General features: G+C 35.1%; 1 long non-coding RNA gene across 1 annotated transcript; it reads left to right on the forward strand.

Annotated features, from left to right (window-relative positions):
* Window positions 1–16177: 16177 nt before the first annotated feature.
* On the forward strand, window positions 16178–30153 carry LOC123385339. The gene is made up of 3 exons (XR_006597670.1): window positions 16178–16401; window positions 28029–28129; window positions 29291–30153. It is a non-coding gene; the product is annotated as an uncharacterized LOC123385339 (long non-coding RNA).
* The last annotated feature ends 41936 nt before the right edge of the window (window positions 30154–72089 follow it).

The following is a 72089-nucleotide window of genomic DNA, read 5'->3' on the forward strand; positions in this document are numbered from 1 at the left end:
CAAATGTGGTACCTACTAATGGTATTTCCATTTGGCTTGAGTTTCTCAACATATGGTTTCTGAGTTGTGAAAGAGCATCCTCAAATCAATATTCCAAAAGGCCCATGCAGAAGCACAGCCTTGAAAGTAAAACAACATAATTTGCTGCATTATATTGCTGGTAGCATTCTCAGGACCTACTCAGATTCAGTGGTACGGAGAGTTAGACTCTTGTTTAGAGACTCACAGGATCATTTTGCAGAAGACTATGTATAATAAGACATCTTACTGAAGTCCTCTTTGCAAAATGCAATCTGAAACAGTCTTTCCTCTGATAATAACAATTCACATCTTTTCTACATGTAAAATAAATGTATTTTATTTATTGTATTTTAAAATGTATTTTAGAGTGAATGCACTCTATACCCCAATAGATCATACTAGTACATCATCAGTTTAAGTTCAAGCCTCAGCTAAAAGTCTAGAATCTCATCATCTCAGTTATGTCAAGGTATAGAGGAGGCTCCTTGAGATCAAAGCTTCAAGCATGCAAGTCCTTTTATCTGAAAATCTTTGAGCTAAAGAGACAAATTACCTGTACCTCCTACATTCAACATGTAATGTGGAGGCAGGCATTCATTTGGGTATTCCCATTAGGAAATAGGAAGAATGGGATGTACAGTAGAAGTCATTGGTTCCTGACAGCCAGTTATATGAACCAGTCCCTTGATTAGGTCCCAGTCCTTTCCCCTCAGGGTGGTTTTCTATGGTTTTGGTTTTACCTTCTGATGCTTGGTTCTGACTCTGAGTCACTTTCCTTTTTCATTAGAAATAACTTCTGTTTGTTGCTGAGATTTCCCAATATGCTTCCTAAGTATAAAAGGTTGAAGAAAAGACAACTACTTTCATTTTGAGCCACCTTTGTCACCTTTGTCACAACATAACGGCACATCTCCTAATACAGTTCTCTTTTAAACAATGTGGTTTTTATGTGTATGTGAATAATACTGGGACTTGGACACGAGGAACACCCTGACATTTCTGTGACACAGGCCTTTCTCTGGTGTGGAATGAGAGGTGATACTGGGAAACTTTAGGATTCTTAAGGTCTTTTGGTTTATTAGATGAAGTCTAGAAGGAATTCCCTTATGAAATTTAGATACCTTTTTGTCTAGCTCAGGGTTAGCAAACTTGGCCTGTGGACTAAATTTGGCCTGCCACCTGTTTTTTGTATATAGGTTTATTAGAGCACAGCCACACTCATTCATTTTTGTATTGTCTGTGTCTGCTTTCTAGACAATGACAATTAAATGTTGTTGCAGCGATCATATGGCCAACAGTCTAAAATATTTTACCATCTGGTGATTTCAAAGAGAAAAAAAAAAGTTTTCTGACCCCTGGCCTAGATGATATGGTCTACAAGGCACTGCCTTATATCTTTCTGATGTCTTAACAAAGCATTTACAATCATCCCCCCCTCCCACCCACCCCCACCTTAGTGATGTCAATGTTATCTTGGGATTATGTTTTGGTAGCAGCATCCTGGAATTTACCTTTGCTCTGATGTTATTTCCTTTTATGAAAACTATTTTTTTTTCTTCCTGTATGGAAAGACATGCAGTGAAAAACATTATTTTCTAGCTCAACAAGTCTTGGCTTCTTTATATTTTGACTAAATTCTACTTAAAGTCAAACATTACCTTATCTCTCTATACTTCTTGCTACCGTACACAGCTAAAATTCTGCTTGGAAATCTCCTTAGACAGATCCACCAGATCTAAAGAAAATTTTCTATTTTTCACGTTACTGCAGGCTATGGTTCTGTTAAACTTTTTGTTACACGTGTCATCTTTATTCCAGTTTCTTATAAGAATTTTCTGTGTCCCTCCTTTTTTACACTAACCTTCTTGATAACTTTCTGGACTCTGCCTACATCATGGTCACAGGGCTAATGTTCTAGTTCATGAATTCATGAATTCGTCTAGCTCTAGTAGTTTTTCTGAAGTTATTAAGACACAAATCCCGGATTTTTGGGGGGGCCCAGACTTTTTATCTTTTCTTGAGACACTTTCAAAAGTCCATACAAAAGTATGATTTCACATAGATTTTAAAATATAAATTTAAACATATAACATTTGTACTCTTTTGTCTATCTTCATTTTTACTGTATTTTATTTTATTAAAAATTTTTTTTACATTTATTTATTTTTGATAGAAACAGAGCACAAGTGGGGGAGGGGCAGAGAGAGGAGACACAGAATCCAAAGCAGGTTCCAGGCTCCGAGCTGTCAGCACAGAGCCCTACATGGGGCTCGAACTCACAAACTGTGAGATCATGACATGAGCCAAAGTCAATGCTCAACCGACTGAGGCACCCAGGTGCCCCTTTACTGTGTATTTTAAAATTATTTCTTAGGTACCCATAAAAGAATTATATTTATTTATTTATTCATTCATTTATTTGTTGAGAAAGAGAGCATGATCAGGGGAGGAATAGGAGAAGGAGAGAGAATACAAAGCAGGCTTGGAACTGTCAGCACAAAGCCCAACTCATCAGGGCTCGACCCCACAAACCCTGAGTTCATGACCTGAGCCAAAACCAAGAGTTGAATGTTTAACTGACTGAGCCACTCAGGGACCCCTATATTTGTTTTTTTTTTTAAATAATTATTTGATTTCTCAAATCTAGTATAAGAGCTATTTCAATTATTTCAGTTTTCAACTCTATAAATTCCCTTTTCCTATGTATGCTGATTTACTTTTTGTTTTTTCCTAGTGTCCTAAATTCTGGATTCTTATTTATTTATTTATTTATTTATTTATTTATTTATTTATTTATTATTTGTTTGTTTACTTTTACTAAAATGTAACTGCTTTCATTTTATTCTAGTGCTTTATTTGGCATTATGTAAAAGAATTTTAAGTATTCCTGAATAATATTTTAACTGAATTATTGCTCAGTTTTTCTGGAAGAATAAATAGTAAGGTTTATGCCATGTATCTCTCCATGATAATAAAAGACATGATGCATTTTGAGACATTTTTTAAATCTGTACTTTATTATTTGATTGATGCTGCTTAAGACAGATTCACTGGGCACAGTTTGGATAGTGCTTTGATCTTACTGTCATTTCATCATGGAGAGCCTTAGGGGCAATGCTGTTTCTGTCAAAATTAGCATGATTTCAAATTGCTATAATTTTCCCTTATTTAAATTATTTCTAAAAAGTAAAAAATGAAAGTGGTAAATATTAAAATTAAAAAAACACTTTGATTGTTATAGGACAACACATAGCTAAGATTAAGCCTACATTAGTAAATTATTTAAGCATAATTTCAAAAAGAAATTTAATTGTTATTTGTATTTGTAATTAAAAATTTGAGAAATGCAATGTCATGTAAAACTATACTCACTTAAAAATATTATGTATGTGCTAGCCTTTTTACTCTATAAGAACTGGTATCTCTGATTCTAAATTTTGAAATATAAGAACTCACTGCATGTATCAGCAGTGTTAGTATGATCTATATTTATATGTACACAACATGATTTCACACTAATATCACAAATTTCAATAACACACACATAATTTGTGTTATTTTTGCTTTTTCAAGCACATATATCTTGTTGGTCCACTTGATCAAGCAGAGTTCTACAAAATGTGCATATGAGTGATAAAGCCTCTTTAAGAGAAGGAAACTTCAGTGCTTTCCAAAATTAGCATCTCTTATTCTGACCTCTTATCTGCATTCTGCTTTCATGAATGTGTATTGCCTGCTTCATATGTGACTGCCACTGTTCTCATACCTATGGATATCGCATGGAGTAAGAAGAAAACAAGCAACAAGCCGATTAATTCTCTGTGAGTTATTGTGAAAGGAGCCAGCCGGTAAATGCATAAATCTCTAATATTCTGCCAGGGGCAAACCTATGAAGTTTTGAAGCAGGGAAGAAAAATGAAGCAGGGAGAAAATTCTGCTTCCAGAAATGGTAAAAAACATCTTTTTAACCAACTCCCCTGCTGAGACTAACTAGGAAAGCAGAAAAAAATTGTTTTTAAATATCTATGTAAAGTTCCAAGGAAGTAAGGATTGTGACACCAAGATCTCAGCAAGAATGAAAGTCCAGCCAATAATCCCAACATTCAGTATGGCTTTTCTCGTTGAGGCATTTGATCCAAATCAGAGACTAGAAATCTAAAGAGTGAATAGAGCCTTCAGCAAAATCATGGTGTTGATGACCTATTAACATGATGGACCCTGATAACCAGCCCAAGCTTTCTTTTTTTTTTTTATATATATGAAATTTATTGACAAATTGGTTTCCATACAACACCCAGTGCTCATCCCAACAGGTGCCCTCCTCAATACCCATCACCCACCCTCTCCTCCCTCCCACCCCCCATCAGTTTGTTCTCAGTTTTTAAGTCTCTTATGCTTTGGCTCTCTCCCACTCTAACCTCTTTTTTTTTTTTTCCTTCCCCTCCCCATGGGTTCCTGTTAAGTTTCTCAGGATCCACATAAGAGTGAAACCATATGGTATCTGTCTTTCTCTGTATGGCTTATTTCACTTAGCATCACACTCTCCAGTTCCATCCACGTTGCTACAAAAGGCCATATTTCATTTTTTCTCATTGCCACGTAATATTCCATTGTGTATATAAACCACAATTTCTTTATCCATTCATCAGTTGATGGACATTTAGGCTCTTTCCATAATTTGGCTATTGTTGAGAGTGCTGCTATGAACATTGGGATACAAGTGGCCCTATGCATCAGTACTCCTGTATCCCTTGGATAAATTCCTAGCAGTGCTATTGCTGGGTCATAGGGTAGGTCTATTTTTAATTTTCTGAGGAACCTCCACACTGCTTTCCAGAGCGGCTGCACCAATTTGCATTCCCACCAACAGTGCAAGAGGGTTCCCATTTCTCCACATCCTCGCCAGCATCTATAGTCTCGTGATTTGTTCATTTTGGCCACTCTGACTGGCGTGAGGTGATATCTGAGTGTGGTTTTGATTTGTATTTCCCTGATAAGGAGCGACGCTGAACATCTTTTCATGTGCCTGTTGGCCATCCGGATGTCTTCTTTAGAGAAGTGTCTATTCATGTTTTCTGCCCATTTCTTCACTGGGTTATTTGTTTTTCGGGTGTGGAGTTTGGTGAGCTCTTTATAGATTTTGGATACTAGCCCTTTGTCCGATATGTCATTTGCGAATATCTTTCCCCATTCCGTTGGTTGCCTTTTAGTTTTGTTGGTTGTTTCCTTTGCTGTGCAGAAGGCTTTTTATCTTCATAAGGTCCCAGTAATTCACTTTTGCTTTTAATTCCCTTGCCTTTGGGGATGTGTCGAGTAAGAGATTGCTACGGCTGAGGTCAGAGAGGTCTTTTCCTGCTTTCTCCTCTAGGGTTTTGATGGTTTCCTGTCTCACATTCAGGTCCTTTATCCATTTTGAGTTTATTTTTGTGAATGGTGTGAGAAAGTGGTCTAGTTTCAATCTTCTGCATGTTGCTGTCCAGTTCTCCCAGCACCATTTGTTAAAGAGGCTTTTTTCCATTGGATGTTCTTTCCTGCTTTGTCAAAGATGAGTTGGCCATACGTTTGTGGGTCTAGTTCTGGGGTTTCTATTCTATTCCATTGGTCTATGTGTCTGTTTTTGTGCCAATACCATGCTGTCTTGATGATGACAGCTTTGTAGTAGAGGCTAAAGTCTGGGATTGTGATGCCTCCTGCTTTGGTCTTCTTCTTCAAAATTCCTTTGGCTATTCGGGGCCTTTTGTGGTTCCATATGAATTTTAGGATTGCTTGTTCTAGTTTCGAGAAGAATGCTGGTGCAATTTTGATTGGGATTGCATTGAATGTGTAGATAGCTTTGGGTATTATTGACATTTTGACAATATTTATTCTTCCAATCCATGAGCAGGGAATGTCTTTCCATTTCTTTAAATCTTCTTCAATTTCCTTCATAAGCTTTCTATAGTTTTCAGCATACAGATCCTTTACATCTTTGGTTAGATTTATTCCTAGGTATTTTATGCTTCTTGGTGCAATTGTGAATGGGATCAGTTTCTTTATTTGTTTTTCTGTTGCTTCATTGTTAGTGTATAAGAATGCAACTGATTTCTGTACATTGATTTTGTATCCTGCAACTTTGCTGAATTCCTGTATCAGTTCTAGCAGACTTTTGGTGGAGTCTATCGGATTTTCCATGTATAATATCATGTCATCTGCAAAAAGCGAAAGCTTGACTTCATCTTTGCCAATTTTGATGCCTTTGATTTCCTTTTGTTGTCTGATTGCTGATGCTAGAACTTCCAGCAGTATGTTAAACAGCAGCAGTGAGAGTGGGCATCCTTGTCGTGTTCCTGATCTCAGGGAAAAAGCTCTCAGTTTTTCCCCGTTAAGGATGATGTTAGCTGTGGGCTTTTCATAAATGGCTTTTATGATCTTTAAGTATGTTCCTTCTATCCAGACTTTCTCAAGGGTTTTTATTAAGAAAGGGTGCTGGATTTTGTTAAAGGCCTTTTCTGCATCGATTGACAGGATCATATGGTTCTTCTCTTTTTTTTTGTTAATGTGATGTATCACGTTGATTGATTTGCGAATGTTGAACCAGCCCTGCATCCCAGGAATGAATCCCACTTGATCATGGTGAATAATTCTTTTTATATGCCGTTGAATTCGATTTGCTAGTATCTTATTGAGAATTTTTGCATCCATATTCATCAGGGATATAGGCCTGTAGTTCTCTTTTGTTACTGGGTCTCTGTCTGGTTTAGGAATCAAAGTCATACTGGCTTCATAGAATGAGTCTGGAAGTTTTCCTTCCCTTTCTATTTCTTGGAATAGCTTGAGAAGGATAGGTATTATCTCTGCTTTAAACGTCTGGTAGAACTCCCCTGGGAAGCCATCTGGTCCTGGACTCTTATTTGTTGGGAGATTTTTGATAACCGATTCAATTTCTTCGCTGGTTATGGGTCTGTTCAAGCTTTCTATTTCCTCCTGATTGAGTTTTGGAAGAGTGTGGGTGTTCAGGAATTTGTCCATTTCTTCCAGGTTTTCCAGTTTGTTGGCATATAATTTTTCATAGTATTCCCTGATAATTGTTTGTATCCCTGAGGGATTGGTTGTAATAATTCCATTTTCATTCATGATTTTATCTATTTGGGTCATCTCCCTTTTCTTTTTGAGAAGCCTGGCTAGAGGTTTGTCAATCTTGTTTATTTTTTCAAAAAACCAACTCTTGGTTTCGTTGATCTGCTCTACAGTTTTTTTAGATTCTGTATTGTTTATTTCTGCTCTGATCTTTATTATTTCTCTTCTTCTGCTGGGTTTAGGCTGCCTTTGCTGTTCTGCTTCTAGTTCCTTTAGGTGTGCTGTTAGATTTTGTATTTGGGATTTTTCTTGTTTCTTGAGATAGGCCTGGATTGCAATGTATTTTCCTCTCAGGGCTGCCTTCGCTGCGTCCCAGAGCGTTTGGATTCTTGTATTTTCATTTTCGTTTGTTTCCATATATTTTTTAATTTCTTCTTTAATTGCCTGGTTTACCCACTCATTCGTTAGTAGGGTGTTCTTTAACCTCCATGCTTTTGGAGGTTTTCCAGACTTTTTTCTGTGGTTGATTTCAAGCTTCATAGCATTGTGGTCTGAAAGTATGCATGGTATAATTTCAATTCTTGTAAACTTATGAAGGGCTGTTTTGTGACCCAGTATATGATCTATCTTGGAGAATGTTCCATGTGCACTCCAGAAGAAAGTATATTCTGTTGCTTTGGGATGTAGAGTTCTAAATATATCTGTCAAGTCCATCTGATCCAATGTCTCATTCAGGGCCCTTGTTTCTTTATTGACCGTGTGTCTAGATGATCTATCCATTACTGTAAGTGGGGTGTTAAAGTCCCCTGCAATTACCACATTCTTATCAATAAGGTTGCTTATGTTTATGAGTAATTGTTTTATGTATTTGGGGGCTCCGGTATTCGGCGCATAGACATTTATAATTGTTAGCTCTTCCTGATGGATAGACCCTGTAACTATTATATAATGTCCTTCTTCATCTCTTGTTACAGCCTTTAATTTAAAGTCTAGTTTGTCTGATATAAGTATGGCTACTCCAGCTTTCTTTTGGCTTCCAGTCGCATGATAAATAGTTCTCCATCCCCTCGCTCTCAATCTAAAGGTGTCCTCAGGTCTAAAATGAGTCTCTTGTAGACAGCAAATAGATGGGTCTTGTTTTTTTTATCCATTCTGATACCCTATGTCTTTTGGTTGGCGCATTTAATCCATTTACATTCAGTATTATTATAGAAAGATACGGGTTTAGAGTCATTGTGATGTCTGTATGTTTTATGCTTGTAGTGATGTCTCTGGGACTTTGTCTCACAGGGTCCCCCTTAGGATCTCTTGTATGGCTGGTTTAGTGGTGACAAATTCCTTCAGTTTTTGTTTGTTTGGGAAGACCTTTATCTCTCCTTCTATTCTAAATGACAGACTTGCTGGATAAAGGATTCTTGGCTGCATATTTTTCCTGTCTAGCACCCTGAAAATCTCGTGCCAATTCTTTCTGGCCTGCCAAGTTTCAAAAGAGAGATCAGTCACGAGTCTTATAGGTCTCCCTTTATATGTGAGGGCACGTTTACCCCTTGCTGCTTTCAGAATTTTTTCTTTATCCTTGTATTTTGCCAGTTTCACTATGATATGTCGTGCAGAAGATCGATTCAAGTTACGTCTGAAGGGAGTTCTCTGTGCCTCTTGGATTTCAATGCCTTTTTCCTTCCCCAGTTCAGGGAAGTTCTCAGCTATTATTTCTTCAAGTACACCTTCAGCACCTTTCCCTCTCTCTTCCTCCTCTGGGATACCAATTATGCGTATATTATTTCTTTTTAGTGTATCACTTAGTTCTCTAATTTTCCCCTCATACTCCTGGATTTTTTTATCTCTCTTTTTCTCAGCTTCTTCTTTTTCCATAACTTTATCTTCTAGTTCACCTATTCTCTCCTCTGCCTCTTCAAGCCGAGCCATGGTGGTTTCCATTTTGTTATGCATTTCGTTTAAAGCGTTTTTCAGCTCCTCGTGACTGTTCCTTAGTCCCTTGATCTCTGTAGCAAGAGATTCTCTGCTGTCCTGTATACTGTTTTCAAGCCCAGCGATTAATTTTATGACTATTATTCTAAATTCACTTTCTGTTATGTTATTTAAATCCTTTTTGATCAGCTCATTAGCTTTTGTTATTTCCTGGAGATTCTTCTGAGGGGAATTCTTCCGCTTGGTCATTTTGGATAGTCCCTGGTGTGGTGAGGACCTGCAGGGCACTTCCCCTGTGCTGTGGTGTAGAACTGGAGTTGGTGGGCGGGGCCGCAGTCCGACCTGATGTCTGCTCCCAGCCCACTGCTGGGGCCACAGTCAGACTGGTGTGTGCCTTCTCTTCCCCTCTCCTAGGGGCGGGATTCACTGTGGGGTGGCGTGGCCCGTCTGGGCTACTTGCACACTGCCAGGCTTGTGATGCTGGGGATCTGGCGTATTAGCTGGGGTCGGTAGGCAAGGTGCACAGGGGCAGGAGGGGCAGGCTTAGATCGCTTTCCTTAGGTAATCCACTTCAGGAGGTGCCCTGTGGCAGCGGGAGGGAGTCAGATCCGCTGCTGGAGGTTTGGCTCCGCAGAAGCACAGAGTTGGGTGTTTGCGCGGAGCCAGCAAGTTCCCTGGCAGGAACTGGTTCTCTTTGGGATTTTGGCTGGGGGATGGGCGGGGGAGATGGCGCTGGCGAGCGCCTTTGTTCCCCACCAAACTGAGCTCTGTTGTCAGGGGGCTCAGCAGCTCTCCCTCCCTTTGTCCTCCAGCCTTCCCGCTTTCTGAGCAGAGCTGTTAACTTATGACCTCCCAGACGCTAAGTCGCGCTTGTTGTAGGAACACAGTCCGTCAGGCCCCTCCGCTTTTGCCAGCCAGACTCGGGGGCTCTGCTTGGCCGGCGAGCCGCCCCTCCGCCCCGGCTCCCTCCCGCCAGTCCGTGGAGAGCGCACCACCTCGCCGCCCTTCCTACCCTCTTCCGTGGGCCTCTCGTCTGGGTTTGGCTCCGGCGACTCCATTCTGCTAATCCTCTGGCGGTTTTCTGGGTTATTTAGGCAGGTGTAGGTGGAATCTAAGTGATCAGCAGGACGTGCGGTGAGCCCAGCGTCCTCCTAAGCCGCCATCTTGCTGGATCACCACCCCAAGCTTTCAACTGGGCCATAAAGGGGCACAAAAAAAGATGAAGGTAACTGAAGAATTGGTCAGTCCTAAAAGACACCAAGACCAAGTTCAATTTATTGCAAACTGTATGTGGGTAAGCTTGTCTATGGCCAGTTGCTTTATAGAAGAAAAAAATATGTCCTCTTTGGAGAGGATATCTTGGGATTCTTTCATCGATGTTATCTAAAAGACAAACCCCACATATACAAAAAAGATAATAATTGATCAAAAGGCACGTGCAATAACAGACAATAGAGACAAATCCATAGTATATCCAGATATGGCAGGACTTTAAATATATATAATTGTCAAGAAATTAAATGACAGGGTTGGGAATTTCAGGAAATAATTCAGAAGTGTAACAAAATATAATGGAATATCCAGCAATGAAAGAAACAATAATTGATATTAAAGCCTATCTGAATGATAAAGAATTAGCCAACTAGAAGATAAGTCAGTAGAGAATGTATATACTGAAGTGCAGAAAGATGAAATGAGGGAAACACATAAAAGAGCACAGGAGACCAAGACAATTTTAACATGTATACAATCTGGATCCAAGAAAATCTGGATCCAAGAAAATTTTAACACGTATACAATCTGAGTGCATAAGGAAAGGAGAGTGAGAATGGGTTTAAAGCAACACATGAAGAAATAATAGCTGAGAGTTTTTCTCAATTGTTTAGAACCCCAGGGAAAAAGGGGAAAAACACCAGCAGAAATGCAAAAAAATCTAGGTACATTACAGCAAGTCTCCTGAAACCAAAGGGCAAAGAAAGTTATGACAGTAGCCAAAGAAGAAAGACATATTATCATAAAAAGATTAAAAGTAAGGCATATAGCTCATTTAGTAAGAGAAACACACGTAAACCAGAAAATAAGGAATGCTATTTAAAGTACTCAATAGAAAATAACTGTCAAGTTGGAATGCTACCCCATAGGAAATATATTTGTTTGGGGAAGGTGGAACATCTAAGATTCCATATCCCAGATGTAAGTAGAAATGAAGAATTGTAAAATGATAAGCATGTGTGTAAATTGAAATGATTTTTTACTTGCATAAAACAATAACATTTTATCACGTTAGACATATAGAATTGAAATAGGTGAACAGAATGCAAGAGGATATTAATTAGAGTTATGTGTCCTAAGATCCTACGTTATTTAAGAGGTGAGTAATATACATTAAAGGAATGAGAAAAATATGAATTAAATGAATCCTAAAGAATTTTTGTAATTTAAAATTTTTACTCTTAATTATTTTGAAAGAGAGAGTGCATGCAAGCAAGGTAGGATCAGAGGAAGAGGGAGAGAGAGAGAGAATCCCAAGCAGGCTCCACACTGACAGCACAGAGCCCAGTGCAGGGCTCAGTCTCATGAACCGTGAAATCCTGACCTGAGCTGAAATCCAGAGTTGGTTGCTCAATCCAGTGAGCAACCCAGGCACCCCATAAGGAATTTTTTTCTTTTTAATGAGAGGAAAAAGAACAAAGAAGAGATGCAAAATAAAACAAAACAAGTGGTAAGACTTGGCCTAAATTCCAATTCATCAGTATATAACAGAATAAAGAATATAGCTAAAATAGGAAGTTTTTAATATGGGATAAAAATAAAATTATATGCTAATTATTATAATCACATGAAAATAGATGAATATATAAATTTGACAATAAAAATGAGGAAAAGCCAACCTTAACACAAAATTGATTTATACTAAATATTAGACAAAGTAAACTGAAGGCAAAAAGCATTACTTTAAAAAAAGAGCGATTTTAAGATAATGAAAGTGTCAATCAATAGGAACATATAAGAATTTTACATAATGTCATGGTTTTAAATGTGTACAGCAGAAGTCTCTAAGAGTAAGAAGAGAAATAAACCAGTAGGGTTCAGTAATCAATAGAACAGCGTAAAAAATCTGTAAGGATACAGAGGATTTGAAGAGCATAATAAACAAAATTGTTTAATTGCCATATATAACAATTAAACTCAACAATTGCAGAGCACACATTCTTTTTAAGTGCCCATGAAACACTGACAGAAATTATCCATATGGTGGGCTATCAAGCAAGTCAACACATTTCAAAACACTGATAAAATATGGAGTATTTCTCTGATCACAGTAAAGATGAGCTAGAAGTTAATATAGAAAAATAAGCACAAATCCCCATATATTTGGAAATTAATAGACTTAAAAATGATGGCTCAAAGAAGATCAATGGAAATGATACAATGTTTTAAATGAATGGAAAATGGCATACTAGATATCATAACTTAAAGGATGTCATTGCAACAGTGCTTAAGGAGAAATACAGAGCTTAAAACATATTTTAATTATGAAGAAAGGCTTAAAGTCAGATTTCTATGCACCTACTTTAAATGAGTTAGAAAACAAACTGAAAATTATAAGAAGAAGAAATAACGAGGATAACAATAACTGTAAGAGAAAACAAACGTAAAATCGAAAAAACTAACAAATATGAAGTTGATTCTTTGAAAGGCGTGATTCAATTCTAAACTTTTAAGATGGCTGCATAAGAAAAAGAGATAAAACATCTATGCCAGGATTGACTCAGGAACATCACTACATCATAGAAGCATTCTAATATTTTCAAATATACCCTATTCTCATCATATTAACTTCTTACATTTTTAATGCTTATTTATTTTTGAGAGAGAGAGAGAGAGAAAGAGAGCGTGCGCGCAAGCATGAGTGGGGAAGAGGCAGAAAGAGAGACAGAGGGGGACACTGAATGTGAAGCAGGCTCCGGGCTTTGAGCTATCAGCACAGAGCCCTGCATGGAGCCCCAACTCACAAACTGCAAGATCATGACCTGAGCTGAAGTCAGATGCTTAACCTACGGAGCCACCCAGCTGCCTCTCATCATATTAACTTCTTAAATCTCAGCATCACACTATTACTTTTGCATAAGTTTTAAAACAGGGCTGCAAATTCTTTGACACTCATTTCATTAAGATATGCAGATTTTTGTCCTTTTCCTTTCAACTTGGCTGAGTTTGTGAACACTTTGACGGATTAGGGCAGAAGTGATGCCATGTTACTTCCAAGGGCAGGTCATAAAAGGCCTTGCAGCTTCCTTCTTGTTTGCTGAGAACAGTCACACTTGGAGTTCTGAGCCCCCATGTAAGATGTCCAACTAATAAGAGTCTGCCGTCCTAGAAGGAAGTCAAACCCAGATAGAAAGGCCGTGTGTACTTGCTCTGGCCAACATCCAAGGTGTGCCCAGCCTTCAAGTAATCCCATGCCAGATGTTGGTGAAGAAGCCTCCAATGAGTTCAGTTTTCAATTCAGGAGTCACCCTTAGCTGTATTTACTCCCTGTGCTCCATCCAAATTCCTGACCCACAGAGTTTGTGAGCTTAACAAAATGGTTGCTCTGAATTTTGAGGTGGTTTGTAATTAAGCAACAGACACACAAAACACCTAGCTTCTAAGAATGGTCACTTAAGTGTTCTACTTCCACGTTTGCCGTTCTAGGGCATTCTCTGAATGGAAACCAGAGTCAAATTGTAAAATGACAAGTCTGATCACATTGCTCCCTTGTTTAACACATTTTATTGCATTGCCAATGCTCTTGGCAAAAGAGAGTCACGTTGTCTTTGTGGCTTACAGAGCTTTCTATGTTGTCTGCATTTGTCTAGCGTGAACTTTGGCATAAGCTCAGTTTACCCTGTTGCATTCTGTTATATGATACTTATTTTTTATTACATTTGCTCTAGTTATGATTTTGTATGTATTTGGGAGATTATGTGATTGATGATTTACCTACCTTAAACGCTGAATTCCTTGAATGAAGGGGATATGTCCAGTTTTGATGATCAGTCTATTATTGGTTCAGAAAAGAACGTTTCGAGGTGCTGGAGAGAGGGGGATGATACTAGAAAGGATGTAGAGTAAAATAAAAAAGGGGCTGGTCTATGTAAATGTCTGTTTGCACGACAATAGGATCACCTACTTTGAGATAAGAGGGCTTGTCTTTTCCTTTTGACAGCATTTCTGTGAGAATATTGGGATAGGACCAGACAAATTAATTAATGAGGAAGTATAACACGAGGGCCCATAAATAAAAGTGAGGGGAAACACAATTTGCCAAAAAATGTGCAGGCGAGGTTTTAAGATGGAATTCATAATTTTGGAGAAGGGAGATTTTGACAGCTGCTTCAAACTAACAAGACTCCAAAATAAGACTCATTTTGAGACTGTCATTTACATGCCTCTCACAATTACGACCATATAAAAAGAAGCATGTATAGCATAATAAAATACTTAAACTTGCCAAATAGAATGAGGCAGGCATGACAATCGAAACACTGCTTCCTGTGATTTTTTTTTTTCTGTATCAATGACTACCTTGGTTTTGAAGGTCAAACTGCGGAGTCTGTGGGACTGAGGATTTTTAATATTAAAAATTTCTTTTTTTTGTGTGCGTATAGTGCTCATTTTTATTAGGCATTAGGAGGTAATGAGTTTTGAACATGAGTCAGTTTGTTGTTAAGGGATATGTGTCAGTGCCTCTTAGAACTAACACAATATAGGAATTTTAAAATTTAGTGGAAATGACAACGGAGTTATAAGATAATTCAATATCACTAGCTCAAGAGATATGTGTAAATAAGGCATTTTGCTTCTAAATTGGATGTTTTTGGATGGGATCTATTTTGAAACAATTTTAAAATAAAGAAAATATGAAAATAGTATGAAGAATTCACGCCATTGAAGAACACAATGTGTTTTATTTTTAAATAAAGAGAATGTTCACGGTATGATAAAATGTCAGCCAGTGTCTCAAGAGATCAAAATTCCCACAGCATTAGCCCAGCTAGTGATATTTACCAGCACTCAGCCGTCTACAAGATTCTTGGCAAATACACAGAGGTAGGGCCTGTGGCAGTGATAACTTACACAATGTAGTCTCCTCATGACTGTTTTCTTCTTTCTTTTTTGCTATCTGTGAAGCTAATATCTTTTTTCAAAAAAATTATTTGAGTATAGTTGACACACAATGTTACATTAGTTTCAGGTGTACAACATAGTGAGTCAACTTCTCTATACATTATGTTCTGTTCAATGCAAGTGTAACTACTACCATATGTCACCATATAACACATTGCAATATCATTGACTATATTCCCTGTGCTGTGCCTTTTATTGCTGACTTATTTCATAACTGGAAGCCTGTATCTCCCACTCCCCTTCACACATTTTGCCCATAATTCCACCCCCTCCTCTCTGGCAACCATCAGTTTGTTCTCTGTATTTATAGGTCTGATTCTGCTTTTTTAATTTTTTTTTTTATTTCATGACTTCAATTATAGAAGTGTTTGATTCGGTTCTTAAATTGGCCTTATTTTTATGAAATAAGACAGGTCCTGATGAAACCATAGTAAATTGATCAGAAAGAATATGTGATGGGTGTGATGTCTGTTACACCTGTCACACTTTATTGCCATTGAGAATGCCTGATATCTTTGTTATTCTCTTGCCTATGATGATTTTCTGTCTACAGTTATATTACCACCTAACTTGTTTGATCGGTTTGTCATGTAAATAAGAGTATGAAACTAATGTGTCAGATGATTTCTTTCTTCTGTGGAGTGGGCTATGGTTCTGGGGATAGAAATTTAAAAGGTCAGTCAAAGTTAGGCAGTTATTAAAGAAGAAAGTAAATGGAAATTGTCTTTGGGCAGTATAGAAGAATAAAAGGAACTAAGAGAAGAATGCCCTAAATTTGAAAGGTGTGATGCTGGAATTCCTTACTTCAGAGAAGTAAATAAGTATAATTTGTGCTATCACCTCATCCGCAGCATGGTGACATTAATATCATTGCTGGTATTATTCTACTTCCTGTAATAGTAACAGCAGCAGCAGCAGCAGCAGCAGGAGTAATAATAGTAATAATAGTAATTGGAATAGGAACAGTACTACTAGTTTTATTCATATCCCTAGTAGTGTTCTCGTAGTGATGTTGGTGATGTGATGGCAGAGGTGGTAATTGGTATTACTATTTTAGGTTCCACTTTCCTAGCTGAGAACACATAACACACTTAGAAGACGTGACTGAAGGAAGTTTAATGAAGGATTATTTATAGAGTCATTGAAAGAAGAAATGGAACCAGCAAGGGATAATGAAGAGGCTAGTAACACTGGAAGCATCCTTGACCTGGAGCCAAGGAGGTAAGAGAACTGAGTAAGAGTTGTAACCATAGATGATGAGCCACCTAGAGGGGCCACAACTCAAGATAACTGTCATCAGCCACTTCATAGGGCAGCTCAGAAGTGGAGGCAATAAATTCCTCAATAGCTCTCTCCTTCTGTTCTCTAACATCCTGCAGTGCCTCCATGGGCAGCAACCAACAGAAAGCCAGAAAGTGGGTGCCCAGAGGAGGCATTCCACAAGAGCAACCTCCCAGAGCATGAAACAGAGCAGAGAAGGGTATATGATGAATCTGGAGGGGCAGATGGTGAATGGCCAGATTGATAAGAACAACAACAAAACAGCAATGGTTGTACTCACTTTGCGCTTATTATGTAGCCGACACTGTTCAACATTATCTGCTCCTTAATAAAATTTATTATTCCTGATTTACAAAAGGTAACAATTTAATTAAAATGAGTTGATCATACCCCCATTTCACGTACAGGGTAGATGTAGATTGCCTTGTATAAGGATTTAAGCAACAATATCAACCTCCATAAGCACTTACGCCAAACAATATAGAAGTTCTTTATTTTCAAATAATTTCTCTCCTTTGTGTGAATTAAGGATGATGCAAAAATGAGACAGAATTGATAGACCCTTTATTGGGATTTAAGGCTCCATAAATCAAAGGTGGGGGCAGAAATAGTACCAAATTGAATGGAAAAGAAAGTAAAAACTTCTTAGAGACAGCAAGGTGAGTCACAGTAAGTCTTCTTACTGACTCAAGGCTCTTTTCTATATGGAAAAAAAGAGCACATACTCAAAATTGTTTCTTAATTTGCCACCAAAGTACTTTAAAACCTTGGTAATCTAAAAATGAAACAGCACATCAGAAGACAAAGGCATGACCAGCAGTGTTACATCAACACACACAATTTGAGCAGAAAACTAGTAACATCAGTAGCACAGAGTGCTTATTTTTTCCAGAACTGTATGTATACATTAATGATATCTGTAGCCCTGGGAAAGGCATGGCCTTCTGCACTTTCTTTTGAACCCAAGGATTTATTTTTTTTCTACTTTCCTTATTCTATTTTCCTTTGGATTCAAGGTGCTAGGGAAATGAACGCTAGTGATCTGCGATGGTAACCTTAAGTGGGACTTGTCAAATTTGATTTGGTAGTTGAGAAGCCAAGAACAAAAGCAGTAAAATGTAGTAGAAAGAGCAGTGAACTAGAGGGCAGGTGACCTAGACACCAGACATAACCAGTAACTAGCTTTGGGATTTAACAGTAATCTTTTCCTCTCACCATGCTAGAAGAATTTTACCTCCAGGCGGTCCCTTCCCCTGAATGACTTGTATTCTAAAAGTTCATTTTGTCCGTGTGCTTTCAAGAGCACAAAACACATTTTCCCATAGCAACACTCTTCTCAAGGAAGCCCACGGTGTCTTATTTATGTGGTTTTCTTCTTGTAGCCACCTGATTGTATTTTGTGGTGTTTAGGAAGTGCCTTTTATTTTGTGTTATGCTTGGTGATGACAAGCAGGCATGGAGCTAGCTAGAATGCAATCAACTGAGCAATATACACCCATTGACGTGCATGCATGCACACACACGCAGAGAATGGGTTGTCTTTTACCAATTTTGGATAAAGGCAGACTCAGAATTGTCATCGATAAGTCAATGGCACACTTTTAGGGACATTAGGATGTGCTTTCAATCAGCATAACATACACCAATGTAACCTCCCTGTAGGTAAGGTAACATGAAAAAAAAAACAAGGATTATGCTTATTGAGGATAGCAAGAAAAGATTTTTTATGAAAACATAAAACATAAACATTTTAAAATTTTTTTTCCAAGAGCAAAATGCAGTGAAAAATATCTAAAGTATTTTTCTCACAGTCATGTCGATAACCAGGTGATTTAGTAGCTTTTTATAGACACTTAGGAAGTCAGAAAATATAGCCAGCTTAGTATGAGCCACAGATTCTTTCTACTTCCTTTCCCATGAGATTCCCCATCTGTGTACTAGCTTTGATCTGGAGTCACAAACAAAGACTATCTGTTTATTCAAGAGATCAAATGTTACTTTGGTACAGACCCTAGGGAAACTCAGAAGAGGGACATAAGCTTTGGGAGTACATTGATTTTCAAAGTGTTGATCTGAATAATCCATGACATATTTAGTTTCTTCGACTGTTAGAAGATATACACGAAGGTGATGAACTCTCAAGGCTTTGTTCTCTGAGTATAAATCCCTTCTTTCCCTTTGCGATATTCTTCTGTATATTCACACAGAAAATACTCTAAATGGAAAAGCCTGAGTTATACATCACTTGTATTCCAAAAGCCTATAGTCTGGTAAATGTTCCTAGAGTTTCTCTGATTTTCCTGTTTTAGATTTTTAAAAACTAGATACATACTCCTTAGATAGTTGCTCATTCTTATATGTTGTGCTTTGAGCTAATTTTCCTACTAAAATTTTTAATAGGACACACATATTTTTTAAAAAAAAGTATTTTTTACATAAGTTTCAGGTTTACAGAACAATTGAGCATAAAGTTCAGAGAGTTCCCATAATCCCTCTTTCCCCACATAGAAAGTTTCCTTTGCTATTGGCATTTTGTATTAGTGTGATACTTTTTTTTTTTTTGGCAACTGATGAACCAATATTGATACATTATTATGAACAAAAGTCTATAGTTTGTATGAGGATTTGCTCTTTGTATTGTACAGTTCTATGAATTTTGCCAAATGCATAGTGTCATGTATCCACCATTACATTATTATATAGAGTAGTTTCACTGCCCTAATACTTCTTTGTTCTCTTACTTATTCATGCATCCTTCCCTTGCCCCAAAACTTGACAACTGCTGGTCTTTTCACTGTATCTGTAGTTTTGCCTTTTTCTAAAAAGTCACATAGTTGGAATCACAGTGTATAGCCATTTCACACTGGCTTCTTTCATTTAACGATATTTATCTAAGGTGCCTCCATGTCTTTTCATATCTTGATAGCTCATTATATCTCTGAATAATATTCCATTGTATGGATGTACCATATATATGTTGTTTAATTAGTCACATCTTGGTAGCAATTATAAATTAACCTGCTATACACAATCTGCATGTAGGTGTTTGTGTAGACATAAGTTTACAACTCACTTGGGTAAATACCTTGGACCACTGTTGGTGAATTGTTTGATAAGACTATATGTTTGGCTCTCTAATAAATTGTCAAACTGTCTTCTAAAAGTGGCTATGCCATTTTGTACTCCCAACAAAATGAATGAGGATTTTTATTTCTCTATACCCTGGCCAACATTTGGTGTTCTCACTGTTTTGGATTTTATTTCACATTTATATATATTTTAATTTTTTAGTGTTTTTAGTTATTTTTGAGAGAGACAGACAGACAGACACACCATGAGTGGGGGAGGGGCAGAGAGGAAGACACAGAATCCGAAGCAGGCTCCAGGCTCCATGCTGTCAGCACAGAGCCTGATGTGGGGTTTAAACTCACTAACTGTGAGATCAAGACCTGAGCCCAAGTTGGACACTTAACTTACTAAGCCACCCAGGCGCCCCTATTTCAAATATATTTTGCAATTTTTTTCTTCTAATCTGTGATTTGTCCTTTCATTTCCTTAATAGTGTCATTTTGTCATTTGCAGGACAAGTTTTTATTTTAATACAGTCCCACTTAACAATTTTTTCTTTTATGAATCACCACCGTATATCTAAAAAAAAAAATCATCACCAAACTCAAGGCCACCTAGTTTTCCTTCTTTTGTAGAATTTGTATAGTTTTGCATTTACAGTAATGGGTCTACAACCCATTTTGAGTTAAATTTTGTAAAAAAAAAAAAAAAGTAAAGTCTGTGTCTAGATGATGATGATGATGGTGGTGGTGATGGTTGGCATGTGGATGTCTACCTGCTCCAGCACAATATGTTGAAAAGCCCATCCTTTCTTCATTGAATTGTCTCCTGTCCTTTACCAAAGATCAGTTGACTAAATGTGTGTAAGTCTTTTTCTCTGGGCTCTCTATTCTGTCCCATTAATTTATTTGTCCATTCTTTCACCAGTGCCACTTTGTCTTGCTTATTGTAGCTTTTTTTTTTTTTTCAACATTTATTTGTTTTTGGGACAGAGAGAGACAGAGCATGAACGGGCGAGGGGCAGAGAGAGAGGGAGAATAGGAAACAGGCTCCAGGCTCTGAGCCATCAGCCCAGAGCCCGACGCGGGGCTCGAACTCACAGACCGCGAGATCGTGACCTGGCTGAAGTCGGACGTTTAACCGACTGTGCCACCCAGGCGCCCCTTGCTTATTGTAGCTTTATAGTAAGTTTGGAGGTTGAGTAGTGACAGTCCTCAGATTTTTTTTTCATTTCTTTGATATGACTGGCTACTCTACATCTTTTGAATTTCCATATATCTTAGGAATCAGTTTGCCAATATGAACAAACATCTTGTTGAGATTTTGATTTGGATTGTGTTGAACATACACATCAACTTGGGAAGAACTGTCATCTCAAGTAATATTGAATCTTCCTATCCATGAACATGAAATATCTCTCTATTTAGATCTTTGGGTTTTTTTTTTTTTAAATCAGGGTTTGTAGTTTTCCTCATGTAAATCGTGTACATGTTTTGTTAGATTTATATCTAAGTAGTTATTTTGTTTTCTTTTGTTTACAAATGAAATGTACCTATTTTTAATTAGGCCTTTCATCTTTATAAGATATGCATTGATTCAGTCTTAACAGCCTGAGGATTAAGAAAGGCATGCCTGTTTGTTTACTAGGTCTAAATAATTTAGACTGGCTGTTTTCTTTTATGTCTTGAACCCACACTTTTATCAATCCTGCATCTGTTCAAATCTTTGTATTTACAATTTTTTTTGTGAAAAGTTAAATCTACTTAATGTACAGTGAAAAGGTCCACTTCAGTTTTGTCTTGTGACAGCGTAGGCTATTTAAAATAGGTTATTTAATAAATTAATGCATGATAGTGAAGTCTCGAACATTAAATACTTTAAAGGATTTTTATAAAATTTACTCCTAGTGTGGTCTTTGTCATTATTTGAGATAATAAAAAGGGATGCTGGGGCGCCTGGGTGGCTCAGTCAGTTAAGCGTCCCTCTTCGGCTCAGGTCATGATCTTGCAGTTTGTAAGTTCGAGCCCCGTGTCGGGCTCTGTGCTGACAGCTCGGAGCCTGGAGCCTGCTTCAGATTCTGTGTCTCCCTCTCTCTCTGCCCCTCCCCTGCTCATGCTCTGTCTCTCTCTGTCTCAAAAATAAATAAAACATTAAAAAAAAAATAAAAAGGGATGCTTATCCAAATGTCCACATTCTTGAAGTTAGGTATAAAATTAAATTATCATAGATATAGGGGGAAAAAAACCTTAAGAAATGATTGGTATTTAGAAGACTACCACTGAGATCTAGAAATGTGGAGTGATTTTTGTACCATAAAATAGAATAGAATAGATATCAGTTTTATTTACCTCTATACCATTCTCTTTCAACAATGCAGTGGTACTCTCAAACTTTTCATACTTTCTTGTCCCTATGCTTGGAGATGATGTAGCATCATTGTAGGCCACTGGAAAGTCTCTGTAAAATAATCGTTATACTTTCTACATGATTTCTGGGTACAATTTTTACCCCCAGTGACCTTGTCCCAGAGAGGCCACGATTTATATTTGCATATATAGTTTAAAAACAAAGGTATATTCATTTAATCAAGAAGAAGTAATAAGTAGACACTGTAATTATACACTTTTTATTTTAGTATCTTTGGAGATCACAAATGGTTGCTCTTCTTAACATGTATGAAAACAATTCATGAGGACACTGCCATATATTAAGCTTGGCTTGGAGGGCTGTCATTATTCTGTACAGATTGCTTAAACCAAATTAATTCATGGGGGCATTTGATGAGATAAAGGCATTCAGAATGTACTTAAACCAAAATATTGAGGTCTTAGACTGTTTCTCAGTGAATACAGAAGTACCTACTATTCTCATTCAAAAGAGGTCCTGATTTAGTTCTGGAGAATTGACACAGTAGAATATGCTGTGGATGCCTGTAATATTACTCCATTAGATCTGTTGTCAAAAAATTGTACTTTACATTATCTAGCTGCACACACATTGCATAAATTGCTAGGTTTTGAGATGACTTCTCTATTTGTCTTTGTGGTGTTTCGTTATACTGTGCTAATGTAATGCACTGCTTTGTCTGCCCAGCTCTGTGTTTAAAGGTTTATTTGATCAGATTCTGGAAGAAATGCCTTGTATAACATCACGTGTGTGTTTCCCAAGTAAACTGCTTGCATTTGTACCTGCGTATTTCTTATCCACTTCCTTTTTGTATGGCATTGGCATGCTTCAGAGAAAAGACAGTTTATAGTGTATTTGATTACACAGTTAGACATAATAGTTTAGCACAATATGCTGTAATCAGGACTACTCAGAAAAGCAATTTAGTTCTGATCTTGTCAAATTAAGTGTGTATTGAATATATAACTCACCCTCACCAAAAAGAGCTATTCTGAGGCAGTAGTGAGCAAAAGACAACTATTATTTGTTGTCATTATTTTCTTTTAAATAAATGATTCGTGGAATCAGTTGAAATGTCATGGGACTAATCTTTCAATAATCTACTTTTCTGCAAGAGTATAGATGGGGTGGTTGTGTGGATAATACTATCAAAGTAGAATGAAATAAGCTTGAAATGAAAAGGAGATGAAAGACAGATGATGTATAAAAAATATGTATTTGGTGTGAAGCCAGAAAATATATTTTAAAAAACAAAAGAAGGAAGAAAGGAAGAGTGGTCATTGAGAGGAAGACACCTTATCCTTTTCTTGTCAGTGCTGACATATAAATCACAGCCATTCCAACGTCTGGTCTCCCAATATGTGTACTCTCCACACTAGAGCTTACTTTGAGCTTCATGCTGACTGAATCACCAGTACCTACTCTACAAACTCCAACTCACGATGAAGTAATCTGGCTGGGATTACAGGTGGCTTTTGATATTTGTGCATTTCATTGCTCGTGTGGCTTTTAATTGGGTTCCTTTTTTTCTTCAATTTTTTGTTAAAACTTTTTAATAAAGATAAAAGATTTAAACATAAAGTTTATCTGGTAGCATATTTCTGACATAATATCAGAAGTTTCTTGGGGAAGAAGAAAATAACCATGGGCTCAGGAATTTTCATAATCAAACTAAATTAATTTTGGTGATTGTCAAATTACCAAGGTCTTGGGGAAGCAGGGATTTTTATATAATGCTAAAATATGTGTGAAATGGTGTAAAGTTTATTGAGAGTAATTTATCATTATTTACTCAAATCAAAAAATTTACCTACCTCTACCTTTTAATAAAACAGCCACATTAAATTTACTTATAAAATATACCCATAAACATTTGCTGAATACATGTGCAAGCATACTTATTACTAATATTGCTTAAATGCAAAACAGTAAAAATTTGATATAATAAGACCACCTATCTAGTGTAATTAGTTAAGTAAATTATGGTACATCCTTATTCTGCTACTTTCAGTAAAAATGAGGTAGGTCAGTAAGAGCTGTTAGGAAAAATATGTAAAATATATTATTCAGGGGCGCCTGGGTAGCACAGTCAGTTAAGCATCTGACCCTTGATTTCAGCTCAGATTATTTCTCATGGTTCAAAGGATTGAGCCCCACATTGGGCTCTGAGCTGATAGTGCAGTGTCTGCTTGGGATTTTCTCTCCCCCTCTTTCTCTGCCTTCCGTTGCTCATGCACTCATGTGCTTTCTCTCTCAAGAATAAATAAAAGCATATATATATATATATATATATATATATATATATATATATATATATAATTCAGTGAAAAAAGGCACAATTTAGTATGAAGCATTTGGTCACTTTTATGTAATTATGTGGCACCTCTTCAAGGATGTCATGATACTATTCAAATCTGAGTTTTCATCATATGTTTCAACTTTCTCTTATATCCAGTCAAAAATTATAATATAGTATGCTAAGTTTAATCCATTTTATCCATAAATATGTAAAAGATAGATAGATAGGCAGATAGACTGACAAACATACAATGAAAGATAACATAACTGAAGAGGAAAAACCTTGAGCTATGCATAATTTACAAATTGTTTCATTAGATTGTAGAGACATAGTTGTAGGAATTGGAAAGTGTAATTAGTCTTTATGTCAAACACTCATATATGGTATCTGTCTTATTGCAACTCAGCACATATAATTTCTGTTAATCAGTGGTGGAAACTTCTACGAAACTTTTTTTTTCTTATTCACCCAAAGAGTTTTTCTTATTATTACAAATCAAAGTTGTCAGTAATTTTTTGTAACAAAATAAATGTTATTTTGAAAACAGTAGACTAAAAGTATAGGATAACCCACGTGGGCCCAACAGATATATCATACATCTAGAGAATAGCATAACAGTATTTAGCATTTTTATCTCAAATTATATTTATAATATAAAAGGTTTATGTTCTCTCCTAGACAGGATGATTCTTTAGGGCAGATACATGCAGTTGTTTTGTTTGCAATTATATCAACTTGAATACTATTGACTCTCAATAAATATTTGGAGAAAGAATATTTTGATGATTAAAACTAATGGCCTTTGTTAGGATGCCTGGGTGGCTGTTATTTAAGTGTCTGACTCTTGATTTCGGCCCAGGTCATGATCTCATGTTTGTGAGTTTGAGCCCTGTGTCGGGCTCCACACTGACAGGATGGAGCCTGCTTGGGATTCTCTGTCTTTTTTTTGCCCTTTCCCTGCTCATGCTCGCTCGCTCACTCTCTCTCTCTCTCCCTCAAAATAAATAAATAAAACTTAAAAAATTTTTAAAAAATAATGCCCTTTGCAATTGAAGGACAAATATCTCTGAGTGATCAACTATTAGTTCATATTTTAGAATCTCTTCCCTAATGTAAAAACACAACAAACTTATTTATTCAACTGTTTAAAATAAATTGTGTTGCTTATGTTGTTGAAACATAATTTATTCTATTTATTGCTCCACTTTATCACAGGGGACTCCTTCAAAATTGACTCGTTGGAGCTACCTCAACCCTATTGAATGTAAATACCTTTCATTTTTATCATTTTTTGAAAAGCATCTGTTGCTGTGTGTAACGGTATGCAAGTCATTGCATAGCCTAGGGAAACCTCCATATGATTCCTGTCCTTAGTTCTATACAGACACCTGCACATCTATTTTTATGAAAGTAAATGGCATTCTGCTTTCTTTGGCAAATATGTGTATTCACTGTTTACACGGAGACTTCCATGGATCCTACCATGAGTTTCTTCAGCTCCCACCTAGGAGGGAGAGGACTGAATCACTGGCAAGCAATAACGTTCTATCAATTGCGCTTTACTTTCTCACCATCAGCCTTTCCGCAGTAAGCTATTTTTTTGAGAGCAAGTTGGACTATTTTTGAAGCTGCATAAACTATTTTAGGGGACAAGGGGACCATTTGGTGCACTGAAGTAGTAATTTGCTAGTGGCCTAAAAGAATTAATGAAGCTTTCAAAGGCATATGACAGACTTGAAAGGATTATGCACCAAAAAAATTGTTTTAACATAAATGAAAACATCAACTACAAAAGACATATGGTCTGTTCAGAAGATGCAAATTAGAAAAAAAAAATCAATGGATAAAAAAGACTTGGGAAGAAATGAAAACCCAGGAAACAAATTTATAAAGACAAGCAAAATTTTAACATAATTTATATAACATGATATGATATAGTATGATATAACATATAATACCATAAATATTAAATCCACAGTCAAAAGTCTTTGACATATGTGATGAAATGTGTGACATAAATCATTTAAACCTGTTATAAAGTTTCAATGATTTTTACATTACAAATTTCAGAAATCATCATGGAAGACTGTCATTTTTAATACCATATAGACATATAGCTATGTGATATAAAGTATGGCATGTAAAATTATGTATGCAAGATATTTTTCCTAAATAAATAGATTCATTTTGTCAATAGACAAGTTAATATTATTTGAAAGATGTCAAAATGCATGAAAAGAAAGATTCTCTATAGAGATATTATTTCTAGTATATTAAGAAGATTATTCCTGCTTAAGTATTTTTTAATTAATTAATTTAAGTTAAGGTTAGTTAGCATACAGTGTGGTATTGGTTTCAAGAGTAGACCCCATGATTCATCACTTCCATAGAACACCCAGTGCTCATCCCAACAAGTGCCCTCCTTAATGCCTATCACCCACTTAGCCCATTTTGCTACCCACCTCTCCTCCCGCAACCCTTAGTTTGTTCTCTGTGTTTAAAAGTCTCTTACGGTTTGCCTCTCTCTGTTTTTATATTATTTTTCCTTCCCTTTCCCTATGTTCATCTGGTGAAATCATATGAGTGAAATCATATTATGTTTATCTTTCTCTGAATCATTTATTTCACTTAGCATGATATACTCTAGTTCCATCCATGTTGTTGCAAATGGCAAGATTTCATTCTTTTTAATTGCTGAGTAATATTCATACACACACCCCCCCCCCCACATCTTCTTTATCCATTTATAAGTCAATGGATATTTGGGTTCTTTCCATACTTTGGCTATTGTTGATAGCACTGGTATAAACATTGGGGTGCATGTGGCCCTTTGAATCAGCATTTTTGTATTCTTGGGATAAATAGCTAGTAGTGCAATTGCTGGGTCATAAGCTCGTTCTATTTTTGATTTTTGAGGAATCTCCATACTGTTTTCCACAGTTGTACCAGTTTGCCTTCCCACCGACAGTGCAAAAGTGATCCCCTTTCTCTGCATCCTCACTAAATCTGACCAGCCATCCTGACAGGTGTGAGGTGGTACCTCATTGTGGTTTTGATTTGTCTTTCTCTGATGATGAGTGATGGTGAGCATCTTTTCATGTGTCTGTTAGCAATCTGAATGTCTTTTTTGGAAAAGTGTCTATTCATGTGTTCTGCCCATTTCTTTACTGGATTGTTTGTTTTTTGGGTGTTGAGTTTTAGGTGTTGGGTGTTGGGTTAGATTTTGGGTACTAACCCTTTATCAGATGTGTCATTTGCAAATATCTTCTCCCATTCTGTAGGTTGCCTAGGTTGATTGTTTCCTTCACTATGCAGAAGGTTTTTATCTTGATGAGGTCCAAATAGTTCTTTTTATTTTTTGCTTTTTATTTTATTTTGCTTTTATTTTCCTTGCCGCTGGAGACATGTCTAGTAAGAAGTTGCTGCAGCCGAGGTCAAAGAGGTTGATGCTTGTTTTCTCCTCTAGGATTTTGATGGTTTCCTATCTCACATTTAGGTCTTTCATCCATTTTGAATTTATTTTTGTGTATGGTGTAAGAAAGTGGTCCAGGTTCATTCTTCTGCATGTCGCTGTTCAGTTTTCCTAGGACGATTTGCTGAAGAGATTGTCTTTTTTCCATTTGATACTTTTTCCTGCTTTGTTGAAGATTAGTTGGCTATACACTTGTGGGTCCATTAATAGGTTCTCTGTTCTTTTCCATGGAAAGCCTACTTAAGTTTTAAGAGAGAGGAAGAATTTTTCTATCTATGGTGTTTTCTCACAATATAGATCTGCTTCTCACTTTTCTCTTAGATCTGTGCCTGCAAGTGTGATGTGCATGGATAATATCCACAGCCTTCTTTACTTTTTTGGTCAACCAAAGAACCAGCAGGAGACCTGAGGAAAGGAGGAAGGTAAGTTCAAGGTATTTAATTTAACTTTCCTCTGTGCTAAATTGATCTTTTGAAATATCTTTAGTTTTCTCTTGCTGCTGTAACAAATCACCACAAATTTTAGTTGCTTAAAACATACAAATTTGGGGGCACCTGGGTGGCACAGTCGGTTAAGCGTCCGACTTCAGCCAGGTCACAATCTCGCGGGCCGTGAGTTTGAGCCCCGCGTCAGGCTCTGTCTGGGCTGATGGCTCAGAGCCTGGAGCCTGTTTCCGATTCTGTGTCTCCCTCTCTCTCTGCCCCTCCCCCATTCATGCTCTGTCTCTCTCTGTCCCAAAAATAAATAAACGTTGAAGGAAAAAAAAATTAAAAAAAAAAAACAACACAAATTTGTTATCTTACCGTTCTTAGGTCAGAAATCCAATAAAGGTATCATTGGGTACAATAAAAATGTTGGCATGACTGAGTTCCTTTCCAGAGTCTCTAAGAGGAGAATCACTTTTTTTTTTTTTGGTCCACTTTCTAGAGTTTTGTCCACACTCTGTCACCTATGCCCTCCCTTCCTCCATTTTCAAAGTCAGTGTTGTTACATATTTCTGACCCTTCCTCTGTAGTCATGTCTCTCTGACCATCACTAGGTAAGTCTGTCCATTTTGAATGACTCATGTGACTAGTTTGGGCCCTTCTGGCTAATCCAGGATAATCTTCCATCTCAAAGTTCTTAATCTTAATTATATCTACAAGTCCATTTTGCTACATAAGGTAACATATTCACAGGTTCCAGGGACTTGGATGTAGACATTTTGTAAAGGGCCCATTATTCTGCCCACTACAGCACAATATCCCATATGCATTTATGATAAGATGATGTAGAAACACCCTTATCAGGAGTGTGGGGTCTCCTTAAATTTGGACAGGCCTCTAACTATGATGGTTAACTTTATGTGTTAACTTGATGGACTAAGGGATGCCAAAAAAAAAGCTGGTAAGCATTATTTCTGGGTGTAGCTGTGAGTGTGTCTCTGGGAAGAGATTAACATTTGAATCAGTGGGGTATAGAAAATCACTCTCACCAATGCAGGTTGGCATCACCCTATCTACTGAGAACCTGATAGAACAAAAATGTAGAGGCAGGGTGAATATGCTCTATCAGCTGGAACATCCATCTTATCCTGCCTTCAGACAGTAGTGGTCCTGATTCTCCCGGCTTTGGGCTCAAATTGAATTGCACCATTGGCTTTCCTGGTTCTCCAGCTTTCTGACAGCAGATCTTGGAACTTCTGGACCTCCACAGTTGGGTGAGCCAATTCTTATATTAAAATCTCCTCATGCATATGTATTTTATTCTCTTTCTCCTGAGCAATCCTAATACAGAAGTAATGCTATGCAACTTCTAAGAGCAGATAATAAAGGTCAATACAGCCTTCACAATTTTTGTTTGTTTGTTTTGGACAGCAGTCCTGAGATCTCCATTTGTAGTTAACATCAACCAACAGTTGTGTAAGTGACAGGCTTTAAGATGACATTAACCCCAGTCACCATCTAACTGCAACTGTATGAGAAACATCCAGGGAGAGTTGTTTAACGATGCCTATTCAACCCCTACAACTGTGAAGGACAATTTTATTGATTATTGTTATTTTAGATATTAAGTTTTATATTTATAATTTGGCAGTAGATAACCAACACTTTCACAGGTTTTATTCTTTCTGGGTTTTCTACCCTTCATTTTTACTCCAAACCCTGCCCTCTGGTTCTTCAGGCCAGTAAAACTGCAGGTTTCTGTAAAACTCTCTCTGCCCTCTATGTTGCTGACTACAGCCTGCTTTCAGGCCAAGTGCTGTGATCCATGAAGTGTCGTTCCTTTCTTTCAAGTGTGAAACCATCTCAATATTCTGCCCACTTTTGTTAATTTTCTAGTAGCTTCAGGTAGTTCTTTGATTTTGGTTTTATCCATAATTTATAGCTTTGCCAATATCCATTAGAAGCATCTACGTTGTTGCCAGAAAGAGAACCACTAATGTCAATAGATTTTTAAATGTACTGATTGGTCAAATTCATATTTTATGTTATTTCAAATATACAGAACAGTATGTATGCTAATGTACCTTACGCATATACAACCTTCATTTAAATTTATCAAGTCTTTTGGAAACCAATTTGGCAATAAATTTCATATTAAAAAATAAAATAAAATAAATTTATCAAGTCTTAATATGTTTATTATTTCCAAGTTATGATGATATATTTGCTTCAGACGGTTCTTTTTTACTCTTAAGAAATAATTCATTGAAGAGACATTTGAATCTATCCTTCTTTGACCAGACTTACATTTCTAGCATAAATCCTGTATGGTACATTTAGAAATACATAGTGTTAGATTAAAGCTGTTACTATTCTATTGGGAATTATTCATTAATATTTATAAATGGGAAAAGCTTTTAATTTTACCTGTGTGTATGCATAATTAATTGGGTTGTTACCAAACAGATGGTAGATTTAGAAATAAATTAAATGATTTTCAATTTTTCTGTAAATTATCTCTACAAAGATTGAAATAAATATTAGTTAATTTTTCCTGAGAGATTTAATAACACATGACAGAATATACATTGGCTAGGTGCTACTGTAGTTAGTACATTTAATTTCCATTTCATTGTTTTTGTCCATTTTTGGCTACTACTCTGTTTAAAATGTAGATGTCTTGTCCGCACATTATTTTATAACTGTTTTGTTTAGATATTAAGCATTTGTTGAGTCTGTTTTTTCTTTTCTTAATTTATTTTTTCTCATCGGTCACATATTAACTCTATACTAGTCTTTTAAAATTTGTTGAGATTTGTTTCATTACCAATCATATGTTCTAGCTTGTTGAATGTTCCATGTACCCTTGAAAAGAATGCGGATTCTCTTCATGTTAGTTGTATGGTGGAATTTTCTATAAATATTAATACATTAAGCTGTTTGATATTGTTATTCAAATCTTTTATATTTAGATTGATTTTGTGAGTAAGTTTCATATCAATAGGATGCTAAGAGATATGTGTTGGCATCTCCAAATATACTTGTAAATTTGTCTATTTGTCCTTTTACTTCTCTGAGTTTTTGCTTTTATGTATGTAGAAGTTCAGTTATTAGGGATGTATATATTTGGAATTGTTATAGTTCCTTATTGAATTGGCCCTTTAATCATTGTGAAATATTCCACTTTATGCCTGTGTTGGTTTGAAACCCTCTCAGGAGCTTCCCTGGTGTAATCTGAAACTGGCTTCCGTATGCAAAGGGCAGGGAGAGAACAAAGAAAGAGGAAGGCCACTCCAGGTTGGTAGCTGGCAGTTTGCATAAGCAAAGGGAACCTACATGTGAGGGTTGTCTTGGGCAGCAGCTTGATGAATGTACCCCTGCACCTGCCTGCCAAATCTGAAAAGTTTCTGAAGGGGCCTTATCTGGGTTAAGTCCCCTAAACCGTGCAGGTGTTCTCAACACCACATCACTATCTCAAGGTTATGTCCTTACAGCAGTACCCAGGAACAGGAAAGGCAAATGGAACCCACATTCCGAGGACAGGGGAGTTGGTGAGGAGGCTCCAGTCACCTGGGTCCAGCTCAACTGTCAGTCACATTTTTTTCAGTGACCACCCCCACAGTTTGTTAATATTTTTTCTCGTGAAGTCTACTTTGAATGGTACTGGGCAGCCACTTTAAATTTCCTGTAATTAGGGTTTGTGTGTTACTTTTTCCATTATTCATTTAATCTATTTTATTTATTATATTAAATATTATTTTCTTACAGAAAAGGTATAATGAATTCTTACTTTCATACAGTAAGACAACGCGTACTTTTTAATGAGAATTTTTAGGCCATTTTTATTTAGTGAGATTATCAATATGGTTAGCCTGAATGCCACCATTCTAACCATTTATTTTCCATTTGCTCTATCCTTTTTTTATTTCTCCTTTTTCTGCCTTACTTTAAATTAAATGTTTTGAATTCACTGGGCTTTTTTTAATTAATAGAGTGTTTTGAATATTTTATTTTCACTAGAGGCTTGTTAGCTATAGTGTATTGATTATCATAGTTGTATTTCTTTAGTGGTTAGTCTAATCTTTAAACTATGCATCTTTAACTTATCATAGTAGTCCTTCAAATAATATTATACCACTTTATGTTGAATGTAAAGTATTTATATCAATATATTTCCTCCTCCTTTCCTTGTGCTCTTTAAGAGAGATTAGTTTTAGTTCTGCATATGATACATCTTCTATAACACACTGCTATTTTAAAATTTATTAAAAGAAAACAATTATATTTATTTCTTCTTTTTTTGTAACGTTTATCTGTATCATCCATCCCTATACCACATCTCCTCGGGAAGCTACCAGTTTGTTCTCTGTATTTAAGAGTCTGTTTTTTATTTATCCTTTTTGTTCATTTTTTTTGTTTGTTTCTTAAATTCCACATATGAACGAAATCATATGGTATTTGCCTTTTTGTATCTAACCTATTTCATTTAGCATTACACCCTCTAGGTCCATCTTTGTTGTTGCAAATAGCAATGTCTCATTCTTTTTATGACTATTATTCCACCATATGTATGTATGTATGTGTGTGTGTATGTGAAAATAAGAAAATGTGATATAGTGTGTGTGTGTGTATTCTTTATCCATTTTATTTATCCATTTATCTATCAATGGACACTCAGGTTGCTCCATATCTTGGCTATTGTAAATGATGTCATAATGAACATAAAGGTGCATATATCTTCAAATTAGCATTGTTGTTTTCCTTGGGTAGATAGAATCTACCCAAGTAGATGGGATTACTGGGCCATATGGTAATTCCATTTTAAATTTTTTTTGAGGAACTCCATACTTTTTTCCCTAGTGGCTGTACCAGTTTGCATTCCCACCAACAATGCACAACAGTTCCTTTTTCTCCACATGTTTGCCAACACTTGTTATTTCTTGTCTTTTTGATTCTAGCCATTTTGACAGGTGCAAGGTCATATCTCACTGTGGGTTTGATTTGCATTTCCCTGATGATTACTGATGTTGTACATCCTCTCATGTGTCTGCTGGCCATCTGTACATTTCTTTGAAAAAATGTCTGTGTATTCAGGTCCTCTGCCCATTTTAATTGGATTATTTGTTAAAAGTTTGCTAAAATGTAATTATCTTTTAAACATTAAGAAGTGAAATAATACTTTTGCGTGTATTTACCCATTTACTACTTATCGTATTCTCTTTGCATAATTTCATGGTTTTTATTTCTGCTATCATTTTTTTTGTCTTTAACATTTCTTGTCAAAGTTCCTTTAACATTTCTTATAGTGGAAGTCTGCTGGCAACAAGTTTCCTTAGCACTGGTCATCCAGAACAAGCCTTTTTCTCTTCATTTAAAAATATATTTTAATTGGATATAAAACAAATTGATATCTATAAGAATAACAAATGCATTATATCGACAAATTCTTAATTTTATCCCTAAAGATAATATTGCCATCCCTTCTGGAGTGGGTTGTTTCTATTTCTCATCAGAAACTTATGTTAATTTTTATGTTTGTTATTTTGTTTATTTTGTTTTCATATTGTTGAATTTCTTTGATGAATAGATTTTATGGTTTTGATTATGATTCAAATTTGGGAAAGGTTATCTTTCTACCTTTGTTTTCTTGGACTTCAGTTACACGTATGTACAACCACATGTTGTTGCCCCACAGATTACTCAGACTTTTCATTCTTTTCATTCTGTTTATGCTCCATGTGAATAATTTCCATTGCCTTTCAAGTTTATTAATAATGTATTCTTCAGAGTCTACTATGCTATTAATCATACTCAATGGACTTTTTGGTCTATTCATTTAATTTTAATAGCTTTACTGAGTTATAATTGACATAAAAAGAACTGCATATATTTAATGTGTGAAATTTGATGAATTTGGACATGCAAACACCCATGACACCATCACCACAATTAAGATAACAGGTATATCTCACTTTAAGAAATTCCTTCTTTCCATTAGTTGTTGCTTTTCATTTTGGATTGTGTGTGTGTGTGTGTGTGTGTGTGTGTGTGTGTGTGTACGTATGTGTGTGTATAAAAACACTTAATATAAGATCTATCCACCTTCTTTATTTTTGTTGCTTATTTATTTTTGAAGATAGAGAGAGAGTGAGCACCAGCAGGAGAGGGGCAGAGAGAGAGGGAGACACACAAACTGAAGCAGGTTCCAGGCTCTGAGCTGTCAGCACAGAGCCCAGTGTGGAACTCAAACTTACGAGTCAAGCCATGAAATCATGACCTGAGCTGAAGCCAGACACTTAACCATCTGAGCCACCCAGGCACCCCAGAGATCTATACACCTTATTAACAAATTCTAAAGTGCACAATGTGGCATTCTTAACTATAGATATTATGTTGAACAGTAGAACAGTAGAACTTATTCATTTAGCATAACTGAAACTTCATAGCCACTGAATAACAATTCCCCATTTTGTCAGCTTCCAGCTCTGACAACCACTAATGTATTCTGTGCTTCTGAGTTTGACTACTTTATATAACTCATATAAGTGGAATCCTGCAGTATTTGTCCTTCTGTGATGGAATTTATTTAACTTAGTAGGATGTTCTCCAGGTTCATCTATGTTGTTGTAAATGACAGAATTTCCATCTTTTTTAAAAAGCTGAAATATATGTGTATATATATATATATATATATATATATATATAGGTAGATAGATATAGATATAGATAGATATAGATAGATATAGATATAGATATATACACACATTTATATATATTTACATATACACATATATGTGTGTCTATATATATGTATATACACATTTTCTTTATATATGCATCTGTCAATGGATGCTTAGGTTGGTAAAGCTACAACAATGAAAATAATATGGTACTGGCATTAAGACAGACATACAGACCACTGGAAAAAATATAGAGCTCAGAAATAAACCCCTGTATATATGGTCAACTGATCTTTGACAAAGTTGCCAAGAACACACATGTGGAAAGGATGGTCTTTTCAACAAATGACATTGGAAAAATTAGATATGCATATGCAAAAAAGTAAAATTGAATCCTTATACTATATGCAAAAATAAACATAAAATAAAGACTGAAACTTTCAACCTGAAACTATAAATTTCCTAGAAGAAAACATAGGGGAGAACTTGTTGACATTGTTCTTAGCAATGGTTTCTTGGATATGACACTATAAGCATGGGAAAAAAAGCAAATATAGCAAGTGGGGCTACATTAAATTAAAAGAATATTTTTTTATTTTAGATAGTGAATTGGATCCTTTTTAAAAGTTTTTTTTTTAATGTGGTGTGTGTGTGTGTGTGTGTGTGTGTGTGTGTGTGAGTGTGTGTGAGAGAGAAACAGACAGATAGACAGAGAATCCCAAGCAGGCTCCATGCTGTAAGTGCCGAACTCCACACGGGGCTCAAACTCATGAACTGAATCGTGAGATCATGACCTGAGCCAAAATCAAGAGTTGGGCACTCAACCAACTTAGCCACCTAGGCTCCTCTGGATCTTTTTTATGTTACATTTCCCTCCTCATTATCTTCATGTATTTTTTCTATCTTGATTTTACTTTTAATAGCTTTTTTATTGTGTTAGCTTATTCTACCATCTCTGTCTTTGGACTTCTTTCTATTCTCGTTATTTTTCACATATTCCCATTTCCAAGCGTGTCTAGTAACTTATTATTGTTGTTGAACATCTTTTGAACTTCTTAGACTTTCCTTAATACACATTTCGTCCTTTTTTTCTGGTTGGCTGTTAAGTTACTTTTAGTTCTGTATGATCATTTTGAGGCTTATTTTAATGTTTTATTAAGATTGTCTAAAATAACATTTACTCTCTGAGTAATTTATCTTCATTACTTAGGCATGACCCTCTGGAGTTTCTAGTAAATGTTGTATTTGATTACTGAAGCCTTTGTGATCTGATGGGGGCAGAAATAATTCCCAGCTCTTAGGTGACTTCTGGGAACAAGTCAGCTCCCAGCTAGTCACTCTATTGCATCACCCTGTGGAGTTAGATCCTATATATGAATATCTTAATATTCAATAAAGATTCAAGGGAATGCAGACTTTTGAAGTTCTTTTCTTGACTATTTCCCCTCTCTTTAGATCTCTATCCCACCACCTGCGGCTACATCTATGAACCCTGATCTGTGTCTCCTCAATTTAGTAAGACTGCCACACTCTATTGATCTTCTTTCCTGCCCTGTGATTCAGAATATGCCTCCTGGCATGAAGCCTGGACAATCTTAGGTTCACCTCATTTTTCCTTTTCTCAGTACTACAGCCCTGTGCTCCCTGTTGTCTATTGTCTGAACACAGTTAAGTACATTTTAAGACAGAAGGCCAAATTCAGTCCATCTTACTCCATCATTGCCAAGATGAGAGGGAGGAAAGGTAAACAAACATTTTGAGTTACTATCATAATTTTATAATCTCCGTCTTTTTTTAGTTTCAAAATAATAAAACCCATGAATATAATACATGATCAGGATAAATTCCAGGAAATAAATTGATGTTACATGTTCTTGAGATCAAATACCCATTTTAAAATTAGGATATCTATGCATCTGAATATTTCGCCTACTAGATAAATACAAACATACTAATGTAAACAATGCTTGTGAAATGCATGGTTGACTCTGTTATTCTAAATATGTAAGTCAGTCTCAGGCATTAGAAAATAGTGAAGTGCATGCAGCCAAATTTGATTTCTTCCATAGCAACTACATACTCCAACTTGCCATTTTCTTCTTGTATAGACACAATCCAATTATAACAAAAATGCAGCAAAATTAAACAAAATGTATTTTCTTAAAAGGTTCACTTGAGAATTCAATAATTCCAAAAGTTGATAAGTCAAATAAGATATAGCATGTCACACCCTTTAGAAAACTCTGGTGCCTGTAAAATAATTAAGTGTGAGGTTTAAAACAATATTGACCACATAAAATTAATTTGCCCATTAACACACAAGTATAATTAGTTTTATCTTGTTCTAAGAGACCACATTTTGAAACATCTAAACTGCACACTAGCCACTGAATAATAAAGATGGGTTAATTTAGATAGGTTAATTTTTCTTCATTAATACATAATTGTGATAAATTAAAGACTTGTTACTAAGTCTTTTTAGATGTCTATCAATTTGGGGAGAAAATAGTAAAACTACAAATGAATATTTAGATTCTATAAAATGAAGCTAAAATTTGTTTAAAAACTGTCAAATGTTTGAAGAGTACAGTTTTATATTAATTTAATATATAATTCTGGTATTCATTTGATGATTAAGAAAACAAACTTTCATCATTTATTTAATTAAATGAACTAATCACTTTTATTGTATTTGAAACACAAAATCATGCAGGACCTTTTACTGTCTCTTCCTCCCCACTCCTCCAGTCTTTCATGAAAGAATTTATCATTCCCCCTTGTCTTTCCTTGAATCTTATGGTCTTACCCCATATACACTCTCTCTCCCTTCCCCCAACTCACATACACACACACACACACACACACGCACACTCTCTAAAATAAAATAAATAAAAGTTGTGTACTTCAAATCAAAGGCTAGTAGAAATATATCCTGCTGCTCAATGATGCTTAAGCTGTTGTAAAGATCTCTTATTTCCACTAAGAAGCATTTTATTACAAACAATAACCTTCAATTATTTTAGCTTGAACAATAGTTTTTGTTTGTTTGTTTTTTGTTTGTTTTGTTTGTTTCTTAATTAACATAGGAATTGGTGGTCCATTGGCAGGCAAATGTTAGGACTGATTTACTCAGACTTCTGCTTACTATCCTCACCTGTTTTCTTTTCCCCCATATTGAGGAAACATGGCTGCAGCATTTGCAAGTGTATGCAGACATAGAATGCCCTTCTCTTTCTTGGATCTCTTTTGAGAAGATGGGAAACTTTTCCTGGAAGCACCCAGAAACTCCTACTACCTGTGTTAAGACTTGGCTTACAAGTACATTGCTAATTCAGTCTTTGTCATTAGATCTTGAATTATGCTTATTGGGTTCCATTAATTACTGGAGAAAAAATGGATACCATGAAAACTTCCATGGTTCACATTATGCCCATCATTAAGTGAAAGAGTAGGTGAGTGAAAATGCATAGAGACCCAAAGTCAGGAGGATTAAAATCATACATAGGGAGAATGCTGGAAGAAAGAGAGAGAAAGAGAGACAGACAGACAGAGACAAAGACAAAGAGAAGGAACTGGAATTCTATTTTGGCTTAATTGATTGAAATACTTTTCAGGATTTAGGAAAGGAGAAAAATAATGGGCAGCTGTGGTGTGGGAGAGTAAGAAAATAGGTTAGAAAGAATATTGTAAGGAGATCGGCTATGATTTGTATTTGGCTGTGTTTTATAGTCGAAATAAATACTTCCTTATTGCCCTAGAGACTTAAAAACTATGTAAAAATTTTGTTGAGCTGTTATTTTGTTTCATTGAAGCTCTGCAAAATATGCCTTCAATTTGATTATCATCCTAAGTTTTTTTTTAAATAGTATTGATTAGTAAAGACAATAAATAAGTATCGATAGATGTTACATCTACAAAAGTTGTGTACTTCAGATCAAAGGCAAGTCTTAAAATTTATACTCCTGAGTCTGTAAATTAAAATGATATAGCAGGGGCACCTGGGTAGCTCAGTTGATTGAACATCTGACTCTTAATTTCGCCTCAGGTCATGATCCCAGGATTGTGTGATCAATCCTGGTGTTGGACTCCATGCTGAATATGGAGCCTGCTTAGGATTCTTTCTTTCCTTCTCCGCCCCCCTCTCCCCGCCTCACCCCCACCCACTCTCTTCCTCTCCCCCACTCACATATGCTCTCTCTTTCTAAAATAAATAAAAACTAAATAAAAATAAAATGATATAGTAGAAAGTCTAGAAAGTAGCTTTAGGAAGTATGGAGTTTTGTTACTAGATGTGTCACTCATATTTATGACTTAAAGTAAGAAAATAAATTATATGCCTAGAAGTAGAATTCATGGGTCAGAGAGTAGGCATGTGTTCAGTTTAAAAATTTTTTTTATTATGTTTATTTACTTTGAGATAGAGAGATAGAGTCAGGCGGCGGAGGGGCAGAGAGAGAGGGAGACACAGCATCTGAAGCAGGCTCCAGGCTCTGAACTGTCAGCTCAGAGCCCGAAGCCAGGCTCGAACCCACAAGCCTGCGCTGAAGTCAGACCACTTAACTGACTGAGCCACTCAGGAGCCCTTGCATGTATTCATTTTTATAAGATGTCAAACAGTTTTTATAAATAAACACATTTACATTTTCACCAGCAAAGTAAGAATCAAGTTGGTCCACTTTCTTACCAACATGTAGTATCACAGCTTTTGAAATTTAGGCATCCTCCTGCTTGTAATGTTATCTCTGCATTTTCCATTACATTTCTCTGATTTAATGATGTGAAAGGAGCATTTAACATAGGCCCTTGCGTAGCTTCTTTTATGAAGTGCTTGTTCAAGTATTTGCCCATTATTTGTCTTCTTACTGATCTGCCTATGTGAAGATTGTGAAGACGTTTTCTTTAAGCTTGCTCTTTGAAGCTTTTCAGTTTGACATTTACATTTAGGTCTCTGATCTATTACACATTTTTATAAATCATCCAAAGCAGGTGTAAAGGTTCACGTTTTTCTACACATTTATTCAGGGTTTTTTCCACCACCATTTGCACAAAACATTCCATCCCTAATATTGAACATACGATTAAAAGTTACCAAACTTAAAAAAAATACAGATTAAGATGTGCCATGATTTAAAACAACAAATGCTGAGATGAGCCAGATTTTGGATTAGCAGACAAAGCCTTAAAACAGCTATGTTAAATGTATGTAAACACTTCAAGGAAAAATAAGGACAGATTATTATATGAGGATTATTAGGTAAAAATATAAACTTAAGAACTGGAAAGTATAATATGGGAAATGAGATGTACCTATAATGATCTTAATAGCAGATTGATGATATTGGAAAAAAGCTTCAGTAAATGTGAAGGCAGACCAATAGATATTCTTCAATCTGCAGAACACCGAATAAAAAATAATTAAAAAGAAAAGGAATAGAGCATCAGTGAAGGACAGTATTGAGAAGAAAGACAAGGTGGAAAACGGTTTTATAGAAATAATCACCTCAATTTACTACATATAATAAAGTACGAAAACATATAGAAGCATGAATCTCACCAAACTCAAAATAGCATAGATACAAAGATGCCAAGGGGCATCATAGTAAAACTGGTAAAAGGCAAAGAAACAGAGAATATTGAATACATCCAGAGAAAACAGTTTCCATTTAAGGAAACATTGATACACATGGTGTCTAAAGTTGCATCATAATGAAGGCTAGAAAAGAGTGGAATGATATCTTTAAAGTACCAACAACAATTTTACAAACTTTATCAACATCCAGTGAAAATTCATTAAAAAATGAAGGCGATATAAACACATGTTCACATAACTTGTTTTTTTTTTTTTTTTCTTGAATGTTTATTTATTTTTGGGACAGAGAGAGACAGAGCATGAACGGGGGAGGGGCAGAGAGAGAGGGAGTCACAGAATCGGAAACAGGCTCCAGGCTCTGAGCCATCAGCCCAGAGCCTGGCGCGGGGCTCGAACTCACGGACCGCGAGATCGTGACCTGGCTGAAGTCGGACGCTTAACCGACTGCGCCACCCAGGCGCCCCAGATAACTTGTTTTTTAACGACAGCTTTCAACTCTATGGTTGGCAGAATTGTGTTTCCATGCCCTAATCATGAAGTTTAACTATATTACCTTACATGGAAAAAGGGATTTTTGCTGATTTTATACTCGGGATATTATCTCGGATTTTATGGGTGTACCTGATGCAATCAAATGTGTTTTTAAAAGCAACAGAAGGAGGCAGAAGGAGAAGTTGGAGAGATTCAAAAAAGAGAAGGATTCAATATATGATTGCTTCTTTAATGATGAAGAAGGTCTCAAGCGAGAACCAGAGAGACACCTCTAGTAGCTGAGGGTGAACGAAGATATCAGCCTCAGGGAACTGGACTCTGCATGAGTCTGGAAGTAGATTCTTCCATTGAGTCTCCAGAGAACAGGACAGCTTGCCTGACACCTGGCTTTTAGCCTTGTGCAACTCTAGCAGAGATTGCAGGGAAGCCAGCTTGACCTTCTGAAGCCAGAAGTGTGAGATAACAAATGAGTGTTTGATGGTAGGAATTTACCCAAGGGATACAGGAGTGCTGATACATAGGGGCACTTGTAATCCAATGTTTATAGCAGCACTTTCAACAACAGCCAAATTATGGAAAGAGCCTAAATGTCCATCAACTGATGAATGGACAAAGAAGATGTGGTTTATATATACGATGGAATACTACTTGGCAATGAGAAAGAATGGAATCTGGCCATTTGTAGCAACGTGGATGGAACTAGAGGGTATTGTGCTAAGTGAAATAAGTTAGGCAGAGAAAGATATACGTTTTCACTCATATGTGGATCCTGAGAAACTTAACAGAAGACCATGGGGGAGAGGAAGGGGGGAAGTTACAGAGAGGGAGGGAGGCAAACCATAAGAGACTCTTAAATACGGAGAACAAACTGAGAGTTGATGGGGGGTGGGGGAGAGGGGAAAGTGGGTGATGGGCATTGAGGAGGGCACCTGTTGGGATGAGCACTGGGTACTGTATGCAAAGGAATTTGACAATAAATTATATTTAGTATAAAAATAAATAAACATTGGGGCGCCTGGGTGGCGCAGTCGGTTAAGCGTCCGACTTCAGCCAGGTCACGATCTCGCGGTCCGTGAGTTCGAGCCCCGCGTCGGGCTCTGGGCTGATGGCTCAGAGCCTGGAGCCTGTTTCCGATTCTGTGTCTCCCTCTCTCTCTGCCCCTCGCCCGTTCATGCTCTGTTTCTCTCTGTCCCAAAAATAAATAAACGTTGAAAAAAAAATTAAAAAAAAACATTAAAAACAAAAAAAAAAGATTAAAAAATAAGAAAAATAAATGAGTGTTTGAAGCAACTGAGTTTGTGGTCATTTGTATAGTAGCAATAGAAACCCAGTATGGCGCCAAACAGAATTGCATTACAAGGAATACAAAATGTAGTTCTTCAAGCTGAAATCATTCCTGGTCTAAACCCAGATTTACCCAGATTTAGAAAGTAATAAAGATCCCTGGAAAATATAAATGTGTGAGAAAATATAGAGAACTATTTTTAAAGTTTAATTTCTTTAAATGACAATTTACTGTTTACATCCAAATTATAAGTTGTATGTGAGACTTACAACGAATATGCATGTAAAATATGACATAAATTGCACTAAGGATGGAATAGAATACGCTATTACACTATTGCCATAGGTATTCAATATCATTTTATTCCTTTATTATAATTTTCAGGATTATATCCTCTTGCTGGCTTAAAGATATTTCCTTCTCTGTTTAGCTTGTGTATTCAGCAGTTCTATAATGATGTTCCTTAGTGTGGACTTTATTTATATTTATGAAGCTTTGGGCTAGGAATACACGTTGAAGTCAAAGATGGATGTTTTTCATCCCTTTTGGAAAACCATCATCCATTCTCTTAAGATATTGTATATCCTTACTTTCTTCTCTTTTTCTAAGATTCCAGTTCCTTATAATGATTGGAAACAGTTTCCTTTCACATATTGTTTACATATAATACTCACTATGGTTTTACTTTTTTCTCTTCATGCTTAAATCTATTCTTTTTCTTCTGGTCTATATTCAAGATGATTAAATTCTTTCTTCAAGGGTGCTGATTCTAAGTATTAAATGTTTAACCTATTTTTTTCAGTGTATGAATTCCATTGATTTTTTAAAAAAATAAATAAAGCTTTTAATTATATAAGCATGATCCTTTAAAGTCTGTGTCTAATATCATCATTACCTAGAGGCTTAGATAATTTTTTAAATATTTTTTTTCTGTTTTCTTGGCTTCTAGTCATTTTCTTTGTTCTAGTCTTTCTGTATGTTTCTCATTTTGTCTGAGAAATTGTTTTGATAATTTGTGGCTTTTGATAATATTTATTCCAAAAAGTATTTACTTGGTTTCTAACAGGTAGCTAGGCTAGAGGCATAAACACTTTTGCATCATGATAAACTAATCTAGGAATTAGATCATGGGAAAATGGGAGGCAGTTCCTTATTCCAAGTATCATTTAGATCTTGGGTGTTTGCCAGGTACCATTTTCCTTCCTGGGCCCTGCATTTTGTCTTGTTGGTATGGTGAGTTTACTGAAAAGATTGCTCACTTCTCAGCCTCTCGGTCATGCCTTTAGAATGAGAAGGTGCCCAATGATTGTCCAGCAGTTCCGCGTGCTGTACTTACTTCCCTGCATTATTCTTCTACAGGATGTGGCAACCTTCTCATGCGCTGGGATAAATATACTTTTTAAGTTGAAGTCCAACTCTTCTGATAGTTCTCAGCAAAAGAGTTGACACATGCTTTGTATTCCATCATTTATGGAATGACCAGTTGGTTTTTACATATGTTAATATTTTCAAAATGTTATTGTAGACAAATATTTACTCTTAAAATTTTGGCACATACACACACATTTAAATACCTTAAGTAACTTTGGACACGGTATATATCATGTGGCTAGAAAGAACGCAGAAGTAAAATCCTTGCAATTAATAATTTTATTTAGAATATTGCAAAAAATAATGTGACTTGAATGTGTAAACCGTCTTTGATCACGAATTTCCACATAATCAACCCACTGACATTATTATTTTTGTTATTCTGTATGTAGATCCATGGGTGACACAACATAGAGAATTAAATTATTGTTCAGTAAATTTTAGTTTTGTGGACACCAATAACCACTGCGGAGCATCTTGATCTTTAATTTCACTTTTCTTCAGTAATATGAGCACTGTGTACAAACAAATTTACTATGTAATAAGTCCATTATATAAAAATAACTTGAAATATTTTCAAACTTGTCATATTATAGGTCTAATATACACTTATTTGAATCTCTTATCCTATACCTATGACTTGAGAATTCATAGTGTTAGTTTCACAGCGTATACAAATATGCAAATTCACAGACATTACAAACCCCAGAGACCCCCTAAGGGAGAAGTCAAAAGCAACGAGGCCCCCATCTGTTCCAAAGTTATATGTGCCTGGCATCATGAACTGCAAAATTAAAACAATTTGTAAAACATTTGTGTGTAATTTTCTCTTCATTGGCAAAAAAAAAAAAAAAAGTAGAAAGAGAAGTAAAACTTTAAATTTGTTCTGTGAAAATTTATAGTGGGTTGAAGTTTATACAGAACAAATAATGTTGCTACTAATTTTGCATTGTTAATTTATAATAGATTACCAGGAGCCAAAAAAATAAATTCTCTCTTTTAAGTTTATAACACTTTTATTTTCAAAAACTACTTTCTTATTTACATGGAGTCAAATGCATCAATCTTTTACCTTTATCCTTTTACCACTAAAGATTATAAAAATATTCTCCTATACTTTTAATGCCAAAATAGTCATACAGTAGACTTATTATTTCTGTAATCATAGATTGTTTAGATAGCTATAAATGTATATTGAAGTGTTTTTCGACTAAACAAATTCTATAATTGTATAATTCAAAAGTAATGTATATGGAGATGCCAGAGAATCTGCTGCCACCAGTATTAAAAATTCATTCATACCCTGGTAATGAAAGTACTAATGAAGTATAAATATTTTCTTCATTTTAAAGACATTCTTGTTGATTAAGAACAGAATATATGCAGAACACTTTATATCTCTTGCAGATTTTTTTTTCTAACTGTGCTTGGAATGGATTCCATGAGAGTAGATGAGCTTTTGCATAAGGGATATATAACTGATTACATTAGTATATGTCATTTGGTGAAGAGACCACTAGAGTCATGAAGACATAATCTGTGCAAAACAGAATAATTCAGTATTGCATAAGAGAACAGAAAACATTCCCAGGAAGTTTTAATTCATATAACTGAAAATTCTTCTTATAAAGATGTTAATGGTAAACCAAATCAAAATTGTATACATACAGTTAACAACCATTAAAAATACCTATTGGTGTCAGGTTCATCCTAGTGATTACTTTTTATATAAGTCCCCACGTGGTATTTACTGTGGCCTCTGGTTAGGAACCTGTGTTTGCAGCTATCTGACTGTGAGCACATGATAGCAAATCATTTCTACACACTCAATGCAAACAGGATGTCAAGAAAAGAACTCTTGCATATGCAGTTCCACTCAGATTCAAAGGATTTAAATCTATTTACTTTTTCAGATGTGATCTAAATGATAAATTCTAAGCAAATCTCTCAACTGTGATTTAACTGAATGATGAAAACTTTTCTTGGGAGGAATTCATGATTTATAGAGCTTAGTACCAAATAAAATTTCTTGGAAGCTTGAGAATTAATCATTTTGGGTAGAATTTTTTTTTGTATAAAAATATGTACTTCTTTTCTCCCATGTTACCCCCGAGCAGCCTCTCATTGCTATCCATTACTCACTGCTATGTACAGGTGCCTCCTGGCTTCAGCACCTTTCACAGAATTGGCCATAGAAACGGTAAACATCCAATGATTATTGACTGAATGTGACTGTGAAGAGCTGACTGGAGTTAATACAGTGAGAAAATGCATGAAATATATTCTCCTTTTCTGATCACCAGAGTATATCACTTTGTGCTACTTTCTATTCTGAGGGGCAATTTTTCTGTGGTGGAAGAAGGTTTCGTAATTTTTTTTAAGTCTAAAAGGAAGGAAATATGTCCTAGATCACATGAGACTTCTATTTCTATCTAGTATAATGAATCAAATAACTGAAGTGGTCGATTTAATAGGTGTTTTCCTTTTGTCTAGTTTGGTATTTTCAGCAGATGTCATTTTTAACATGGAGTAAATAACAAATCATATATGAACTTGGGGTAACCACAGTAGGTGGCTGGAATGAGATGAATTGTGGTTTGTCAGGAAGGCTCCATGATCAAAACATCTCTCAGGCTTAGGCTTTTTGTTAGGCCCATTGTTGTAAAGATAAATAGCACATCTAAAGCTATATAGAGATTATTTACTCTGATGCTAGCATTGCACATTAATAAATTGTACAGAGTAAGAATAATTATAGGAATCAGTAACTACAAGAGCTCACCAAATTCATCCAGTTTGTGACCAGGCCTCTTTCTACTAATTTTTTTTGACAGCTTCTCATATTTGGGTTAAATCAGTTGATCAATTTCTTTTTATGCTTTTTTTGTTAGTTTTAACAACTGTAAATTAGCATTTCAATTTACAACCAAATGCCACTGAGAGCTTTAGGGCATTGCGGTATATAAGTGATACCCTATGATGACACATTTAGAAAGTAGTTTTCTAGAATACAGCATTCTGAGAGCAAGCCTTTTAGATGAGCTTGATGTTGGCAACTGTGGTTTACTGTGGGATAGCGCTGGATCATAGAGTCGCCTGTATTGAAGACCTCCACCAGATAATAGACCGTACCCCAAGGGAAAGGGACGGAGGGGTCAGCCAGTATTAGAGAAGAACTCTGAAAGAGAAGGAAAGACTACCAAGGTAGTCCTGCAAATTGGAATCAGCATGGTCAGTGTTTTCAGAGACTGTCAGTGCGGTGCTACTTTATAGAAACTCTTATAATAAAATAGAATGAGTTAATAGCAATGTAATGTAAGAAATACTCTGCTTTGTTACGAAGTAAGATATGTACATTCGAATGTAGTCCTCGAAGTACAGAAAATGAATTGGCATGGTTAACTTCTGAAAGCAAAAGAGACATAGCATTTTAAAAAGTATGGATAAAGAGGATGGGGAAACATATTGCCAAAATATGAAGACTAAGAAATATAGCAGCAAGATCACAAAGGAACTTATAACTCCTGAAATCATTGTTGCACTATCTGCTAACTAATTTGGATGTAAATTAAACAAAAATAAAACAAGTTAATAAAAATAAAAAAGGAACTTATAACTATATTAAGGTATTTGTATTTTTTCCTGAAGATATTGGGGAAGCGTCATGTTTTAAATAGGGATTCATGTTTACATCATAGAAATATCACACTAGTGGCAGTTTGTAGAAAGCATAAGACAAGGCACAGGAAATGGTCAGGAAAACCAGGTAGGAGTCTATATAGCAAGACTACAAGGTGAGCCCTGATATCAGCCTGAACAAGATATAACAGCAGGATAGAAAGATGTGGTTAGATTTTAAAAAAATGTTAAAATAGGACAATGCTTAGGAGTCCATGTTTAAACAGGCATAAGGTATGAGGAAGAGAGTCATGATAAATGTCTCCCTTGTTATATTTCTGGCTTGATGGTAGATGGTGGAACTATTTACAGAGTAGAGAAACAAGGTGCGGACTTCAGTTGGAGATGAGACAGACCTCTGCTTGACATTTAGTTTTTGACCACCTTTGGTGCATCCAAGTGGAGATGATATAAAAATACTGAATTTTATTCTGGAGCTCTGAAGAGATCTTTGGCCTCTTAGTTTGGGTATTCATTAGGTTTGGGCCTAGAATTAAAGCTATATGTATTAGTTTCCTATGTTGAAAAACACATTCTCAAAAATGTACCTGCTTAAAAACTATACATTTATTATCTCATAGTTCTGTATGTTAGAATTTGTGCAGCCCTCAGCTGAGTTCTCTCTCAGGGTTTCTATCAAGGCTCTATCCAGGCTGAAAGAAGTTGTTGGTTACCAAGGCTATAGTCACACCTAAGAGTCAGGGTTCTCTGCTAATCTCCCTGGTTGTTGGCATAATTTAGTCTCTGAAGGTTGCAGGACTGAATTGTCCACTATCTTCCCAGCTGTCAGTGGGCCTGCTGTCTGTTCCAGGAGGCCATCCTCCATTTCCTTCTACATGGTCCTGTCTCTAGCAGCTTAGTTTCTTTTTACAAGGCCAGCAGGAGAATCTCTTTCATCTTGAAGTCAACTGATGAGAGGCCTTAAATATGTCTTCAAAATCCCCTTGGCTATATAATCTACTGAGAGGAGTGATGTCCTGTTACTTACAGGTCTGGCCACACTCAAGGGGAAGGGTCTGGCCCACACCAGGAGGCAGGAACCTTGGGGGCCATTTTTTTATTCTACTTACCACAGTATCTGTGTGGGCAAGTTCCCTAAGGGACAGAGAGCAGAGTCCGAAAGAAGGGAGTTAGGGGAGAAGGCTGAGAACAATAACATTTAAGGAGGATTGATAGGAAAAAGCAATCTGCAAAAGAGATTATGCACTGAGAGAACAATATAAGAAATGTGTATGACTAGAACTTTTGGCCATATGCTCTTAAGGCTATTAATTAATCACTGTTACTGCTAGGACTTTTTGCCTCATTTTACTGCACATTCCTTAAAATCCCCATGGTATTGCCACTCAGTTATGACCAATATTTGTTGCAAAATAATACTTTGGTTATAATTTATAAATTAACTTTGGGAATCCCAAAGTACTGTCATACCAAATCATGACTTCAGTCTCTTTATTTATGTCAAAGGAGTTCTGTAATGGGGATATACATGATTGCCTGCTGAAAGTGTATATAGGGACTTGAGCAATACACTGAAAATCTGAAAGATACAGAAAATGTATTGATCCCTGTCATTTGTGGATCAGTTCCCACAGGTAATATATATTGTTCTCTTATGTTTTACAACATGCTGTCTATATGCTTGTGAATATATTTAATCCTAGATGTTAGACCAAGATCCCAGAGAGCACACTTCACATGTTCATCTTTTTGTGCATATATGTAACTGAAAGTCCAGAAAAGATTAAGTACATACTTGTTGAATAAGCAAGTGAAGGGAAGAAAAAGTGATTTTGCTTGGTAATAATACCCCTAATATATTTTTGTTTTAGATATTTTTTGGAGGAATTAACATGTTGATTTAATTTTGGATAAAATAACACGGATATAAAAGTGGACTATTTTTATAGAATGTTGTCACAGACAATGTACGGACTCTTTAAAGCATCAATGAATTTTGAGGACATTTTATAGAGTTGGTCTCAGAGAAAAGACTGACCTGAAAAAATGTCCATATTAGCTGATGTCTGCTCAGTGCCACTTCACCTGGGAAAGAAAAGGTCTATTTGAACTGACAGAAATGGATGCAATGACCCAAATTAGTAAAATAAGGCCAACTTAACTCAGGTTAAAAAAAAAGTTTTTTTTTTTAATATAAAAGGGACTTTTTATAAGTGAAAAGGAAGAATAGAAAGAAGTTTAAGCAATAGGAACTAAAATACAATTAGATGTATATCTAAAGGTTTACAAGAAGCCAGAAACAAAAATTTCATTGTATATTTCTAGAAAATATAAAATATCAGAATCAATACAATGGAACTATACTGATAGATGTTTGTTAAAGTCTGTATTTCAAATTCAGAGAAATGAATCTTGTATTTGTAACAAAATGACATTTTTTAAAAGTGTGCAAACATAAGCAAAATAAAGTATATTGATTGCTTAGAGTTCTTTTTTATTTTATTTTTTTAGTTTTTAATGTTTATTTAGTTTTGAAAGAGAGAGAGAGAGAAAGAGAGAGAGAGAGAGAGAGAGAGGCAGAGAGTGAGGTAGACACAGAATCTGAAGCAGGCTCCAGGCTCTGAGCTGTCAGCACAGAGCCTGATGCAGGGCTCAAACTCATGAACTGTGAGATCATAACCTGAGCCAAAGCTGGACACTTAACCAACTGAGGCAGACGCCCCATTGTGTAAAGAGTTCAAAAAGCTAACCTAATTCCCTCAACAAAATGTTAAAAAATATTAATGATTATGGGGGGCTATTGATTTTTTAATTATTGATATAAGTATTGATTTAATTATTGATTTAAGTATTGATTTTTAAATTATATGATATACTAATTAAAATAATTATTTAACAAGTGAAAATGACTAGCATTATACATTCTATGTATTAGTCATATATACACATATATTCAAATATATGAAAAAATTAAATATATTAAATATGACTGGGTGATGGCTTAAATAGCACAATGAACTGCTTCTGAAATTATTAGTCAGCTTTGTACTGGGTAAAATCTGTTTCCTGTGATTCTAATTTGACATTACTACCTTCTTCTATATCAGTGTCAAAGAACATATAAAATTATCATTTACCTTATATGACTATTGCCCTTGATTTATATATTTATTTTTTAACCCCTGATTTGTTTTTATTTCTTCATATTATTGCTGCATTAATTTTGCAAAAAAAATTATGCTAAACTGCCTACTTAAGTTTTATTGGTTCTTTTATCTTTGAATAATGCACACTGGTTAAAAGACCAATTTTTTTTATCTACTCTGTTTTCTACATTTTCAGTTAGCTGTGGAAAATAGGAATAATCATCTTTTATAATTTTTCCATAAAGTATAATTTCATATTTCTGGATGGTATAATTTAAAAGAAAACCTACAAATTCTGATACACATTTGCGTTTGAATCCCTCTGGGTAAAGTTTCATTTTTCTTCATTAAAAAAGCAAAAATAGTGATGTTCATTCATTTGAAAAAAAACAAGCCTGGCGGTTATTTATCACAGATTGCACACATATAATTGAAGGAATGGTGTTCAAGTCTCCTCACTAAATATAATTATCTATTAATGAAATAGAACAAAATTTTTATGAAGTTAGAAATACTATCAGTTTTCTTGAAGAATTGTGAAAAACAGTATTTGTTGGTGATCCTAAAGGGTTGTATCTTCCCCAGTAGCTAAGAAATTCTTTGTCCTCAAAGATTAGTCCTAAGGTCAAATCTTTATCATCTTCACTTGTGTTGCCTCAACAGATTCTATAGTGCAGTATAATCTATATAACCAATGGATTTGCATTTCATAATAGAGAAAACGCTATATAATCTATAATAAATGTATGTGTTATGCATACATACAATGTGCATATGAACACTGTTTTTTCTTAAGTAATACCTCAGGTGCAGTCAGTTTTTAAAAACGATTTTGAGAGAATCAATGATAAAATTTTCATTTTAAGGCTATGAATTATATTATTTTGTTATGTACTAGTATATTATACTGCTGCACATTACATCATAATATAACTTATTTTATATATCTCTAAAGGGATAAACATTTTCACCGAATTTTAAGTAATTTAAAGAAGTTGTGACAGTTTATATATTCCTTCAAATGTCTTTTAAAATTAATCCTTTCTCTGTACTAAATATTTCAGAAATTCCAGTAATTACAAACATATTTATGGTAATTAAAACAGTGATGATACTTTATCTTTGATGTTTACTTTTCTGTAATTACATATATCATGAATTTTATCTAAGAACACATTGGCATTTAGTTCTACAGCTCTTTACTCATACTTTCTGTGTAATTTATTATAAAGTATAGCACTTATTAATACTACAGATAGATGACTTTTATTGGTAGTATCTTACAAAATGTGCTCTCAAATTAGATATTTATAGTTTAAAAGGTTGCAATTTGATGACAAAATTCTCTCAAATAACTGCTTTTAGACTGTTCTCTCTATATTGACATGGTTCCATGTACATAAAATTTTATGAGAAGTAGAAAAGTAAACCTCTATAAATACAGTGTAAGAAATGATCATAACGACTATATAACATAAAATATATTAGCATTTTTGTCATATAAAATGCAACTACAGAAATTATATTTTAAAAGTCAAATTTATATTAGAATTTGGATCCATGTGAACCCTGAAAAAGGAGCTCTTCTATTGCATTGCTCTTTCAATGGTAAAGATGAAATTTAGGGGTTTAACTATTTTTACGTGGCATTCTATAGTTGATACAGACTAGTCTTTAAACGTGTGTTTACAAGGGCTTTAAAAGTGAATCACTTACGGTGCCTGGGTGGCTCAGTTGGCTCAGCCTCTGACGTTGGCTCAGGTAGATCTCACAGTTTGTGAGTTTGAGCCCCGCGTCAGGCTCTATGCTGACAGCTCAGAGCCTGGAGCCTGCTTCGGATTCTGTGTCTCCTTCTCTCTCTGCCCCTCCCCTACTTGTGCTCAGTCTCTCTCTGTCTCTCAAAAATAAATTAATTAATTAAAAAAAGTGAATCACTCCAATAGTACAGATTTTTTTATGACAGAATATTCATAATTTCTTCCTCCTTCCCCTTGTGACATCGTTTAACTTTTACATGTACTATAAACAGTAAACATTGTTACTATTATTGCTTTACACAAAAATATCTTTTACATCAATTAAAAATAAATATAGGGGCGCCTGGGTGGCTCAGTCAGTTAAGCGGCCGACTTTGGCTCAGGTCATGATCTCAAGGTTGGTGAGTTTGAGCCCGGCGTCGGGCTCTGTGCTGACAGCTCAGAGCCTGGAGCCTGTTTCAGATTCTGTGTCTCCCTCTCTCTGACCCTCCCCCATTCATGCTCTGTCTCTCTCTGTCTCAAAAATAAATAAACTTAATTTTTTTTTTAAAATAAGAAATATAAAAGAATATATTTTACCTTTATTTATCCCTTTTCCAACAGTCATCCTTTCTTTACATAGTGCAATATAATCTTTCCCATTCTGCCTGGTAATTCCATCTAAGATATCACCAGTTCCAGATTGTAGGGATGATTTTAAAATAAGAAATTTGCTTAGAAAAAGTAGTAAATTTTATCTGCTCTCTGCAGTTCATTGTACTATTATCTGAATCTTCTCAATGAGTTTGTTGGATCTTCTAAGGCCAGGTGATATTCAATGGCAAACATACTATAAAATTTGCATATAGAGATTTTTCAATGAATTCAGCATTTTGACGGTAAGTATATAAGATACTATGTCCAGTCTGCTATCAGCAACTCTAGGCTGATTATTTTGAAAGTGGGCTTTGCTCGCTTTCTCTCAAATTGCTTTTTTATCTTGCTTAAGAAGCATCTTTCTCTGAAGTCCTTGTTATATTATTCTGTATCTTTTCACTTAAACTTTCCTTTAAATATTTGTCATATACAAGCCATGACCTTTCCCATCTAAACTGTGATTAGAGAATCCTCATTGTCTTTAACTACTAAAGGGCAAGAACCATGCTTTGCTAATTGTTTCATCATTTAATTCCTATCATACGGATTCTGTGTTTCATGCAGCACACATGATTAAATATTCTGTTTTTTCCTGCTCCACCACCATTTCTTAAGATAAAATATAAGAGTTGATACATTCTATGTCTCCCATTCATTCTTTGGAATTACCATTAACCCTCTTAGTATTTAAACACCCTTTCTTTTGAAGTTCACAGCAACAATTTTTATTGCACCATTTAAAATTATTTTGATATTATCATGCCACCTCCTTCCATTAGACTCAATAATTAATGAACTTGATTATGATTTCCCACTCAATATGCCTTTCAGAGGGTTTTTACTTTTGAAAGAGCTAATCACTTCCTTTGGGTAAAACCCTACTGCTTTATTTCACTGTATCTTAGATGACTGGACTTTGGAGGGAGCAAAAGTAAAGCATCTCTATTAGATGCAATGAAAAATATATTCTCTCATCATATTTTGGCTCTTGTTGCCTTTCATAAATCCCTTTGTTAACTGCAAAATGATGGCTGACATTCCAAAAATAGTTACTTCATAAATTTCACCCTGTCCTCTATCTCAAAAATCCATCCTCTTTCCTAACTCTGTAAAAATTACTGAATTTTGCTTTACAAAAAAAATGAGCCTGTTATTACAAAGAATAATGAGTATTCTCAAACTATACTTTCTGTACCTTACCAATATCTAGAACTTTCATTTATTGTCTTTTCCATTAGATCTTTCCTTGGGAAAGTAGTGGTTAAATTGTCTTCCACATAAACCATAGTAATAATCCCCTATTACTACTCCCAGTCAAGTTGCTATTTTCCAACTATAATTTATGCCCTCCTTCTTTATTGGATTGTCCACATTGTGCCCTTTAGATGGAATTTTCTTTTTCTTTGTCTGATTATACAAATCACCCTATATAAAATTTCTACAAAAGCCACCTCTTCCGTGAGGCCTTCTGTGATCCTTCCAATTGAAAGATGCCCCTTTATTCTCTGAACATAGATTGAATATTTTTTATTTTTGTTTATGATATTTTACATCTAAAAATTCATATAATACTTATATATAAAATTAGATTTAAAAGCCTGACTCTATGCCTATCATGTACCTTCATCAGCTGATATAGTAATTTCCCTTCAGCATACTATCTACCTTTATCAATAAAATGTGAATGAACATTCTTGTGGAAGAGTGCTCCTAAATTGCTTTTCACCATAAAAAGATCTTAAATATTAGCAGTTATATAGACAAAGTAATAGCTTGCAAATGCCATATGCAGTAGCCGTGGCTTCAAATTCAAAATGTGCAATGAAATTATTTCAACTAAGACTAAGAGTTTGGATGTTAATTGGACTGATGATTAATCTTTAATTTTGCGATGCTTAATAACTACTCCATTCTTGAATGATAGGAACCACCTGATTGCCATTCAATTAGTAAAACAAAAATGACTATGATTCCTTATCTTTCGTGAAATTCTTTTTGGATTTAGATCTTTAGATCCAGGGAATTACACAAGAGTCAAGGATTATTATTTTGGGTCAAAATTTGGCTTGACCACAATATTTTTAGTATGTAAAGGAGGAGTCCAGTTACCCTTACCATGTTCTGTCATTAACAGGAATGGAAACCAGTTAATAGTGTGTCTGTTGCACATTGGACTTTGATGCAGGTGATTTGCATACTGTGACCCGTGGAATTCTACATGGTCTAGGAATGCCTCACATCTTTGCATAATTCTCTCTCTTTGATTCTCTCTTTGAGTGTTGAGTCTGTGAATATTATGGGATTTCATTCCTGTGATTATATCACCTTATAGGACCAAGATGAAGGAATTTTGATGATGCAATTAAACAGTTTTATGCCTAGGATTGGACATGCTTTCTGACTAGGCTTTTAATATGTGAGGAGAGGAAAGTTAATCTAATTAAAAATTGGGCTGGGTTTGAGATTTATGGTTGATATAGTTACTCTAAGTTCTCTACAGTCAAGTTGATCAGTGATAATGCATTTTGGGTGAGGATGTTTGCCAAGATTCTTTTTTCTCTTCTCTTTTGTCTTCTCTCCACTCTTTTCCTCTATTCTTTGTTTTTTTCCCTTCTTTTCTCTTTTATTCCTACTTTCTTAGCTTTTGGCTCCGTGCTGTGCTTCTGATTAAGCCTTTGTCTTGGAGATGAATGCGACACTACTCTGTGGTGGTATAGTCTGTTCAGTATTCCCACTCCTTCCTGGAAGAGCTTGGAGTAGAGCACATGTGCCTGTTCCCCCCTCCCCTCTCCACAGAAGTACAATGCTTTTTTTCTTGATTCCTTCCTTGAGGTGCAGTTGGTTTTCATCAGTGCCCTAACATGACAATGTCCTCACCCTATGGCCAAGAATTTAAGACTTTCAAATTGCTCGTGTTTTAATAAATTGTTCATGTAAACTCTGTGAGCAGTTGATAAGAGTAACAATGATCTTGCCACTCAGAGGGTGATAAAATGGCTTCTAGTGATACTGATCATAAGAATCATAGTCCGAAAGTGATTTATTTGTTATTTCAGCTTTTATGCTGAAGGGAATACTTTACATTTACTTCACCTGACATCCTGTTTTTCCTGTTAAGCAGAATTGTAAGAAATGTTATCTCTTTAAATGCTGTTCTCCCTAATAGGGCTTATCTTTACTCTAAATCCAGATATGCTGTGGAAGTCAGCAATGAGCTGTCCACAATTACTTGATTTTGATAAATAGTGTTCATAGAATCATCAGCTTTTATCCAAGCAGTGCCTCCTCCCCGCCATGTTTAAAGGAAAGAACTGATAACTTTCTCTCAAAATTTTTATCCTTCCCTCAATCCTGAATGCATAAAGGAAATAAAACATTCTCCTGAGATTTTTGTTCTTTGAATTTTAGGACAATGAAAATTCTCTCAGGGATATTGCAGCTGATGGCAATGAATCAAATTATATATTACAACCTGAGGGTTTATGCTAGACATACTGTCACTAACACACCATGAAATACAATGAATACTACCAACAGATTAGAACATTAGAATATTGGCAATAAAGTCAAATATTAACTGTTTTCCCCCCCTTGGTCACCAAGAAATAAAAGAAAAGGAATGACTTCCTTTCTAATTCTGCATTAACTCAACCTAGAGACATTGTTTGAAACCATCCAGATAGCTGAGAAACATATTGCTGTTGTACTTTACTAACAGTTGAAATCAAAAGATGTATTGGAATTCATTTAGAATATGTCATTATTTTGGCTCAACCTTCTAGCTACTGAATGAGCTCCTTACACTGCTTATTCAGTGGTTGTTAAGACAGGTAGTTACTTACGATAATAAGTCACCCAGAAATTATGCCTAGGGAGGGGAAGAACACATTGGACAAACCTATTCACCCTATCAAGTAGCTCAAAATATAGCTTCCTCTAATATCACCCTTAACACAAATGAGTTACTTTGTAAACATTTTGTTGGATTTCTATTTTTTCTGACTTCATTTCCACATAAATAATGATATAATTCCTCTTGTAACTTTCCTGTAATGCATGTTCTTCAGACATGGAGCGGGTAGGGCACAATGAGGAATTGGGGGTAGAGGTCAAGGATATATAGCATTTACATTTCCTTCATTTAAAAATAATTTACCTTTCCTTTTGAATTGCTTTCTACATAGTAAAAAATGGGCTATCTATTTGATGCTATTCATAGTTATTACTAAATAGTATTTCCCTGTTCACTTATATTTCCTATACTCTATATTTATGAGGGGGTTAAGAGTTATATACTAGTTACAAACTAAAGTCATGGGAATGTAATACATAGATAGCATAAGCAATACAGTCAATAATATTGTCACATTTCTGACAGATGGTTACTAGACCTATGGAGCTGATCATTTCTTAATGTATAAAAATATCAAAGCAATATCTTGTATATCTGAAACTAATATAGTATTGTATGTCAATTATAAAGCAATAAATGTTTTATTAGAAAAAAGACTCAAGGATACTATTTTGAAAGAACATGTTGGTTTTATATTTCTATAAATTATATCCAAATTTGTTTATTGATTCTTACTTATCTTGGGAAGAAATGAGAAGAAATCATTTCAACAAAGACATACAGATTGTCCCTTTTATATTATTATGTCTCCCAATATCTTATTTTTTTATATACAAGGTTATTGCCACCTTTATGGTTCAGTAAGTGACTGCAGCCTTATTGGGAATTTCAATAAGGACATCAAGGGAACATCTAGACTCACTTGAAACCATAGTTGCATTCATCTTGGAGTAATAGACGATCCATCATAGAGGCTAGTCCTGCCTGACCTAATGTATGTCTTGTCCTGGGAATTTCAGATTGGTCTGGTAGTTTGTCGGAGTCACTCACCATTCTTAGGCAAAGCTGTGAGGACTGATAGACTTATCATCTATATAATGATATATAAGACATACAATTAATTTTTACCTAATTGTTTTGATCTTCCCTGTGTTGTGATTTTAGAGATGAAAATCGTGACAACGAATATTAAATATCTATTAGAGAAGCAAAAAAGTAAAATAAAGGTTAAATTAGTTGAATCAAAACTTCATTTTTGTTGTAGATAACTTACCATATTATTGAATTTAATCAAATTATTATTTTCTTCAGAAGGAGCCAATTTCAGTATAAATTTTGAATGATTATCAAGGTTAAATAGACAAGTATTGTGAGGTAAAACAGAGTTTGAGGGTCTAAATTATTTGCTGTGATCACAGCCACTGACAACAAAGTTTTCTTCTTTGCATGAATGATTAGGCAGAATGACATTAAAACTCTTCTGTGCTAAATGAAGTGGACTTTTGTTTTTTCTTTCTGGCAAATGCAATTTAAGCCTGAAGATTTAGTAATGAACAAACAAAATAAAAGGACAAAAAATAACAATAGTAATGCTTTGGCGCATATATTTGTGGTAGTTCCACTCATCATATTGTGGTTGAAACTACCATAATATTCTTTAATTTTGTGTCATGACAATTGAGTGTAATTTCCTTTAGACAGAACAACAATTAGAGACGCATGCCATGCTAATCTCTGCTTCAGGATAACCGGAAGAAACTTAAAAAGCAATAGAAAGAAACTTCATTAGATAAGATGGTTACTTGTGGGGGGAAAGACAATTCAATTGATTTATTCAATGTAGTGAAAAACTTGAGTTCAGTAGGAGCATGAAGGGGCTGTGTTACCTCTAACACAAAAGTAGTCTAGGACTGACTCTTTTAAGCACATGGATAGGAGAGGACCATCTCATCGTAGCACAGAATGACAAAGCAAAAAATTCAATCAAAATTCTGGATAACTTTATTAAGGTTTAATTGTCAATGTTTAAATCTTTAAAAACATTGTATAAACAAATAAAAATCTGGTTGTCTCACCCATTTAGAAAAGACTGTTCTAGCGAAGAATGAGAAAATGTTTTTACCAAACACATCTAGGGCACAATTAATATAATTACAAACCTTGGTAAATTTCTCTTTAAGAGTTCAAAATAAGAGAAGATATTGGATCATGTGAAGTGATGCTTCAGGGGTCAGGAGGTTTGTGATGTTTTGGAATACTTTATAAATTACCAGAAATCATTAGTTCTAAAATTGGGGTCAAGGAGGTATGACAATTTCGTGAACTTTTATAAATGCATTCAAAATAAATTGTAGCCAAAACTCTAAATTTACCCATTGAATGCTTTAATTTCATTACCTTCAGAACACAATTTTACTAGAAATGTCATTATCGATATAGCACTTAATATTAGCATATAGGCTTAAAATTTCTCTTTGAGAGCATATTAACAGTTCTCAAACTGTACGGAATATATTTTATGTCTTTGAGATTTTGTTTGAAAGTTTAAGTTTCCTAAGTCAAAGGAGGTTGAAAATAACTATGTAAATAGGATCCAGCTGAATGTTATATGTTCTCTCTTTATTCCCAAGGGTCATATTCATGACATAGCACTGAATTTATGTTAAAATATTGTTCTGAGGGGAGTGTTGACATAAGATAATGTGATTTATGCTTCCCATCCATCATATTGACAGATTTTAGACAGATGTCGCTGTTTGTCAAACATGGTACAAAACCAGGCAAAACCCCGTAATATCATAAAAACTATTTGCCTTTATCACCATCTCATCCATCTTTCATTTCTATGAAAATTTTAGTGTTAGAAATAATGATTGATTCAATAGGAAATTTCAAAATATGTTTTTGTTAAACAATTTTCCCCTGAAGACACTTAACACTTGTCACTCAGTTGTCATTCCAATAAAAAGTGGTATTTTAATTTCAGTCAAATAAACATATAAAATGTATTACATATGATCAGAATGAACAGGTTGAGGGATTTTGTTTTAAATAAATGAAACAAAGTAAATACCAGGGAAATAAGGTCAAGTGAGTAATTTTTTTTTCTTGACAAACCTTAAATACTCGTGATAAAATAGGAAACTTTCCAATTTGCTAAAAATTCTTTTCAGTATGTTCAGACTGCATTTTATATATGTGGTTTGGATATTTGTTATATGTGTGGATGTGCATTAATAAATCACTAAATGAGTGGAACAGAATAAGGCCTCTGAGGCAGGTGAGAGGGTACTTGAAACCACCGTCTATGAATAGCAAATATCTATGTTATTTATTATGCACGATAACATCATCAAGGTCATCCATGGATTACTTACTAGAAACCATCTTCCTCCTTTCCTCCTTTCCTCTTTCAACTGACATAACTTTTGTCTTGTATCTGTCTCTTTCCATGCTGGTTATTATGTCCACATGTGTAGGGCACATATACAAATGCTTATATATCTCTTGCTGCAGGTTTTATTTTTAATTTTTTAATTTTTTTATTCTTGCTGCAGATTTTAGATAGGATATTTAGCATAGAGAAGTTTCACTATACTTGCTGAGTGTTCAGGAATTTGTCATAGGGACAGAGTATTTTCCTACTCTCTAGGAGGGCTAGCAATCTTAGAAATTTTATCAATTGCTACTTTCATACAATTCTTAGTATAGAAGAGTACCTTATTGGTCTCTACGAGATTGTACAAAAAAGGCGGAAGACATAGACCGAGCATTCCAGGAGATTACATCTTAGTTGGAAAAAACATGTGAAAATTGTAATCATAGTAATCTTTTACATCCTAGTTCAAGCTAGGATATTATCAGATGGTTAATACACAAAACGATTATGTTAAAGAATTACTTCCATTTGTGATCTATAGAAAGCTCCCTCAGTTTTACCTAGGATGATTAGTCAAATGCAGATTTCATAGAAATTGGTTCAAATAACCCCAAATGGATATTTGAAAATTACTGGTTAAGTGTTGAAGGAAATAAAAACTATAAATCTAATATAATTTAGTATTTCGTTTTTTGTGGATAGGAAAGTAGAGCCTCAGATTTTGAGATTCAATCCCTGAGGTTTGTTGTGGTGGTGTTTTGTTTTAAAATGTTTTTGGGGCGCCTGGGTGGCGCAGTCGGTTAAGCGTCCGACTTCAGCCAGGTCACGAATTTGCAGTCCGTGAGTTCGAGCCCCGCGTCGGGCTCTGGGCTGATGGCTCAGAGCCTGGAGCCTGTTTCCGATTCTGTGTCTCCCTCTCTCTCTGCCCCTCCCCCGTTCATGCTCTGTCTCTCTCTGTCCCAAAAATAAATAAACGTTGAAAAAAAAATTAAAAAAAATGTTTTTAATGTTTATTATTTATTTTTGAGACAGACAGACAGAGTATGAGCAAGGGAGGGGCCGAGAGAGAGGGAGACACAGGATCAGAAGCAGGCTCCAGGCTATGAGCTGTTAGCACAGAGCCTGATGTGGGGCTCGAACTCACGAACTGTGAGATCATGACCTGAGCTGACCTGAGCCAAAGTTGGAAGCTTAACCGACTGAGCCGCCCAGGTCCCCTTGTTTGTTTTTTAATACAGAGGTATGACCCCAGGAATCTTTATTTCAAACTAATATTTCAACTGCCTTGGTACAGAATTACCTAGAATAAGACTTTGAAAAATATTGAAATAAAATATAGGTAAGAATGTTCAAAAGGAAGCGATATCTAAATGACTATTAAAGAGACAGAGGGCTATGTTTTGAAGGCGATGTGACTGATTGACTTCCATAATGGGCATTTATTGCATGGATACATAGAAAGTACTGGAAAAATAGATACATTTTAAAAGACACACAGCAAATTCTTTTGGCTATAGAATGTAGATCAGGCCATAGTGTACATCAGACAAAATGGTGAATTTTTTTTCATTTTTCCAGAAGGTAAGTCGCTCTTGATTCTCTAAGTTCACCATTATGGAGCTCACCCAAATCACATCTCTTCCACTGTTTCTGTTCCAGAAACAACTTCCTCCAGCCCAAATCTTGGCTTACTCATTGCTCCTGCTACCTCAAAATGTTCCTCAGTGTCTGTTTCCTTTTTTAGCATTATTATATTTATTAAGAAAATGTATGGTATGTAATGAATGCTAATTTCATATGAAACATATCAACTTACATGGTCTTATTTACTTACCATAGCAACATTGTGAGGTTAATATCACTGTTATTAACATTTTGGAATCAGAAAATCAAAGCTTAAAAACATCAATATACTATAAATCACAAATGTAGTATTCCTAAAGATATACAGATGATTCTAAATTTAGTTCTTGACCTTAACCAGCTCTTCCCAGCACAGTGTATTATTTCTTTGATTGGCAGCATAAAAGATAAAATATGGACACTACTCAGAGGTAGACGTTGAGGAGACTTTGTTAACTGGACTAAAATTATTGGCCAGTGATGGCCTGTCCAGTCCAAACAGTTGACATCTAGAGAATAGGCTCACATGGTTTAAGACATGGTGTTTCATTTGCAAAGTTCACCTTCACAAAGCTGTTCATGTATCACATCCTCAGAAGAAAATATAATGTCAGACCTTAGTTAGAAATATAATAATTTAGGGGCACCTGGGTGGCTCAAGCCTTGCATCAGGTTCCATGTTGGGATTTTTTCTCTCTCTCCGTCTATCTGTCTCTCTCTCTCTCTCCCTCTGCCCCCTCCCCCACTGTCACATACACACTCTCTCTTAAAAAAAAAGAGCTATTATAATTTAGATAGTAGAGAAAAGATTATTACTCATAATTCAACCAAACAGGTAATTACCATGTGTACATTAGCTAATTTCTTCTAATAGTTTCAAATTTATATCATGAATTTTATGTTACATAGTCAGAATTTTACTGTGCATTTAGCACTGTAGTACATTTTCAATAAAGAAACAAATTTTAATGGGTAACTTCCTTATGCACAGAAACAAGAATCATCAACCAAGTGTTGTTCCAGGAATAAGGAATAATTTTTTCTTAGCTAAGACAAGAAATGAGCTTAATATCTAGTAGTACCCTAGTCAATGAATATTAGAGACTGGACAGCCTAGGTATTACTTTGAATATTAATGGAATTAGCATAGAACATATATATAATAACGAGAAGGTCAGTAGGTTTTAAAAATTGTTCAGAGGCCCAATAGTTCATGGTAATGAAATAACTTTTATGTTAAAATGCTTTGCTCTTTGAATCAAAGTAAAAATGAACTTACACAATGCTACAAATACTCTTTAATAAATAACTGTCATCATAAACTTCTTAGCAGTTTATGCTTTTAGAGCTAATGTTTTCTGGCAACAGAAATCTTCATAGTCCCTTAGCCATTGATTAATTTCAATAATTAGTAGCGACTTTGATAGTTAATCCTCAAAGCATGCATTTCATATTAATATTCTGATTCTTTTAAGCAGAAAATTAACAAATTTTGTAATCCAAGGGGAGAATGAATTCATAATTATTTGGCAAACAAATTGTCTTTCCAGGAAAATATCCACAAACTTATTTTTAAGCCAAGATCTTTTGTTGGCCATTTATCATTAATAGCTTACTGAATTTTATTTTGGTCTCTGTGTTCTTTCTCTCTCTCATTTTTTCTCTTTTTCTCTCCTGTATTTTCTCTGATTAAGAAAAGTGTTTGTTAAGCTGGTTTCTACATGAGATACCGCTCAAATCATTGGAAAAGAAATACAACTACATTTATGTAGAAGATCATTTCTTCCTTAACCCTCCTCCTGGAAAAAACAACAACAGCAACAACAACAACAACAACAACAACAAAAATCCCCTCTTTTTAGACCTTTCATAATAGTAGACTGCCTCTCATTGGCTGTAGTATGTGATAGACCCTATGATAAGGACTTAACTCACTGTCTTATCCTACAACTGATTTTTAAGGGAGGCATTATTTTATCCATTTTATGGTGAAGAATTTCATAGTGATTTAGTCATACAACTCAATGTCTTGGAAGTAGTAAATGTCACTTTGGGAATTTGAGTGTGGGTCTATGTAAAAATCCCTCACTCAAATAAAGACATAACTTTCACAGAGAAAATTCTTTATGTTGTTTTTAGAAACATAGATAAATATTTCCAAGTCAGCTACTTCTTCTCATTTTCATATTTTTTTCCATGGGTGGTGGGATTGTTTGCCATTGAGGCAATGTCTTGGAGTGTCCTCTACCCTCTGAAAAAAGACACATTCTTGTTTAAAGCTCTCTGGCATTCATGATAACGAGATTCTTGATTGGGACTCTAAACTGTGAGATTGTTTTTGATAAAGATGTATTCGACTATACTAGAAAAGCTACATTAAGAATGTCTTCACAGGATGAAAAGTACAGCATAGAGAATAAAGTTAGTAGTATTGTAATACACATTGTGGTGAAAAACTTGAGAGTGTTTTGCACTCTTTTAGGAATTTTGAATTTTCCCTAAGTTAATACAACTTTTTGCTTAACAGAGGGTTCTCCAAATGTTTTACATTAAACTTTTATTCATTTAAAAATGTGTCAACTATCTTTAATTGAAATGAGAGGATTAATTGACGTTCAGCCTATATATATATATATATATATATATGTATATATATGTGCATATATATATGTGTATATATATATATGTGTATATATATATATGTACACACACACATATATATATGTATTTTTTTTTTACTTTACCAGTTAAAACTTGAATTCATCAATTAAAAAGCCAGAATAACTATAACTCCATTTAAACTGGACAAATAATTCTCTCTGCTCTGTGAATAGTATCAAATCCGAATATTTTGTGACATACCATTATTGCTATTTCCTTTTCCATGTATTTCCATTCTCTGAGTTAAAGTGTATTTTTAGCTCCTCTTGTGGCTTTGTGGGTTCACAGCTGTATACTATTTAAATAGCTAAGGAAACATTAACCAAATGAGTGGAAATACAGAGGGCAAGGGTATGGAATAAAAGAGGAAGACCTTGCACTGTAGTGTAGGTACAGGACTGTTAATGCATAGACTACTTGGAAGAGACATGGAATATGTTGAAGATATGCCACTCCCAATATTAGCCAGCATTGCTATGGAAAGGATTGATTGGCTTAATTCGAAGTTGGGGACAAAGATCTTTCACATCTTCAGCAGACTGAGGGAGTAAAGTAAGCAATTCTTTCTACTGCTTCTCTCTATTAACTTTATGCTCCACTTGTCAGTTGGATGAAGCATTTTAGTCACTGTATCAACTTCTGATTAGACAGGGCCTCTCCTATTCTGTTGATAGATAGATAGATAGAATATCTAATTCATAATTCATTTCATTGATATTTAAAAAATAAAGGAAAAAAAACCCAGTAGCAACATAAGACATCTATATTATATGTAGAAAACTAGTTTTACTGCAAATGTAAAATAACTGTTTTTGCTGACACTGTTAGCTATTTTTGATGCACGTTATTGCCTCATAAGCCCCTCCAAATAACGTTTTCTCAACTTGCTTCACTATAAAAATACTCAAATTTTTATTTCAGAAGCTAATTGAAGTTATTCATCAGAGTAACTTTGGATATAGGTTTAGTTGGACATTTCAGAGATTATTTCCAAATTTAAAAAAAGTCCACAAATATATGATTAAGCTTTAGGGACTGCTAACGTTTCGTATCATTATCACTTTGCAAAAAAATGGGATCAAAAGCTCCCAGAAATCTAACAGGAGCTACTCTTGTTTTTCAGTAGTTGTGAATGTAGAAAACAGTGTAATAGAGGGAAGTCGTCTAGCATTTCCCCAGAGTTTCTAATCATGCCAACATTCCCATTCATTCACTTCAGATTCCCCGAAGTTGGATTTAGTTATAAGTGAGCTTTCCTAACCAAATGGGTTAAAAACAGTATGAAATTATACATTGTTACATGTATAGGGTTTGTTTACTACAGAATACAGCACATCGGTGGTGCATGTGTAATAGGAATATTTAGTATACATAAATAAGCCTAGTAAGGGGAAGTGTTTAATATTAAAGCAATCTAGAGTTTCTTAGTAAGAACAGTTCCTAAGAAGACAATGGTGTTTGCTAGATGTTGTATGTAAGTGATGAATCACTGAATTCTACACCTGAAACTGATATTACACAGTATGTTAACTAACTGGAATTTAAATAAAAAATAAATAAATAAAGTCCTTATTATCTTGAAAACAAAAGACAATGCTGTTGGGAAGGCATGACAGAAGCTACATTATCAATATATTCGGGCTGCTACACACACACACACACACACACACACACACACACACACACACTCAAAATGCTATGGCCTGAGTGGCTTAATGACAAACATTTCTTACAGTTCTAGAGATGGGGCAGTCAAAGATCAAGGTGCCAGCAGTTTCTGCGTCTGGTGAGGGCTCATTTCCCAGTTCATAAATGGCCTTATTCTCAGTCTCTCCAAATGACAGAGGGGAGGGAACTTTCTGGGTTCTCTTATATGCACACTCATCCCCATTCATGAGAGCACCCTCCTCAGGACATAACCATCTTTCAAGGCCCCATCTCGAAATATCATCAAGTTGGGGCTAGGATTTCCACGTGGGAATTTTGGGAGCACACATACTCTGTCCATAATACTAGACAAAGGCCATGTGTACTTTATAAACATTGAGCTTACTTTTAGAATGTCTGGAGTGTTATCAGTGACCAGGGTATTATGAAAAATAATCTCTTAAGCAGTTTTTTTTTAAATGAAGGAAAAACAAGAAACACTTCAGAAGACTGTTAACATGTACTGGATGTCTATTATGTCACACTATTTGCCAGTGCTATTTATTTTAATGGTATTTGTAATCCTATTTAATAAGTATTTTTTTCTCTATCTTTTAGGTATAAAAGGGAGACTTAGTCTAGTAACTTGTTCAGTTTAACTAGCACATTGGTAGGAACTGTTCTATCTGCTGTGGGCACTGTCTTTTTACTCAGTAAGAGCGCTCCTTTAAAAATACATATTCTGTCCAGAAAAAAGGACTTGGGAGAAAGAATACACAATTATAGGAGAGCAAAGTTATTAATACCAATTCATTAATTTGTCAAGTGTTTATTGAGCATATAGTGGCCAAGAACACAGTCCCTGCTTATAAGGAGATAGCAGTCTTGTCAGAAGAAACAGACCTATGCATTCTGTATGACAATATCAGGTGCTCTGATTACACAGTATATATTTTTATTTTTTTTAATTATGCTAATGACCACTTGTTACATTTAGTTTAACTGGAGACACACTGTTTTATTGAACATGAAGTCCATGGAATCAAACATATCAGTAATCATTATTAATGGTAAAACCACTGTTATATTTAATGTGATTTAATAGGATGACCTCACTGATATAATCCCTGGTTTCCTGCAGGAAACAGCCAAAGAATCAAGATGGAAAGATGGGAAATATGTGCAAAATGGTGGTGTTCTTTGCATCCAGACTACTCCACAGAGGGAAAGAGACAAGACACTATTTCCTACCACTCAGACAGTGGGTAGTATGTGACAGTTTCTTGGAATATGAATGCCCATTTAGCTTTCAGGCAAATTTTACATTCTCTTCCTCTCTATTTGGAAATTGAAACATTTATGTTATTACATTATTTAATTATAGTATATTACTTGCTTGATTGAAGAATAAAAGAATATTCTTGCTCAACTGAAAACCAATGTACCCAACTTATAATTCTTCTAATTTGAAATAATTATATCACACAAAGTGTGAAGCCACTTATTATATTTGATTCATCACATCAATTTTCTTCTAAATAATTTCAGAAATAATATGCCTTGCCGGAAGCATTTCTGCAGTATGTGATGAAATTTCAAGAAAGTAAACAACACTGTATGGACATTATTTACCTGTGTGCAAATATCCCAAGCAATTTAAAGAGAGGGAGTTCTTATATATTGGTGTATAGAAAAATAAAGTAAGAGTTGAAGGGAAAATTGGAGAAGGAAGATGTATGAATCCATTAGGAACATAGCAGATGAAGAATTTGGTAATTCTCCTAATTACTCCCTTTTCAGTTGATTCTACACACCTTTCAGAATCTAGTAACAAAAAGTCACACTTAGAATGACTAATTTGGCTTAACCACTCTATTCTTAGACTGGACATAGTTGCAGCTCAGGAGAAAATTACTGAAGTGGAGAATTACAAAGCTTTTCTTATCTGGGGAAATACACATTGTCTAATTCTGAAGGGAACCTGTGAACTGAACAACCAAAATGTTTCTCTGGTAAGCACTTGTATTGAAACGGCATTTAGCTAGATTCATTACACATTTTAATAAATATCTGATTTTGTGACACTAAGTAAGTAACATAAGTGACACAACTATATTAGCAAATACTAGTTAATGTTGTATATTTTATATCATTACAATTGGAGAAAAAAGAATATACAAGCCCGGTTTTCCAGGACTTCACATAAATTATTTTGCTGTCTTCCTTGAAAAATCAGCTCTAGTACCCTGCCTGAGAGCATGGTGTCTACAGTGCAGCCATACTGCCTTGGCTCTGGTAATTAATCAGCTGTGCTCTCTTGGAGGCATTCTTCATTTCTGTTACACTAAACAGGCATAATACTGGTATCTGTCTCCTAGTGCTTGGGGGGAGGGCAGGTAAGGAGTTTTGAAGACCATCATTTACATAGCAAGCACCCAGAAGTATTAGCTCTCAACAGCCATTTTGCTTATATTTTACTAAAACTGCAAGTCAGAGATTTCTAAATCTATAGGCAAACAGTAAAATAAGTTGTTATTTTCAAAACATACTGTGACATAGTTCCATTTAATTATTGAAGCCTTTGCTTACATTATATACTTTATTTAAACTTCATGGAATTTAATGGCTGGCCAGAGACTCAGGATACAATTTGTGCTGAAATCCAGACTTTGGTAGTGTAGAGTCTAGACAGTGATGTTTCTCCAAAAAAAAAATCTCCAAGAAACTTTAATATCTATAATAACAGGTAATGATATGATTTTTAAGAAGAAGTACGCTTGATTGAGATATGTAATGGTTTTGGCAACAATGCAGGTAGGTTGCTACTAAGTTTAGAGAAGACATATCCTGGTGACAAAAACTTCTCTTGTCCTTTCTAGAGTCAAAATAATAACTCATCTCAGGAAAAATATACAAGAGAAGAAAATATGAAAAATTAAATATCATTTTGAATATATTTTTCATCTTTTAGGTATTTTATATTTTATTTAGATTAAAAATGAATCAATAAAACAATTGCTTTTATAATTTTATTAGAAAGTATTTAATTGTAAAAATTCTTTTTTTATTATAAAAATGAAAATGGTTCAAGTATTGGAGTGACCACAGTATGTAATTAGAAACATATATTTTAGACAAAATAAGTAGCGAATGTATCGAGATCCTGACCACTCTAGAAAGCAACAGACTGTAATCCAGAGACCCATTCATGTGGGTCATTCTTCACATTTTTTTACATAATACAATTTTTTAAGTTAAAAAATGTTGTGAAACAGCAGTGAAAGATTTCCCTAAACTATATAATTGATTGAAATGTAAAATAAGTTTTGAATAGTCTTCAGTAGAGAACTATATAATTATATTATTTTCAGCTTTAAAAACTTCAGTCTGATAGTTTTGGTTATATGAAATAATCAGTATGATTCTCTCCATCTGACAGATAATTCAACACTCATTAGTTTTTGCTTAGAAGTTCACTCAGAGACACCACCCCTGCAGATGTATAAATACTATGAAGCATCTTTTTTTATACAGAGGTAGAAAGTCAAAAAACTTATATACTCCTACAGTCTTCTCTTTATTTGATTAAAGAAAAAAATTATTCTTTTGTATTGGGGCTATAGACGTCTGAAGTGTGACTAATTTTGCTACTTTTCTTGAAACATTTGTTTTTATCCATTTGTTTTATCCATTTGTTTTTATTTGTGATTGAATAAGTATCATTTATTGAATAGTATATTGTTTCTTAAATAGTTCAAGTGTCATGCTTTCTATATGAGTCAGTTGCTATTTATGCAAGATGTCCAAACTGGATTACGGTAACAGATTCCTTCAGAAAAGTCAGACCTATGATGTCAGGTGAGTGAGTCCCTATTTTCATTATATTCAGGACTCTCTTGTCTAATGTAGGAAAAAACATCAGTTCACTCTTCTGTTTTCATGAATGCAGAAGGGACCTGATGAACACAAGTTTTAATTGAATGTTATAACTGACCACAGATTTCTAGCAAGCCACAGCCATTCTGGCTTCCATGGTTCATTGCCTTTAAGAGGCACCTTTAAGGTTTTGCTTTGTAATCTTGGTAATCTCATTGTAATCTCTTACAATCAACAATTGTAATGCTCTTATAATCAACAGCATCTTGGATTCAAAACTAAACTATGCATCTTGAACTTTTTCTCCTTTGTTTTTATTTTAATACAAATTTCAATAATGTGACTTTATGTTACTTGTCCCTTGCCCCCCCCCCCCCCCAGAAGAAGATCATATATGACAAAGTGGGTCTTCCGTCCTAGATGATAGGCCTGATATTAAGATTCTTTTCAGTTTAATTCTAGGACACTTCATCCCTTTGTCCCCTAGAGTTAAATGGGAGCAGCTTATCTGATTATCCTGGAGGTCACAGAACAGCTGCTATAATCCCTCTCTTTTGATATAATGGTTCTCATTCTCTGCTGCAGGGTAGCATGGTCATTCCAGGGCAAATATATGACAAGCTATGGCTAACTGTACTGAGAGAATTTTCTTCTATAGCAAGGAGGTTTAAGGCTTGTAATTTACCTCTCACATAGCTTTAGATTTTCAGCATTTCGTAATGCAAATTTCATTTATTTTTCAGAATGTCTACTTGAATTATCTATTTTTTAGGAGAAAATTAGATACTACTTTATAATGTAAGTGACAAGTACACTAAATTAAAGTAAATCAACTAACGGATATTCGAACTTATGGGAGATCTTCAATGTAGGGAGATTATATGGAGAGTCATCGGGCAGGATATATCCTGTCCCTTTGTCAATAGTTTTGCCAGGGTTATTGACTTTTATGAGATTTTTTCCTATCTTGCTTATGTTATAAAAGGACAGCAATCAGGTGGTGGAGAGGGGAAAGTGGGTGATGGGCATTGAGGAGGGCACTGCTTGGGATGAGCACTGGGTGTTAAAAAAGGACAGCAATAATTATGTGATATAAGTAGCTGGTAGGGCTATATTTTATTCCTAGCAGATATGAGGGGGCCTCAGGCTCCATGAATTTGTGATATTGGCTTGGAGAAGAGAGTAATGCAATTATATGAGAATCCTAGTTGTTGTAGATCTATATTCACTGGAAATTTATGGCCTTAAGTCAGAAGACATTTTATAAATTTCTGTATATAGAGCAGGATCTTATTATATGTCTATAAAAGAAAGATTAATCCAGAGAAGTTGATCATTGCATACCGTAGTGGTGGACTAGAGGAACCGTATAGGTTATGTGCCCAATATAGTGTTTTCTTTTGTAGGTCCCATCATACATCTTGGTTAAACAGCTTGTTATTCCAAGTTTGCTCCAATCTTGGGTCATGCTTTGGGCCCCAAAGACAAAATTAGTATAATTATATAAGCTGTGGAGATACCACTGTTGCATAGGGCTATTATTGACCAATCAAATTTACTCATGACCTGGACTCTTTTTTTAGGTCAATTTAATGCACATGTTTAGTGGTTGTCAGGTGCCTTGGTCTCCATCCGGTTGGCATATAAGGCCCATATTTCTTCTGTACTATTAGGACAAACTTAGATTCTACTATATCATAGGCATTATATCATGACAGACTTGTTCTGGTGAAACTTAGTGAAGATTTTAATAAAAATGGTGTTGTCTGTTTCTAAGAGAATAAAAGATGATATCCAGATGGAGTAGACTAGAGAGATTATTATCTGGTTTGAACAATACCATTCAAGGAGAAATTGCTTGTGATTGCCCATGAAAAGTACAAGGACAACAAAGGACTTAGTAGAAGGTAGATAGAATCCATCTGTCCACTTAGCTAGTTTGCAACCTGCCCCAATCAACTGCTGATTACAACTAAAACATGAATCAACCAAACCCTTTGTTTTGTCATGTTTCCAAAAATGTTTCATCCATATTTATTATTTTATCTTCTAATGTTCTAAGAAACAAAACTATTTAGACTCTGCTTGTTGATTTAATTTAGAGGAATAAGAACTTCAATGGTTATGAGATCCTTTCTGGATGTTACCTAATGTTAATGCTACTGTTATGGTAAAAGTAATTTTTCAATTGCTAAAAAAAATGATGCAACAAAGCATAAATTATTATTCATTAAATAATATCTGTAAGATTTTGTTCATCAGGCCCCCCCACCCTTAATTCCCAAAGTTCATGCAGAGAAAAGGTAACACCTCCAGGAAATC

This window comes from Felis catus, chromosome A1 (assembly GCF_018350175.1).
Source record: "Felis catus isolate Fca126 chromosome A1, F.catus_Fca126_mat1.0, whole genome shotgun sequence".
NCBI lineage: Eukaryota > Metazoa > Chordata > Mammalia > Carnivora > Felidae > Felis > Felis catus.